The sequence below is a fragment of the Triticum aestivum genome, chromosome 2B (assembly GCF_018294505.1).
Source record: "Triticum aestivum cultivar Chinese Spring chromosome 2B, IWGSC CS RefSeq v2.1, whole genome shotgun sequence".
Lineage (NCBI taxonomy): Eukaryota > Viridiplantae > Streptophyta > Magnoliopsida > Poales > Poaceae > Triticum > Triticum aestivum.
The window spans coordinates 411085883-411157971 of record NC_057798.1 but is presented as its reverse complement, the minus strand read 5'-3'; positions in this window follow the sequence as shown (position 1 = coordinate 411157971).

The window sequence follows — 72089 nt, the reverse complement described above, 5'->3', positions numbered from 1 at the left end:
TAGTTCAGTGTGCCATGCTTTACGGCTTAGAACCGGGTCTTCAATGACGTTTTGAACGTCATGGAGCATATGAGATGTTCCAGGAGTTGAAGTTAATATTTCAAGCAAATGCCCGGATTGAGAGATATGAAGTCTCCAATAAGTTCTATAGCTGCAAGATGGAGGAGAATAGTTCTGTCAGTGAACATATACTCAAAATGTCTGGGTATAATAATCACTTGATTCAACTGGGAGTTTATCTTCTTGATGATAGTGTCATTGACAGAATTCTTCAATCACTGCCACCAAGCTACAAGAGCTTCGTGATGAACTATAATATGCAAGGGATGAACAAAACTATTCCCGAGCTCTTCGCGATGCTAAAAGCCGTGGAGGTAGAAATCAAGAAGGAGCATCAAGTGTTGATGGTTAACAAGACCACCAGTTTCAAGAAAAAGGGCAAAGGGAAGAAGAAGGGGAACTTCAAAAAGAACAGCAAGCAAGTTGCTGCTCAAGAGAAGAAACCCAAGTCTGGACCTAAGCTTGAAACTGAGTGCTTCTACTGCAAGCAGACTGGACACTGGAAGCGGAACTGCCCCAAGTATTTGGCGGATAAGAAGGATGGCAAAGTGAACAAAGGTATATGTGATATACATGTTATTGATGTGTACCTTACTAATGCTCGCAGTAGCACCTGGGTATTTGATATTGGTTCTGTTGCTAATATTTGCAACTCAAAACAGGGACTACGGATTAAGCGAAGATTGGCTAAGGACGAGGTGACGATGCGCGTGGGAAATGGTTCCAAAGTCGATGAGATCGCGGTCGGCACGCTACCTCTACATCTACCATCGGGATTAGTTTTAGACCTAAATAATTGTTATTTGGTGCCAGCATTGAGCATGAACATTATATCTGGATCTTGTTTGATGCGAGACGGTTATTCATTTAAATCAGAGGATAATGGTTGTTCTATTTATATGAGTAATATCTTTTATGGTCATGCACCCTTGAAGAGTGGTCTATTTTTGTTGAATCTCGATAGTAGTGATACACATATTCATAGTGTTGAAACCAAAAGATGCAGAGTTGATAACGATGGTGCAACTTATTTGTGGCACTGCCGTTTAGGTCATATCGGTGTAAAACACATGAAGAAACTCCATACTGATGGGCTTTTGGAATCACTTGATTATGAATCACTTGGTACTTGCGAACCGTGCCTCATGGGCAAGATGACTAAAACGCCGTTCTCAAAACTATGGAGCGAGCAACTGATTTGTTGGAGATCATACATACTGATGTTTGTGGTCCAATGAATGTTGAGGCTCGCGGCGGGTATCGTTATTTTCTCACCTTCACAGATGATTTAAGCAGATATGGGTATATCTACTTAATGAAACACAAGTCTGAAACATTTGAAAAGTTCAAAGAATTTCAGAGTGAAGTGGAAAATCATCGTAACAAGAAAATAAAGTTTCTACGATCTGATCATGGAGGAGAATATTTGAGTTACGAGTTTGGTCTACACTTGAAACAATGCGGAATAGTTTCGCAACTCACGCCACCCGGAACACCACAACGAGATGGTGTGTCCGAACGTCGTAATCGTACTTTACTAGATATGGTGCGATCTATGATGTCTCTTACTGATTTACCGCTATCGTTTTGGGGTTATGCTTTAGAGACGGCCGCATTCACGTTAAATAGGGCACCATCAAAATCCGTTGAGACGACGCCTTATGAACTGTGGTTTGGCAAGAAATCAAAGTTGTCGTTTCTTAAAGTTTGGGGCTGCGATGCTTAGAAACTTCAACCAAATAAGCTCGAACCCAAATCGGAGAAATGTGTCTTCATAGGATACCCAAAAGAGACTATTGGGTACACCTTCTATCACAGATCTGAGGGCAAGATTTTCGTTGCTAAAATCGGATCCTTTCTAGAGAAGGAGTTTCTCTCGAAAGAAGTGAGTGGGAGGAAAGTAGAACTTAATGAGATAACTGTATCTACTCCCTTGTTGGAAAGTAGTTCATCACAAGAACCGGTTCCTGTGACAACTACACCAACTAGTGAGGAAGCTAATGATATTGATCATGAAACTTCAGATCAAGTTTCTACTGAACCTCGTAGGTCTACCAGAGTAAGATCCACACCAGAGTGGTACGGTAATCCTATTCTGGAAGTCATGTTACTTGACCATGATGAACCTACGAACTATGAGGAAGCGATGATGAGCCCAGATTCCGCAAAATGGCTAGAGGCCATGAAATCTGAGATGGGATCCATGTATGAAAACAAAGTATGGACTTTGGTTGACTTGCCTGATGATCGGCAAGCCATTGAGAATAAATGGATCTTTAAGAAGAAGACTGACGCTGATGGTAATGTAACTGTCTATAAAGCTCGAATTGTTGCGAAAGGTTTTCGACAAGTTCAAGGGGTTGACTACGATGAGACTTTCTCACCCTTAGCGATGCTTAAGTCTGTCCGAATCATGTTAGCTATTGCTGCATTTCATGATTATGAAATTTGGCAAATGGATGTCAAAACTGCATTCTTGAATGGATTTCTGGAAGAAGAGTTGTATATGATGCAACTAGAAGGTTTTGTTGATCCAAAAGGTGCTAACAAAGTGTGCAAGCTCCAGCGATCCATTTATGGACTGGTGCAAGCATCTCGGAGTTGGAATAAACGTTTTGATAGTGTGTTCAAAGCATATGGTTTTATACAGACTTTTGGAGAAGCCTGTATTTACAAGAAAGTGAGTGGGAGCTCTGTAGCATTTCTGATTTTATATGTAGATGACATATTATTAATTGGAAATGATATAGAATTTCTGGATGGCATAAAGGGATACTTGAATAAAAGTTTTTCAATGAAAGACCTCGGTGAAGCTGCTTACATATTGGGCATCAAGATCTATAGAGATAGATCAAGACGCTTAGTAGGACTTTCACAAAGCACATACCTTGACAAAATTTTGAAAAAGTTCAAAATGGATCAGGCAAAGAAAGGTTTCTTGCCTGTGCTACAAGGTGTGAAGTTGAGTCAAACTCAATGCCCGACCACAGCATAAGATAGAGAGAAAATGAAAGATGTTCCCTATGCTTCAGCCATAGGCTCTATCATGTATGCAATGCTGTGTACCAGACCTGACGTATGCTTAGCAATAAGCTTGGCAGGAAGGTACCAAAGTAATCCAGGAGTGGATCACTGGACAGCGGTCAAGAACATCCTGAAATACCTGAAAAGGACTAAGGATATGTTTCTCGTATATGGAGGTGACAAAGAGCTAGTCGTAAATGGTTACGTTGATGCAAGCTTTGACACTGATCCGGACGATTCTAAATCGCAAACCGGATACGTGTTTTTATTAAACAGTGGAGCTGTAAGTTGGTGTTGTTCTAAACAAAGCGTCGTGGCAGGATCTACATGTGAAGCGGAGTACATAGCTGCTTCTGAAGCAGCAAATGAAGGAGTCTGGATGGAGGAGTTCATTTCCGATCTAGGTGTCATACCTAGTGCATCGGGACCAATGAAGATCTTCTGTGACAATACTGGTGCAATTGCTTTGGCAAAGGAATCCAGATTTCACAAGAAGACCAAGCACATCAAGAGACGCTTCAATTCCATTCGGGACCAAGTCCAAGTGGGATACATAGAGATTTGCAAAATACATACGGATCTAAATGTTGCAGACCCGTTGACTAAGCCTCTCTCACGAGCAAAACATGATCAACACCAAGACTCCATGGGTGTTAGAATCATTACTATGTAATCTAGATTATTGACTCTAGTGCAAGTGGGAGACTGAAGGAAATATGCCCTAGAGGCAATAATAAAGTTATTATTTATTTCCTCATATCATGATAAATGTTTATTATTCATGCTAGAATTGTATTAACCGGAAACATGATACATGTGTGAATACATAGACAAACATATAGTCACTAGTATGCCTCTACTTGACTAGCTCATTAATCAAAGATGGTTATGTTTCCTAACCATAGACATGTGTTGTCATTTGATTAATGGGATCACATCATTAGAAGAATGATGTGATTGACATGACCCATTCCGTTAGCCTAGCACTTGATCGTTTAGTATACTGCTATTGCTTTCTTCATGACTTATACATGTTCCTGTAACAATGAGAATTATGCAACTCCCGTTTACCGGAGGAACACTTTGGGTACTACCAAACATCACAACGTAACTGGGTGATTATAAAGGAGTAGTACAGGTGTCGCCGAAGGTACATGTTGAGTTGGCGTATTTCGAGATTAGGTTTTGTCACTCCGATTGTCGGAGAGGTATCTCTGGGCCCTCTCGGTAATGCACATCATTATAAGCCTTGCAAGCAATGTGACCAAATGAGTTGGTTACAGGATGATGCATTACGGAACGAGTAAAGAGACTTGCCGGTAACGAGATTGAACTAAGTATTGGATACCGACGATCAAATCTCGAGCAAGTAACATACCGATGACAAAGGGAACAACGTATGTTGTTATGCGGTTTGACCGATAAAGATCTTTGTAGAATATGTAGGAACCAATATGGGCATCCAGGTTCCACTATTGGTTATTGACCGAGAATAGTTCTAGGTCATGTCTACATAGTTCTCGAACCCGTAGGGTCCGCACGCTTAACGTTTCGATGACAGTTTTATTATGAGTTTATAAGTTTTGATGTATCGAAGTTTGTTCGGAGTCCCGGATATGATCACGGACATGACGAGGAGTCTCGAAATGGTCGACACATAAAGATTGATATATTTTACGACTATATTCGGACACCGGAAGTGTTCCGGACGTTGTCGGAGAAAACCGGCGTGCCGGAGGGTTACCGGAACCCCCCGGGGAGAGATAATGGGCCACATGGACCTTGGTGGAAAGAGAGAGGGGCGGCCAGGGTGGGCCGCGCGCCCCCTCTCCCTCTGGTCCAAATTGGACTAGGAGGGGGGCGGCGCCCCCCTCTTTCCTTCCCCCTTCTTCCCCTTCCTTCCCCCTCCTAGTAGGAGTAGGAAAGGGGGAGTCCTACTCCTACTAGGAGGAGGACTCCTCCTCCTTGGCGCGCCCACAAGGGCCGGCCGGCCTCCCCCCTCCCTCCTTTATATACGGGGGCAGGGGGGCACCCCAGGACACACAAGTTGATCTACGGATCGTTCCTTAGCCGTGTGCGGTGCCCCTCTCCACCATATTCCACCTCGGTCATATCGTCGCGGAGTTTAGGCGAAGCCCTGCGCCGGTAGAGCATCATCATCGTCACCACGCCGTCGTGCTGACGGAACTCATCCCCGAAGCTTTGCTGGATCGGAGCCCGGGGATCGTCATCGAGCTGAACGTGTGCTGAACTCGGAGGTGTCGTACGTTCGGTACTTGGATCGGTCGGATTGTGAAGACGTACGACTACATCAACCGCGTTGTCATAACGCTTCCGCTTATGGTCTACGAGGGTACGTGGACAACACTCTCCCCTCTCGTTGCTATGCCATCACCATGATCTTGCGTGTACGTAGGAATTTTTTTGAAATTACTACGTTCCCCAACACTCCGATATATATCCGATAACCCCCGAAACTATTCCGGTGTCCGAATATAGTCGTCCAATATATCAATCTTTATGTCTCGACCATTTCGAGACTCCTCGTCATGTCCGTGATCACATTCGGGACTCTGAACAACCTTCGGTATATCAAAACTCATAATATAACCGTCATCGAAACTTTAAGCGTGCGGACCCTACGGGTTCGAGAACTATGTATACATGACCAAGACACGTCTCTGGTCAATAACCAATAGCGAAACCTGGATGCTCATATTGGCTCCTACATATTCTACGAAGATCTTTATCGGTCAAACCGCATAACAACATACGTTGTTCCCTTTGTCATCGGTATGTTACTTGCTCAAGATTCGATCGTCGGTATCTCAATTCCTAGTTCAATCTCGTTACCGACAAGTCTCTTTACTCGTTACGTAATGCATCATCCTGTAACTAACTCATTAGCTACATTGCTTGCAAGGCTTATAGTGATGTGCATTACCGAGAGGGCCCAGAGATACCTCTCCGACAACCGGAGTGACAAATCCTAATCTCGAAATACGTCAACTCAACAAGTACCTTTGGAGACACCTGTAGAGCACCTTTAAAATCACCTAGTTACGTTGTGATGTTTGGTAGCACACAAAGTGTTCCTCTGGTAAGCGGGAGTTACATAATCTCATAGTGATAGGAACATGTATAAGTCATGAAGAAAGCAATAGCAACATACTAAACGATCAAGTGCTAAGCTAATGGAATGGGTCAAGTCAATCATATCATTCTCCTAATGATGTGATCCCGTTAATCAAATGACAACTCATTTCTATGGTTAGGAAACTTAACCATCTTTGATTCACGAGCTAGTCAAGTAGAGGCATACTAGTGACACTATGTTTGTCTATGTATTCACACATGTATTATGTTTCCGGGTAATACAATTCTAGCATGAATAATAAAAATTTATCATGATATGAGGAAATAAATAATAACTTTATTATTGCCTCTAGGGCATATTTCCTTCAGTCTCCCACTTGCACTAGAGTCAATATTCTAGATTACACAGTAATGATTCTAACACCCATGGAGCCTTGGTGCTGATCATGTTTTGCTCATGGAAGAGGCTTAGTCAACGGGTCTGCAACATTCAGATCCGTATGTATCTTGCAAATCTCTATGTCTCCCACCTGGACTTGGTCCCGGATGGAATTGAAGCGTCTCTTGATGTGCTTGGTTCTCTTGTGAAATTTGGATTCCTTTGCCAAGGCAATTGCGCCAGTATTGTCACAAAAGATTTTCATTGGACCCCATGCACTAGGTATGACACCTAGATCGGATATGAAATCCTTCATCCAGACTCCTTCATTTGCTTCTTCCGAAGCATCTATGTACTCCGCTTCACATGTAGATCCCGTTACGACGCTTTGTCTAGAACTGCACCAACTAACAGCTCCACCGTTCAATATAAACACATATCTGGTTTGCGATTTAGAATTGTCCGGATCAGCGTCAAAGCTTGCATCGACGTAACCATTTACGGCTAGCTCTTTGTCACCTCCATAAACGAGAAACATATCCTTAGTCCTTTTTAGGTATTTCAGGATGTTCTTGACCGTTGTCCAGTGATCCACTCCTGGATTACTTTGGTACGTTCCTGCTAAACTAATAGCAAGCACACATCAGGTCTGGTACACAGCATTGCATACATGATAGAGCCTATGGCTGAAGCATGGGGAACTTCTTTCATTTTCTCTCTATCTTCTGCAGTGGTCGGGCATTGAGTCTGACTCAATTTCAAACCTTGTATTACAGGCAAGAACCCTTTCTTTGCTTGATCCATTTTGAACCTTTTCAAAACTTTATCAAGGTATGTACTTTGTGAAAGTCCAATTAAGCGTCTTGATCTATCTCTATAGATCTTGATGCCCAATATGTAAGCAGCTTCACCGAGGTCTTTCATTGAAAAACTTTTATTCAAGTATCCTTTTATGCTATCCAGAAATTCTATATCATTTCCAATCAATAATATGTCCTCCACATATAATATTATAAATGCTACAGAGCTTGCACTCACTTTCTTGTAAATACAGGCTTCTCCAAAAGTATGTATAAAACCATATGCTTTGATCACACTATCAAAGCGTTTATTCCAACTCCGAGAGGCTTGCACGAGTCCATAAATGGATCACCGGAGCTTGCACACTTTGTTAGCATCCTTTGGATGGACAAAACCTTCTGGTTGCATCATATACAACTCTTCTTCCAGAAATCCATTTAGGAGTGCAGTTTTGACATCCATTTGCCAAATTTCATAATCATAAAATGCGGCAATTGCTAACATGATTCGGACAGACTTAAGCATCACTACGGGTGAGAAAGTGTCATCATAGTCAACCCCTTGAACTTGTCGAAAACCATTTGCAACAAGTTGAGCTTTGTAGACAGTAACATTACCATCAGCGTCAGTCTTCTTCTTTAAGATCCATTTATTCTCGATGGCTTGCCGATCATCGGGCAAGTCAACCAAAGTCCACACTTTGTTCTCATAAATGGATCCCATCTCAGATTTCATGGCCTCAAGCCATTTTGCGGAATCAGGGCTCATCATCGCTTCCTCATAGTTCGTAGGTTCTCCATGGTCAAGTAACATGACCTCCAGAATAGGATTACCATACCACTCTGGTGCGGATCTTACTCTGGTTGACCTATGAGGTTCTGTAGTAACTTGATCTGAAGTTTCATGATCAACATCATTAGCTTCCTCACTTATTGGTGTAGTCGTCATAGGAACCGGTTTCTGTGATGAACTATTTTCCAATAAAGGAGCAGGTACAGTTACCTCATCAAGTTCTACTTTCCTCCCACTCACTTCTTTTGAGAGAAACTCCTTCTCTAGAAAGGATCCATTCTTGGCAACAAATGTCTTTCCTTCGGATCTGTGATAGAAGGTGTACCCAATAGTTTCCTTTGGGTATCCTATGAAGACACATTTCTCCGATTTGAGTTCGAGCTTATCGGGTAGAAGCTTTTTCACATAAGCATCGCAGCCCCAAACTTTAAGAAACGACAACTTTGGTTTCTTGCCAAACCACAGTTCATAAGGCGTCGTCTCAACGGATTTTAATGGTGCCCTATTTAACGTGAGTGATGCCGTCTCTAAAGCATAACCCCAAAATGATAGCGGTAAATCAGTAAGAGACATCATAGATCGCACCATATCTAGTAAAGTACGATTACGACGTTCGGACACACCATTACGCTGTGGTGTTCCGGGTGGCGTGAGTTGCGAAACTATTCCGCATTGCTTCAAATGTAAACCAAACTCATAACTCAAATATTCTCCTCCACGATCAGATCGTAGAAACTTTATTTTCTTGTTACGATGATTTTCAACTTCACTCTGAAATTCTTTGAACTTTTCAAATGTTTCAGACTTATGTTTCATTAAGTAGATATACCCATATCTGCTCAAATCATCTGTGAAGGTGAGAAAATAACGGTACCCGCTGTCGGTGTCAAAACCGGCGAATCTCGGGTAGGGGGTCCCGAACTGTGCGTCTAGGTAGATGGTAACAGGAGACAAGGGACACGATGTTTTTACCCAGGTTCGGGCCCTCTCGACGGAGGTAAAACCCTACTCCTTCTTGATTGATATTGATGATATGGGTAGTACAAGAGTGGATCTACCACGAGATCAAGGAGGCTAACCCCTAGAATCTAGCCTATGGTATGATTTTTGTTCGTCCTATGGACTAAAACCCTCCGGTTTATATAGACACCGGAGAGGGCTAGGGTTACACAGAGTCGGTTACAATGGTAGGAGATCTATACATCCGTATTGCCAAGCTTGCCTTCCACGCCAAGGAAAGTCCCATCCGGACACGGGATGAAGTCTTCAATCTTGTATCTTCATAGTCTTGGAGTCCGGCCGATGATGATAGTTCAGCTATCCGGACACCCCCTAGTCCAGGACTCCCTCAGTAGCCCCTGAACCAGGCTTCAATGATGACGAGTCCGGCGCACATATTGTCTTCGGCATTGCAAGGCGAGTTCCTCCTCCAAATAATTCATAGAAGATTGTGAACGCCAGGATAGTGTCCGGCTCTGCAAAATAAATTCCACATTCCACCATAGAGAGAATAATATGTACACAAGTTCAATCTGCTGACGTATTTTGTGGCGTGACGTCACACCACTACCAAGCCTTTACTTGAATTGTTTTTATTATTCCACCTCAGTGCGTTTAGCGAAGCGGTTTCCTTGGCACGTCTTGTCGAAGCAGAGATCGTGTTCCCCTTATTCTGGGATTCCCATCAATACGGACGTGGGTAACCCAACCGTGCCCGTTGTCGCGCCTCCTCCATCGAAGGTGAGTTCAAAACGGTCACGGGGACGGCTCTTGGTATTCTCCCTCTTTATAAGGAGACCAAGGCTTGTTTCTTTTCTTCAATCCTTAATCGAATCCGCCCCTCGCCCCGAGTTCCAACACTCAGAGCTCCAGATTCGAGCGCTTTGAACCTTCGACAATGTCCGGCTCCGTCCCACAGGGCCGGTGGATGCCCTCCTCCGTCACGGAGGAGGACGTGCTGAAGCTGAGAGAAGCCAGGTACTTAACCTACGAGATTTCGCATAGGCTGCCTGCCCACGGGCAAGTCATTCCCACTCCCGAGCCCGGCGAGAGCGTCGTGTTCGTGTCTCACCTCCGTCGGGGTTTAGGCTTCCCGATGGATCCCTTTGTGAGAGGGCTCATGTTTTACTATGGCCTGGAATTCCATGACTTGGCTCCGGAGTCCATCCTCCATATCTCATCATTTATTGTCGTCTGCGAAGCCTTCCTCCGCACTACCCCTCACTTTGGTTTGTGGCTCAAAACCTTCAACGTGGAGCCGAAGATGATTGAGGGGGGTCAAGCAGAGTGCGGTGGGGCGATTATAAGCAAGAGGGCCGATGCTCCATGGCCCGAGGGCTCTTTTCAGGAGGAGCTCGGTTCGTGGCAGCAGGAGTGGTTCTATATTACCGCTCCCAGGGGCAGCAGGCAGAGGCCGCCGCCCGTCTTTCGCCCGGGCCCTCCACAGCGGCTGACGTCATGGGTCAGCAAAGGGCTTGACTGGGGGCCATCCAAGGACGTACCCCTATTGCAGGGCCGGATTCGAGACCTCCAAGAGAGGGAGATCAATCTGGTCGTGGTGACGCAGGTTATGCTGATTAGGCGTCTTCTGCCCTGCAAACGTCGCCCTCTCCGCCTGTGGGAATTCAACCCGGAGGGACCACGAGCTCTCCAACACTTCATGGGTACAACACCCGTGGAGATGTACAAATTGTTCTTCGAATCACAAGAGGTGTGTCCGGAATTGACCGAGGACGCCGGCCTAAGTTGCAATCGCCCGGATACTCAAGTAAGTAGCCCTGTGTCCGGACATACCGTTCGTTTGCATATCTTGGGTTTGCCTTTTAACCAATCACTGTTTGAATAGGAGTGGATAGCGCAAGCAAAACTAATACGGTGTCCGGCCCCCCTCCCGGAGACCGTGCCGGATCCCATCTTGGTCAGGATGCTGGGGGTTGCGCCTTCAAAGGAAGGCGAAGGGGAAAATAGAGAAACTAGCGCCTCTACCAAGGAGGCTTTCGAGAAAAGGGGGATCGAGAATCCCTCCTTCCAGGGGGAGAAGAGGACCGCTTCCGAAGACCTGGAGGCTAAGGCCTCAAAGTGGGGGAAGAAATCTTCACCAGAGGGTGCTACGCCGGGGAAAGCCCCGGCCGCACTATCTCCCCAGGGAATCAGCCCTCCAGCGAGCCGTAAGTAGAAAAAGGGGAGTTTTGTAATAAGGGACATCCCTATTTTTGCTTCTGAGGATAACCGAAGTTTTTAACTTGTAGTTTGGATCTCCGTCCTTCTCAGCTGAGCTCGTCTTCGGGGGACCTTCGTCCGGAGATGATGGAGAGCGAGACGCCTCCATCTGCCACACCGTCAGGCAGGGCGGATGACCCTGAGGTGTCGTCGCGAAGGGTATCCCCGAGTCCGGCAGGGCCGGAGAGTTCGGCACCAACTGGTGTAGGCCGGGGAGCTGAAGGATCTGCTCGAGAGGGCGTCTATCTCAGAAGGTCACCGTACATTAATGAGTACGGTGATTGAAAGAATTTCATCCGCTAAGGGCGGGTTGCATGATGCCGTCAGAAGTTTGCTGGCGGGGTTTGAGGTACGTAAAAATGACATACCTTTTGACAGTTTTACACATAAAGTGCGCCCTGTATAGATAGTAGCCCCTGAGACTCGGTATGTTGTCGAAAGCGACAGCGTGCCGAGGATCATAATCTCAGGTATTAATTCTCACCTTTCCTATGCAGGTGGCGGATAGTCCGGTGGCTAGCCGGACTGATGGAGTTGCCGAACTAAAGCAGCAACTCAATGTTGCGGATGCGAACATCGCGCTGGTCAACAAACGACTTGACGAGTCACAAGGTAGGTTGTTTCTCCGTGGTCACCTAGTTAGGGGGCTGATGCCCACTCCTTACAGCATGTATGCTTAATGCAGATAGTGCCGCTGCTGTGGAGGACCTTCGGGCAGAGCTTGCTCGAGCCAAGGAGCAAGCCAGAAGGAGTGATGCGGCTGCCTCGAAGGCAGCAGAAGAGCTAGAAGCCGAAAGGGCTGCGCACTGCTGAAGCAGGGAGGAGATGGACGGAATGGCCCTAAAGCTGAAGGATGTTACCGACCGCTATGAGGTTCTCGAAAAAGAACGCCGAGCGGAGCAAGAGGACCTGAAGAAGGCCAACGCCGAAGCCAAGGATGCCCGTTCTGCAATGAGGGCTATAAAGGAGGAGCTGCGTCAGGCCGGAGACATTGCGGCTGGTAAGCCCTTTCTGCTGCGCAGGAAGTTCACAGATCAGAAGTATGCTCAGCTTGGCCAGCTGTGGGGTGCGGAGGATCCTTATCTGGATTTGGCGGCGAGTGCGGCGGATGCGGTTGTGCACTTCCGAAGCCAAAAGGATCACGAGATGGAAGAGCTTTTTTGGTCTCAATTCCACAGTCCGGAGCGTTCACTTCCGTTGACCGATCGGTTGGCTGAGTGGGCTGAGCTGAATAGATTGTCCGGATTTGCCATGACGGATGTAGTGGCTCATATTTGGCCGGATAGGCCCAAGCCGAAGAGTTATTTTGGCTTATTACAGCAATTCCTTGGGGCGGTGCCGCATATCAAGGCGATGAAGCGGTCGGCATGCGTAGAGGGTGCACGGATGGCTCTCGCCCGTGTGAAGACATACTGGCCGGAGATGGATGCCACCGATGTTGCAACCCAGGGTTCGGACGAGAGCCGGTTACCCGCCGAGCACTATTTTGGGGAATTCCTGCAGGGCGCTCGTGTAATAGAGTCGCAGTGCTCGAAAAATGTTATGTTCAAATGACTTGCATGAATTGTAAAACGATATTCATAATATAAGTGCTTTTTATACTTGTGCGTTCAAGTATGGAAATATCTCCTGTGCGGCCGTTAATGTATACGTGTATATAACCTGAAAGATGGCAGTCTTCGGCTTCAGCCCCCATGCACATGGTGCGGGGGTGTTTGCGAAATAGCACATTTTCACACTTAATCCAATGTCTTGGTCCTGTAAAGGAGGTGGTAGCGTAGCAAACTAGGCAACCGGACTATAATGCTTTATCACTTTCACTTAGCCATAGGAGTTCGAAGGTGGGGCTATGATATAGCCCCTAGGGGCACCGTGCTCTCCGAATTCGGGGCGCGTATGTGCCTGACCGGAAAATGGTCCTTCGTCAAAGCGGAGGAATTCTAGACATTCCGGTAGTCGATCGAGTGGTTGACCAGTCTCTCGCTATATCATGACAGTCAGTTTTCGGCTTTCTCTACTGAGGTGCTCGCCCGGCCGAACCGGGGCACAATCACAGTAGTTCTCCTGGTGCCGCGTTAGCCGATGATACGGAACATAAGGCAGCAAAACACAGGAGGCGGGCAAACCCAACATTTGACCAAAGACATGATTCGGAGTTGATGCATATAAGGCCTAACTCGAGACGCCGAACACTCCCTGAGGTATTCGGTCTTTACGATAACGGGCATATCAATGCCCTAAGCCCCTAGTGTCCAGGTACGCACGAAATCTTCTGACGCGGCCGGTGCCAAAATGTTAGCCTCCTCCCTGGTTATGGTAAGAAACCAGGGGATGTATAGCAACAAGAGACAGTAAAAAAGGTTTACGCAGGGTCTTAATCTGAAAAGAATCCTTGTAACGGGTCCCTACTGCACGTCTGCGACTGTTTCTCCGTTGTGCTGTATCCCGGACGGGTGTAGCATGCTGTTCATCTGTAAAAGAGAAGAACTTAGTTTGAAAAGGTATCGTGCAGAAGATGTATTTAAAACAGAGTATGATTTAAAAAATGAAAGAAGGTTGAGCTTTATTGGCTTTCATTGTCCGTGCTTGCAGCCCCTTGTAAGGGGTATGCGGCTAGTAAGCCCCTAGTTTAATTATGCCGGACTCGTCTAGCCGTGTCCGGGGTCTGCACGACCCGTCTTGTAGGGGCTTTGATTAGCAAGGCCGGTTTAGTGTGTGGCTGTCAAGGCAGTCTCACGATCTTCCGCGGTCGAGGAACACTCGAAGTTACCTTTTAATGAGATGATGCCGCGCGGACCGGGCATTTTAAGTGTAAGAGACGCGTAATGCGGTATTGCGTTAAAGCGGGCGAAAGCTTCACGTCCCAATAGTGCTTGATGGCTACTTTTAAATGGGGCGACATGGAAGATTAGCTTTTCGCGACGGAAGTTGTCGGGTGAACCGAACACAACTTCTAGTAGTATGGAGCCCGTGCACTTGGCGTAAGGGCCTGGCATCACTCCTTTGAAGGAAGTGCGGCTATGGCGAATTTTAGTAGGGTCTATCCCCAACTTGCGGATTGTGTCCGGATATAGCAGGTTTAAATCGCTGCCGCCATCCATTAGGACTTGTGTAAATTGTAGTCCGTCGATTATAGGATCCAATATCAAAGCAGTCCATCCTGCATTTTGAATACTTCTGGAGTAATCCAGGTGGTCGAAAGTAATTGGTTTTGACATCCAATCTCGGGATTCCGCTGGGGTGGACCGTGCGACGCGTACTTTAGCGGGTGTCGTACTATTATTCCGTATTATCACATGAAGTGAGTTTACCGTTTTGACTTCTTGTGGGAAAGTCTTTTGTTTTCCGGCGATCTGCTTGTGGGGTTCGTCATCGTCCTCGCTTGGCGTGTCGAGCCCCTTGTGTTCGGTGTTGAGTCGGCTGGACTGCTTGAAGACCCAACAATCTCGGTGGGTGTGGTTTGCAGGCTTCCCGGGGGTACTGTGGATTTGACATATCCGATCCAAAATTTTGTTTAGGTTGGATAGCTCGTCACTGTTGTCCTTAAGAGCCAATGTTTTGTTGTTCGGCCGAGAGCTTTTGAATCCGGCGTTGACCGCCGTGTTCTTTGGGCCATTTTCTTTATTTCGGCGCTGATCTTTTCTGTGTCGTGATTTCCCATTTCCATCTCTGACCTCGGATTTACTTGGGCCGCTGGTGCTGCATCTTGCCAGCCAGCTATCTTCTCCCGCGCAAAAGAGGGTCATGAGGCTCGTTAGCGCGGCTATTGTTCTTGGCTTTTCCTGGCCGAGGTGTCTGGCGAGCCATTTGTCTCGGACATTATGTTTAAAAGCTGCTAAAGCTTCGGCGTCCGGACAGTCGACTATTTGGTTCTTTTTAGTGAGGAACCTGTTCCAGAATTTGCGCGCTGACTCTCCGGGCTGTTGAGTTATGTGACTTAAATCGTCTGCATCCAAAGGGCGGACATAAGTCCCCTGAAAATTTGCTCTAAACGCATCCTCGAGCTCTTCCCAACTTCCAATGGTATTTTCTGGTAGGCTTTTGAGCCAGTGCTGATCTGGCCCTTTGAGCTTGAGGGGTAGGTATTTTATGGCATGGAGATCGTCTCCTCTAGCCATATGTATGTGTAGGATGTAATCCTCAATCCAGACTCCAGGGTCTGTTGTTCCGTTGTATGCCTCTATGTTTACGGGCTCAAAACCCGCTGGAAATTCATGATCCAGTACCTCATCGGTGAAACATAGTGGGTGTGCGGCGCCCCTGTACTTAGGTGTGCTGTTATCTTCGAACACTCGGCGTGTTGTGTTGCTTCCTGGGGCCCTCTTTTTTGGCCCATAAATGGACTTGACCGGGCCATCCTTTTTGCGAGGATCTTTATGTGCCGGCTTGTGTGCAGCGCCGCTTGCCGCTCTTAGCCTGTCATCTGGTCGTCTATCCGGCCAGGCGGCCTCTTTGCTTTTTGATTGTGGTGGCTCTACGGCCTCCTCGTCGAATTCGGGCAACAGCTTGCGCTTCGGGTAGCTCTTTGCTTGGTAACTATTGCCGTATTTGTCTGCGGTCTTGAGTACTTTGCTCCATCTCATTCTGAGTACGTCTTCCGCTGTTTTGAGCTTCCATTTCTGCTTCTTCAAACTTCTTGCGGTGGCGACGAGCCTTTTGTGAAGGTTCTTATGCTCCGGTGATGTGTCTGGCGTGAGATCGTCTGGACTGTTGTTTTCGCCGGGGATGGGTTGCTTGTCCGATTCATCCTGTTCGGATGGTTGCTTGGTTGCATGTTCGCCGTCCACTGGTTTGCCCTGCTCTACGGCTGGGTCATTATGGGTGCTGTTGTTATCGAGGCAGAACTTCGGGCGGCGCTTGCATCGCCGTTTTGGTTGTTTTGTGGAGGAATTATCCTTCGCCGCGTCCCGTTGTTCCTCGTTATCGCTTCCTTTTGGTGTATCCACCATGTATATGTCATGAGTTGAGGTGGTCTTCCAGTGCCCAGTAGGTGCTGGTTCTTGGTCGTCTCCGGCATCGTCGTCCATACCGTCGATGTCTTCGAAGTCGAAGTCTAGCATGTCGGTTAAATCGTCGACAGTTGCTATAAAGTGGGTGGTGGGTGGGCTTTGAATTTCTTCGTCGTCCGCATCCCAACCGTCCTAACCGCAGTTCGGCCAGGGCTCTCCTGATACGAGAGATACTTTAGCGAATTCAGGATGTCGCCAAAAGGTGAGTGTTGAAAGATATCCGCAGCGGTGAACTCCATGATCGACGCCCAATCGGATTCGATTGGAGGGGGCGCGCGAGGTTCGGAGTCCGGAGAGGAGTCCGGCACCTCGGAGTCACGAGCCTTCATGAGGGACAAGGTCAGTATTCGGCTCCATCGCCGTAGAGGTTGCAGCCCCCGAGGCGGTGTCTAGCCACCCATCCTCGATCTGCACGGTCGGCTCCGAATTAAGGGTCGGAGCGGACTCCCGTGCGGCCTCCAGGGCACTGTCCGGCAGCAGAGCTAAATCATGCCCATCGTGACAGTGCGGCGCGCTCGGCTGTGGCTCGAATCCGTCGAAGATCAAGTCTCCGCGGATGTCGGCCGTGAAGTTCAGGCTTCCAAATCTGACCTGATGGCCAGGGGCGTAGCTTTCAATCTGCTCCAGATGGCCAAGCGAATTGGCCCGCAGTGCAAAGCCGCCGAATACGAAGATCTGTCCGGGGAGAAAAGTCTCACCCTGGACCGCGTCGTTGTTGATGATCGAAGGAGCCATCAAGCCTATCGGTGACGACACAGAGGAACTCTCAATGAAAGCACCAACGCCGGTGTCAAAACCGGCGGATGTCGGGTAGGGGGTCCCGAACTGTGCGTCTAGGCGGATGGTAACAAGAGACAAGGGACACGATGTTTTTACCCAGGTTCGGGCCCTCTCGATGGAGGTAAAACCCTACTCCTGCTTGATTGATATTGATGATATGGGTAGTACAAGAGTGGATTTACCACGAGATCAAGGAGGCTAAACCCTAGAAGCTAGCCTATGGTATGATTGTTGTTCGTCCTATGGACTAAAACCCTCCGGTTTATATAGACACCGGAGAGGGCTAGGGTTACACAGAGTCGGTTACAATGGTAGGAGACCTATACATCCGTATTGCCAAGATTGCCTTCCACGCCAAGGAAAGTCCCATCCGGACACGGGACAAAGTCTTCAATCTTGTATCTTCATAGTCTTGGAGTCCGGCCGATGATGATAGTTCGGCTATCCGGACACCCCCTAGTCCAGGACTCCCTCACCCGCCGCGAGCCTCAATATTCATTGGACCACATACATCAGTATGTATGATTTCCAACAAATCAGTTGCTCGCTCCATAGTTCCGAAGAACGGCATTTTAGTCATCTTGCCCGTGAGGCATGGTTCACAAGTACCAAGTGATTCATAATCAAGTGATTCCAAAAGTCCATCAGTATGGAGTTTCTTCATGCACTTTACACCAATATGACCTAAATGGCAGTGCCACAAATAAGTTGCACTATCATTATCAACTCTGCATCTTTTGGCTTCAACATTATGAATATGTGTATCACTACTATCAAGATTCATCAAAAATAGACCACTCTTTAAGGGTGCATGACAATAAAAGATATTGCTCATATAAAGAGAACAACCATTATTCTCAGATTTAAATGAATAACTGTCTCGCATCAAACAAGATCCAGCTATAATGTTTATGCTCAACGTTGGCACCAAATAACAATTATTTAGGTCTAAAACTAATCCCGATGGTAGATGTAGAGGTAGGGTGCCGACGGCGATCACATCGACTTTGGAACCATTTCCCATGCCCATCATCACCTCGTCCTTAGCCAGTGTCCGCTTAATCCGTATCCCTGTTTCGAGTTGCAAATGTTAGCAACAGAACCAATATCAAATACCCAGGTGCTACTGCGAGCTCTGGTAAGGTACACATCAATAACATGTATATCACATATACCTTTGTTCACCTTGCCATCCTTCTTATCCGCCAAATACTTGGGGCAGTTCCGCTTCCAGTGACCAGTCTGCTTGTAGTAGAAGCACTCAGTCTCAGGCTTAGGTCCAGACTTGGGTTTCTTCTCTTGAGCAGCAACTTGTTTGTTGTTCTTCTTGAAGTTCCCCTTCTTTTTCCCTTTGCCCTTTTTCTTGAAGTTCATGATAAATTTAAGTTCAATTAATCGTATTACTTAAGAACTCCAACTTAGATAGACATCCCTCTAATCATCTAAGTGATTATGTGATCCAAATCAACTAAACCATAACCGACCATCACATGAAATGGAGTACTTTTCAATGGTGAACATCACTATGTTGTGAAGGAAATATGCCGTAGAGGCAATAATAAAGTTATTATTTATTTCCTTATTTCATGATAAATGTTTATTATTCATGCTAGAATTGTATTAACCGGAAACATGATACATGTGTGAATACATAAACAAACATATAGTCACTAGTATGCCTCTACTTGACTAGCTCTTTATCAAAGATGGTTATGTTTCCTAACCATATACATGTGTTGTCATTTGATTAATGGGATCACATCATTAGGAGAATGATGTGATTGACATGACCCATTTTGTTAGCCTAGCACTTGATCGTTTAGTATGTTGCTATTGCTTTCTTCATGACTTATACATGTTCCTATAACTATGAGATTATGCAACTCCCATTTACCGAAGGAACACTTTGGGTGCTACCAAACGTCACAACGTAACTGGGTGATTATAAAGGAGTACTACAGGTGTCTCCAAAGGTACATGTTGGGTTGGCTTATTTCGAGATTAGGTTTTGTCACTCCGATTGTCGGAGAGGTATCTCTGGGCCCTCTCGGTAATGCACATCACTATAAGCCTTGCAAGCAATGTAGCTAATGAGTTAGTTACGGAATGATGCATTACGTAACGAGTAAAGAGACTTGCCGGTAACGAGATTGAACTAGGTATTGGATACCGACGATCGAATCTCGGGCAAGTACCATACCGATGACAAAGGGAACAAAGTATGTTGTTATGCAGTTTGACCGATAAAGATCTTCGTAGAACATGTAGGAGCCAATATGGGCATCCAGGTTCCGCTATTGGTTATTGACCAAGAATAGTTCTAGGTCATGTCTACATAGTTCTCGAACCCGTAGGGTCCGGACGCTTAAGGTTTTGATGACAGTTATATTATGAGTTTATGAGTTTTGATGTACCGAAGGAGTTCGGAGTCCCGGATGAGATCGGGGACATGACAAGGAGTCTCGAAATGGTCGAGATGTAAAGATCGATATATTGGACGACTATATTCGGAGTTCGGAAAGGTTCCGAGTGATCCGGGTATTTTTTGGAGTACCGGAGAGTTACGGGAATTTGCCGGGGAGTATATGGGCCTTATTGGGCCATACGGGAATAGAGGAGAGAGGCCAAAAGGAAGGAGGCCTGCGCCCCCCCTCTGGTCTGAATTGGACAAGGGCGCAGCGCCCCTTTCCTTCTTCCTCTCCCCCTCTTTCCCCTTCTCCTACTCCAACAAGGGAGGTGGAATCCTACTAGGACTAGGGAGTCCTAGTAGGACTCCACACTTGGCGCACCCCCTCCTAGGGCCGGCCTCCTCCCTCCTTGCTCCTTTATATACGGGGGCAGGGGGACACCCCATGACACACAAGTTGATCTACGTGATCGTTCCTTAACCGTGCGCGGTGCCCCCCTCCACCATATTCCACCTCGGTCATATCGTCGCGGAGTTTAGGCGAAGCCCTGCGCCGGTAGAACATCATCATCGTCACCACGCCGTCGTGCTGACGGAACTTGTCCCCGACACTTTGCTGGATCGGAGTCCGGGGATCGTCGTCGAGCTGAACGTGTGCTGAACTCGGAGGTGCCGTATGTTCGGTACTTGGATCAGTCGGATCGTGAAGACGTACGACTACATCAACCGCGTTGTCATTACGCTTCCGCTTACGGTCTACGAGGGTACATAGACACACTCTCCCCTCTTGTTGCTATGCATCACCATGATCTTGCGTGTGCGTAGGATTTTTTTTGAAATTACTACGTTCCCCAACAGTGGCATCCGAGCCAGGTTTTATGCGTTGATGTTATTTGCACGAGTAGAACACAAGTGAGTTGTGGGCGATACAAGTCATACTGCTTACCAGCATGTCATACTTTGGTTCAGCGGTATTGTTGGATGAAGCGGCCCGGACCGACATTACGTGTACGCTTACGCGAGACTGGTTTTACCGTCGTGCTTTGCACACAGGTGACTAGCGGGTGTCTGTTTCTCCAACTTTAGTTGAACCGAGTGTGGCTACGCCCGGTCCTTGCGAAGGTTAAAATAGCACCAACTTGACGAACTATCGTTGTGGTTTTATGCGTAGGTAAGAACGGTTCTTGCTAAGCCCGTAGCAGGCACGTAAAATTTGCAACAACAAAGTAGAGGACGCCTAACTTGTTTTTGCAGGGTATGTTGTGATGTGATATGGTCAAGACGTGATGCTATATTTTATTGTATGAGATGATCATATTTTGTAACCGAAGTTATCGGCAACTGGCAGGAGCCATATGGTTGTCGCTTTATTGTATGAAATGCAAACGCCCTGTAATTGCTTTACTTTATCACTAAGCGGTAGCGATAGTCGTAGAAGCAATAGATGGTGTAACGACAACGATGCTACGATGGAGATCAAGGTGTCGCGCCGGTGACGATGGTGATCACGACGGTGCTTCGGAGATAGAGATCACAAGCACAAGATGATGATGGCCATATCATATCACTTATATTGATTGCATGTGATGTTTATCCTTTATGCATCTTATCTTGCTTTGACTGACGATAGCATTTTAAGATGATCTCTCACTAAAATATCAAGAAGTGTTCTCCCCGAGTATGCACCGTGGCGAAAGTTCTTCGTGCTGAGACACCATGTGATGATCGGGTGTGATAGGCTCTACGTTCAAATACAACGGGTGCAAAACAGTTGCACACGCGGAATACTCAGGTTAAACTTGACGAGCCTAGCATATAACAGATATGGCCTCGGAACACGAAGACCGAACGGTCGAGCGTGAATCATATAGTAGATATGATCAACATATTGATGTTCACCGTTGAAACTACTCCATCTCACGTGACGATCGGACATGGTGTTGTTGATATGGATCACGTAATCACTTTGAGGACTAGAGGGATGTCTATCTAAGTGGGAGTTCTTTAGTAATATGATTAATTGAACTTAAATTTATCATGAACTTAGTCCTGGTAGTATTTTGCAAGTTATATTGTAGATCAATAGCTCGCGTTGTTGTTTTCATATGTTTATTTTGATATGTTCCTAGAGAAAATTGTGTTGAAAAATGTTAGTAGCAATAATGCGGATTGGATCCGTGATCTGAGGTTTACCCTCATTGCTGCACAGAAGAATTATGTCCTTAAAGCACCACTAGGTGACAGACCTATTGCAGGAGCAGATGCAGACATTATGAACGTTTGGCTAGCTCAATATGATGACTACTTGATAGTTTAGTGCACCATGCTTAACGGCTTAGAATCGGGACTTCAAAGACGTTTTGAACGCCACGGACCATATAAGATGTTCCAGGTATTGAAGTTAATATTTCAAGCAAATACCCGAGTTGAGAGATATGAAGTCTCCAACAAGTTCTATAGCTAAAAGATGGAGGAGCATCGCTCAACTAGTGAGCATGTGCTCAGATTGTCTGGGTACTTCAATTGCTTGAATCAAGTGGGAGTTAATCTTCCAGATAAGATAGTGATTGACAGAATTCTCTAGTCACCATCACCAAGTTAGTAGAACTTTGTGATGAACTATAGTATGCAAGGGATGACGAAAGCGATTCCCGAGCTCTTCGTGATGTTGAAATCGACAAAGGTAGTAATCAAGAAAGAGCATCAAGTGTTGATGGTTGACAAGATCACTAGTTTCAAGAAAAGGGCAAAGGGAAAGAAAGGGGAACTTCAAGTAGAATGACAAGCAAGTTGTCACTTCCGCGAAGAAGCCCATAGTTGGACCAAAGCCTGAAACTGAGTGCTTACACTGCAAAGGAAAAGGTCACTGGAAGCGGAAATGCCCTGAATATTTGGTGGATAAGAAGGATGGCAAAGTAAACAAGGGTATATTTGATATACAAGTTATTAATGTGTGCCTTACTAGTGTTTATAGTAGCCCCTGAGTATTTGATACTTGTTCAGTTGCTAAGATTAGTAACTCGAAACAGGAGTTATATAAACAGAGACTAGTTGAAGGGGAAGTGACGATGAGTGTTGGAAGTGGTTCCAAGATTGATATGATCATCATCGCACACTCCCTATACTTTCGGGATTAGTGTTAAACCTAAATAAATGTTATTTGGCGTTTGCGTTGAGCATGAATATGATTTGATCATGTTTATTGCGATACGGTTATTCATTTGAAGTTAAAGAATAATTGTTATTCTGTTTACATGAATAAGACCTTCGATGGTTATACACCCAATGAAAATATTTTGTTGGATCTCGATCGTAGTGATACACATATTCATAATATTGATGCCAAAAGATGCAAAGTTAATAATGATAGTGCAACTTATTTGTGGCACTGCCGTTTGGGTCATATCGGTGTAAAGCGCATGAAAAAACTCCATAAAGATGGATTTTTGGAATCACTTGGTTATGAATCATTTGATGCTTGCGAACCGTGCCTTTTGGGCAAGATGACTAAAACTCCGTCCTCCGGAACAATGGAACAAGCTACTGACTTATTGGAAATAATACATACCGATGTATGCGATCCAATGAGTGTTGATGCTCGTGGCAAGTATCGTTATTTTCTGACCTTCACAAAGATGATTTGAGAAGATATGCGTATATCTACTTGATGAAATATAAGTCTGAAATAGTTGAAAAGTTCAAAGAATTTTAGAGTGAAGTGGAAGAATCATCGTAACAACAAAATAAAGTTTCTGCAATTTGACCGCGAAGAAAAATATTTGAGTTACGAGTTTGGTCTTCAATTGAAACAATGTGAAATAGTTTCACAAACTCATGCCACCTGGAACACCACAGCTTAATGGTGTGTCCGAACATCATAATAGTATTTTATTGGATATAGTGCAAACTATGATGTCTCTTACCGATTTACCGCTATCGTTTTGGGGTTATGCATTAGAGACAGCTGCATTCACTTTAAATAGGGCACCATCAAAATCTGTTGAAATGATGCCTTATGAACTGTGGTTTGGCAAGAAACCAAAGTTGTCATTTCTTAAAGTTTGGGACTGCGATGCTTATGTGAAAAAGTTTCAACCTGATAAGCTCGAACCCAAATCGGAGAAGTGCATCTTCATAGAATACCCAAAGGTAACTATTGGGTACACCCTCTATCACAGATCCGAAGGCAAGTTATTCGTTGCTAAGATGGATCGTTACTAGAGAAGAAGTTTCTCTCGAAAGAAGTGAGTGGGAGGAAAGTAGAACTTGATGAGGTAACTGTACCTTCTCCCGAATTGGAAAATAGTTCATCACTGAAATCAGTTCCAGTGATTCCTACACCAATTAGTGAGGAAGCTAATGATGATGATCATGAAACTTCAGATCAAGTTACTACAGAACCTCGTAGGTCTTCCAGAGTATGGTCCGCACCAGAGTGGTATGGTAATCCTGTTCTGGAAGTCATGTTACTTGACCATGATGAACCTACGAACTATGAGGAAGCGATGATGAGCCCAGATTCCGCGAAATGGCTTGAGGCCATGAAATCTGAGATGGGATCCATGTATGAGAACAAAGTGTGGACTTTGGTGGAGTCGCCCGATGATCGGCAAGCCATATTGTATAAATGGATCTTCAAGAGGAAGACAGGCGCTAATAGTAGTGTTACTATGTATAAAGCTCGACTTGTCGCAAAAAGGTTTTCGAAAAGTTCAAGGTGTTGACTACAATGAGATTTTCTCAAATGTAGCGATGCTTAAGTCTGTCCGAATCATGTTAGCAATTGCCACATTTTATGAAATCTGGCAAATGGATGTCGAAACTACATTCCTTAATGGTTTTCTTAAAGAAGAGTTGTATATGATGCAACCAGGAGGTTTTGTCAATCCTAAAGGTGCTAACAAAATGTACAAGCTCCAGCGATTCATCTATGGAGTGGTGCAAGCATCTCAGAGTTGGAATATACGCTTTGATAAATTGATCAAAGCATATAGTTTTATACAGACTTGTGGTGAAGCCTGTATTTACAAGAAAGTGAGTGGGAGCTCTGTAGCATTTCTAATATTATATGTGGATGACATATTGTTGATTGGAAATGATATAGAAATTCTGGATAGCATGAAAGGATACTTGAATAAGAGTTTTTCAAAGCAAGACCTCGTTGAAGCTGCTTACACATTGAGCATCAAGATCTATATAGATAGATCAAGACGCTTGATAAGGTTTTTTCAATGAGTACATACCTTGATAATTTTTTTGAAATAGTTCAAAATGGAACAGTCAAAGAAGGAGTTCTTGCCTGTGTTACAAGGTGTGAAGTTGAGTAAGACTCAAGACCCGACCATTGCAGAAAATAGAAAGAGAATGAAAAGTCATTCCCTATGCCTCAGTCATAGGTTCTATAAAGTATGCTATGATGTGAACTAGACCTATGGTATACCTTGCTCTGTGTTTGGCAAAGGAATACAATTTTGATCTAATAGTAGATCACTGGACATGGGTCAAGAATATCCTTAGTGAGGACTAAGGAGATGTTTCTCGATTATGGAGGTGATAAAAGAGCCCGTCGTAAAACTTACAACGATGCAAGCTTTTACACCAATCCAGATGACTCTAAGTCTTAATCCGGATACATATTGAAAGTGGGAGCAATTAGCTAGAGTAGCTCCGTGCAGAGCATTGTGGAGATAGAATATTTGCAAAATACATACGGCTCTGAATATGACAGACCCGTTGACTAAGCTTCTCTCACGAGCAAAACATGATCATACCTTAGTACTCTTTTGGGTGTTAATCACATAGCGATGTGAACTAGATTATTGACTCTAGTAAAACCCTTTGGGTGTTTATCACATGACGATGTGAACTATGGGTATTAATCACATACAGATGTGAATATTGGTGTTGAATCACATGCTGATGTGAACTAGATTATTGACTCTAGTGCAAGTGGGAGACTGAAGGAAATATGCCCTAGAGGTAATAATAAAGTTATTATTTATTTCCTTATTTCATGATAAACGTTTATTATTCATGCTAGAATTGTATTAACCGGAAACATGATGCATGTGTGAATACATAAACAAACATATAGTCACTAGTATGCCTCTACTTGACTAGCTCATTAATCAAAGATGGTTATGTTTCCTAACCATAGACGTGTGTTGTCATTTGATTAATGGGATCACATCATTAGGAGAATGATGTGATTGACATGACCCATTCCATTAGCCTAGCACTTGATCGTTTAGTATGTTGCTATTGCTTTCTTCATGACTTATACATGTTCCTGTAACTATGAGATTATGCAACTCCCGTTTACCGGAGGAACACTTTGGGTGCTACCAAACGTCACAATGTAACTGGGTGATTATAAAGGAGTACTACAGGTGTCTCCAAAGGTACATGTTGGGTTGACTTATTTCAAGATTAGGTTTTGTCACTCCGATTGTCGGAGAGGTATCTTTGGGCCCTCTCGGTAATGCACATCACTATAAGCCTTGCAAGTAATGTAGCTAATGAGTTAGTTACGGAATGATGCATTACGTAACGAGTAAAGATACTTGCCGGTAATGAGATTGAACTAGGTATTGGATACCGACGATCGAATCTCGGGCAAGTAACATACCGATGACAAAGGGAACAAAGTATGTTGTTATGCGGTTTGACCGATAAAGATCTTCGTAGAATATGTAGGAGCCAATATGGGCATCCAGGTTCCGCTATTGGATATTGACCAAGAATAGTTCTAGGTCATGTCTACATAGTTCTCGAACCCGTAGGGTCCACACGCTTAAGGTTTTGATGACAGTTATATTATGAGTTTATGAATTTTTATGTACCGAAGGAGTTCGGAGTCCCGGATGAGATCAGGGACATGACGAGGAGTCTCGAAATGGTCGAGACGTAAAGATCGATATATTGGACGACTATATTCGGAGTTCAGAAAGGTTCCGAGTGATTCGGGTATTTTTCAGAGTACCGGAGAGTTACGGGAATTCGCCGGGGAGTATATGGGCCTTATTGGGCCATACGGGAATAGAGGAGAGAGGCCAAAAGGAAGTAGGCCTGCGCCCCCCCTCTGGTCTGAATTGGACAAGGGCGCAGCGCCCCTTTCCTTCTTCCTCTCCCCCTCTTTCCCCTTCTCCTACTCCAACAAGGGAGGTGGAATCCTACTAGGACTAGGGAGTCCTAGTAGGACTCCACACTTGGCGCGCCCCCTCCTAGGGCCGGCGTCCTCCCTCCTTGCTCCTTTATATACGGGGGCAGGGGGGCACCCCATGACACACAAGTTGATCTACGTGACCGTTCCTTAGCCGTGTGCGGTGGCCCCCTCCACCATATTCCACCTCGGTCATATCGTCGCGGAGTTTAGGCGAAGCCCTGCGCCGGTAGAACATCATCATCATCACCACGTCGTCGTGCTGACGAAACTCGTCCCCGACACTTTGCTGGATCGGAGTCCGGAGATCGTCATCGAGCTGAACGTGTGCTGAACTCGGAGGTGCCGTATGTTCGGTACTTGGATCGGTCGGATCGTGAAGACGTACGAGTACATCAACCGCGTTGTCATAACGCTTCTGCTTACGGTCTACGAGGGTACGTAGACACACTCTGCCCTCTCGTTGCTATGCATCACCATGATCTTGCGTGTGCGTAGGAATTTTTTTGAAATTACTACGTTCCCCAACAGTGGCATCCGAGCCAGGTTTTGTGCGTTGATGTTATTTGCACGAGTAGAACACAAGTGAGTTGTGGGCGATACAAGTCATACTGCTTACCAGCATGTCATACTTTGGTTCAGCGGTATTGTTGGATGAAGTGGCCCGGACCGACATTACGCGTACGCTTATGCGAGACTGGTTTTACCGCCGTGCTTTGCACACAGGTGACTAGCGGGTGTCTGTTTCTCCAACTTTAGTTGAACTGAGTGTGGCTACGCCCGGTCCTTGCGAAGGTTAAGACAACACCAACTTGACGAACTATCGTTGTGGTTTTATGCGTAGGTAAGAACGGTTCTTGCTCAGCCCGTAGCAGCCACGTAAAATTTGCAACAACAAAGTAGAGGACGTCTAACTTTTTTTTGCAGGGCATGTTGTGATGTGATATGGTCAAGACGTGATGCTATATTTTATTGTATGAGATGATCATGTTTTGTAACCGAAGTTATCGGCAACTGGCAGGAGCCATATGGTTGTCGCTTTATTGTATGAAATGCAAACACCCTGTAATTGCTTTACTTTATCACTAAGTGGTAGCGATAGTCATAGAAGCAATAGATGGCGTAACGACAACGATGCTACAATGGAGATCAAGGTGTCGCGCCGGTGACGATGGTGATCACGATGGTGCTTCGGAGATAGAGATCACAAGCACAAGATGATGATGGCCATATCATATCACTTATATTGATTGCATGTGATGTTTATCCTTTATGCATCTTATCTTCCTTTGATTGACGGTAACATTTTAAGATGATCTCTCACTAAAATTATCAAGAAGTGTTCTCCCCGAGTATGCACCATTGCGAAAGTTCTTCGTGCTGTGACACCACGTGATGATCGGGTGTGATAGGCTCTACGTTCAAATACAACGGGTGCAAAACAGTTGCACACGCGGAATACTCAGGTTAAACTTGACGAGCCTAGCATATAACAGATATGGCCTCGGAACACGGAGACCGAAAGGTCGAGCGTGAATCATATAGTAGATATGATCAACATATTGATGTTCACTATTGAAACTACTCCATCTCACGTGACGATCAGACATGGTGTAGTTGATATGGATCACGTAATCACTTAGAGTACTAGAAGCCCTGCGCCGGTAGAACATCATCATCATCACCACGTCGTCGTGCTGACGGAACTCGTCCCCGACACTTTGCTGGATCGGAGTCCGGGGATCGTCATCGAGCTGAACGTGTGCTGAACTCGGAGGTGCCGTATGTTCGGTACTTGGATCGGTCGGATCGTGAAGACGTACGAATACATCAACCGCGTTGTCATAATGCTTCCGCTTACGGTCTACGAGGGTACGTAGACACACTCTCCCCTCTCATTTCTATGCATCACCATGATCTTGCATGTGCGTAGGAATTTTTTTGAAATTACTATGTTCCCCAACATGTTGATCATATCTACTATATGATTCACGCTCGACCTTTCGGTCTCAGTGTTCCGAGGCCATATGTGCATATGCTAGGCTCGTCAAGTTTAACCTGAGTATTCTGCGTGTGCAAAACTGGCTTGCACCCGTTGTAGATGGACATAGAGCTTATCACACCCGATCATCACGTGGTGTCTGGGCACGACGAACTTTGGCAACGGTGCATACTCAGGGAGAACACTTTTATCTTGAAATTTAGTGAGAGATCATCTTATAATGCTACCATCAATCAAAGCAAGATAATATGCATAAAAGATAAACATCACATGCAATCAATATAAGTGATATGATATGGCCATCATCATCTTGTGCTTGTGATCTCCATCTCCGAAGCACCGTCATGATCACCATCGTCACCGGCGCGACACCTTGATCTCCATCGGAGCATCGTTGTCGTATCGCCAACTATTGCTTCTACGACTTTCGCTACCGCTTAGTGATAAAGTAAAGCAATTACAGAGCGATTGCATTGCATACAATAAAGCGACAACCATATGGCTCCTGCCAGTTGCCGATAACTCGGTTACAACACATGATCATCTCATACAATAAAATATAGCATCACGTCTTGACCATATCACATCACAACATGCCCTGCAAAAACAAGTTAGACGTCCTCTACTTTGTTGTTGCAAGTTTTACGAGGCTGCTACGGGCTGAGCAAGAACCGTTCTTACCTACACATCAAAACCACAACGATAGTTCATCAAGTTAGTGCAGTTTTAACCTTCTCAAGGACCGGGCATAGTCACACTCGGTTCAACTAAAGTTGCAGAAACTGACACCCGCTAGCCACCTGTGTGCAAAGCACATCGGTAGAACCAGTCTCGCATAAGCGTACGCGTAATGTCGGTCCGGGCCGCTTCATCCAACAATACCGCCGAACCAAAGTATAACATGCTTGTAAGCAGTATGACTTGTATCGCCCAAAAACTCACTTGTGTTCTACTCGTGCATATAACATCAACGCATAAAACCTAGGATCGGATGCCACTGTTGGGGAACGTAGTAATTTCAAAAAAAATCCTACGCACACGCAAGATCATGGTGATGCATAGTAACGAGAGGTGAGAGTATTGTCTACGTACCCTCGTAGACCGTAAGCGGAAGCGTTAGCACAACGCGGTTGATGTAGTCGTACGTCTTCACGGCCCGACCGATCAAGCACCGAAAGCACGACACCTCCGAGTTCTTGCACACGTTCAGCTCGATGACGTCCCTCGAACTCTGATACAGCCGAGTGTCGAGGGAGAGTTCCGTCAGCACGACGGCATGGTGACGATGATGATGTTCTACCGTCGCAGGGCTTCGCCTAAGCACCACTACGATATTATCGAGGAGGACTATGGTGGAGGGGGGCACTGCACACAGCTAAGAGATCAATGATCAATTGTTGTGTCTATGGGGTGCCCCCTCCTCCGTATATAAAAGGGGGGAGGAGGAGAGGGCCGGCCAAGGGGAGTGGCGCGCCCTAGGGGGGCAATCCTACTCCAAGTAGGTTTGCCCCCCCCCTTTCCTATTCCAAGTAGGAGAAGGGAGAAGGAGGAGGTGGAGAGAAGGAAGGAGAAGGGGGGCCGCCGCCCCCTTCCCTTTCCCAATTCGGATTGGGGCAAGGGGGGCCGCGCGCTACCTCCTGGCCTCCCTCTATCCTTTCCACTAAGGCCCATAAGGCCTAATAGCTTCCCGGGGGGGAGGGGTCCGGTAACCCCCGGTACTCCGATATATATCCGATAACCCCCGGAACTATTCTGGTGTCCGAATATAGTCGTCCAATATATCAATCTTTATGTCTCGACCATTTCGAGACTCCTCGTCATGTCCGTGATCACATCTGGGACTCCCAACAACCTTCGGTATATCAAAACTCATAAACTCATAATATAACCATCATCAAAACTTTAAGCGTGCGAACCCTACGGGTTCGAGAACTATGTAGACATAACCGAGACACGTCTCTGGTCAATCACCAATAGCGGAACCTGGATGCTCATATTGGCTCCTACATATTCTACGAAGATCTTTATCGGTCAAACCGCATAACAACATACGTTGTTCCCTTTGTCATCGGTATGTTACTTGCCCGAGATTCGATCGTCGGTATCTCAATTCCTAGTTCAATCTCGTTACCGACAAGTCTCTTTACTCATTACAAAATGCATCATCCCATAACTAACTCATTAGCTACATTGCTTGCAAGGCTTATAGTGATGTGCATTGCCGAGAGGGCCCAGAGATACCTCTCCGACAATCGGAGTGACAAATCCTAATCTCGAAATACGTCAACTCAACAAGTACCTTTGGAGACACCTGTAGAGCACCTTTATAATCACCCAGTTATGTTGTGACGTTTGGTAGCACACAAAGTGTTCCTTCGGTAAGCGGGAGTTACATAATCTCATAGTCATAGGAACATTTATAAGTCATGAAGAAAGCAATAGCAACATACTAAACGATCAAGTGCTAAGCTAACGAAATGGGTCAAGTCAATCATATCATTCTCCTAATGACGTGATCCCATTAATCAAATGACAAATCATGTGTATGGTTAGGAAACTTAACCATCTTTGATTCACGAGCTAGTCAAGTAGAGGCATACTAGTGACACTATGTTTGTCTATGTATTCACACATGTATTATGTTTCCGGATAATACAATTCTAGCATGAATAATAAACATTTATCATGATATGAGGAAATAAATAATAACTTTATTATTGCCTCTAGGGCATATTTCCTTCACTTAGCACAAGTCAAGCAATCAACCTACACATGCAATTCTAAGAGTATAATAGCGGAATGTAAAACAATTGCATATGAAGGTAAAGGGAGGAGTTTGAGGGAGCAAACGCAAAGTTGACATGGAGATTTTTTATCCGTGGTTCCAATAGGTGGTGCTATCGTACATCCACGTTGATGGAGACTTCAACCCACGAAGGGTAACAGTTGCGCGAGTTCATGGAGGGCTCCACCAACGAAGGGTCCACGAAGAAGCAACCTTATCTATCCCACCATGGCCGTCGCCCACGAATGTAACACCCCGTTGTAATGATGCTACAGTAATCCATGAGATCAAGCTAATCATTTTGCTATAACAGTGCTTAGTCACTTTGATCAATATTGCATTTCAAATTCCAGTTGAATTCAATTTCAAATGCTCAGTGAAATTTGAAATTGCTCAAACATGAAAACTAAAATGATCATCTTGTGACAAATAATGCATAATTAATATTGGTGGTGAACCAACATTTTTGCAAAGTGTTTAACCGGCCTAAACTATTTGAAACAGAAGTTTAAAAAGATAAAAAGTAAACTAAAAGAAAAAGAGGAGGTGAGAGAGAGAAAAGGCCCCTGACCCCCCTGGGCCTAACCCTAGGGCTAAGCCCAACAGGCCATGTGGCCTACTCCCCCTCCACTGTCGTCTCCCACCTCCCACTATTCGACCGACCGGACGCCTCCGTGCCACCTGACCACCTCGCCGGCCTCGCCGGGAGAGGATAAGGGCGACGCCTCGGGCGCCTCTCCCACTCACCTCACCACTTGCCCCGCTCCGCCTCTCCCTCTCCCCACCGGATTCCTTCTCGCCTCCCCCTCGTTCCCTGTCCACTTCCGAGCGCAGTCGCCGCCGCCCTCCGTCGTTTTTGCGGCCATCGGCGGCCCCGTGCCCGCTGACCCTGACGGTGAGCTCCGCCGGGGTCGACTCCTTCGACTGGCGCCCTCCGCTAGAACTGGGAAGCACCGCAGCCGCCGTTTGTCCTTGTCCCCATCTCCGGCCACCGCGACACCACCGTCGTCGATTTGGCCTTCCCCTGTGCTCCTAACCTACCAAGGGCTTTTCTTAGCCGCTCGGTGAGCACCTCCCTCTCTTCCCCCTACTCCCCTGTCATTTCCCGTGCCCATAGGCCATCGATGCCGCCGTGGCCGAACTCGTCGCCACTGCCGAGCCTCTCCGTCTCGGACACCACCGGCCGAGCTCGCTTTCCAGCATGGTTTAGTGCCCGTAGCGCTGCCAGGAGGGCTCCCAGCCGTCCGCGCCTCCTCCCGTGCCTCCTAGCTAGATCCCCGTCCGCGCCCGAAGCCACCGTCGCCGCCTTTGCTCTTCACCGACGCCACTCCGGCCATCCCCACCCCTGCTACTTGCTCCATCGGATGCGCCGCATCACCAGCTAGCTGTAGCCGCGAACCACGCATGTTTTGGTGCCCCGTAGCACTGAAACCACCTTCGCCCGAAGTCCGGCGCCGCCCGCGGTGGTCGCCGTCGACGTTCCCGGTCGCCTCAGCTGCTCCCGCCGATGCTGTTCGACGCGGCTTCGTCTCCGCGTTCGAACGCGACCGACCGCTTTCGTTTTGGTGGTCTGTGGGCGAATCCCTCGCGTCGCCACCATCTCCTGTGGTCGCCAGCGTTGCTCCGGCCGCTGTGCTGACCTGGCGCCGACGTGGCCCTATGGGGGCCACCCCCATGAGGCTGCCAGGGGGCCCCAGCGCCCCAGTTGACCATGTTGACTCTGGTCAATGTAGTTGCTGTGCATGACATGTGGGCCCTGTCTGTTAATTAGGCCAATTAAATATTTTTATAAATAAAATTAACTTGTTAGACTAATTAGTCACTGACATGTGGGGGCCCAACTGCTAATTAACCCCTGTTCAATTAAAATAACCCACTGTTAGCCCTCTGCCTATGACATGTGGGACCCACTGGTCAGTTTGACCAGTCAGCGGGTCTGTTGACCTGTTGATGTCATGCTAACACTCTGCTGGTGTCATAAATCATTTCTGTTAATTTAGATAATTCCATATTATTGTTTAAACTTTCAAAATTCATAGAAATTAAACCGTAGCTCAGATGAAAATGTTTTCTACATGAAAGTTGCTCAGAAAAACGAGACGAATCCAAAAACGAGGTCCGGTTACCTGTCAGATGCTGCTAACTATCTGAACATGGAACATTCCCCCTTCGGTCATCTGTCTGACACAGGTCCGAAACCGGGAATACCTTCCCGGTTGGATTCCCCCTTCACCTGTATCGTGCAGCACAACAGTAGAACACTCCTAGCGCTGTGTATTGCCATGTTATGCCTTGTGATGCATTGTTTGCTCTGTATTTACTGTTTCTTCCCCCTCTTCTCTCCGGTAGACCCCGAGACTGATGCTGCCCCTGTGATCGACTACGTCGACAACGAGCCTTCTTCTCTCTCAGCAGAGCTTCCAGGAAAGCCCCCCCTTTGATCATCCTGATATCGCCCATTCCATTCTCTCATGCTTGCATTAGATTTTGCTACTGTTATTGTTTGCTCCTATTCTGATGCATAGCCTGCTTTTGTAACTTGCTCATTGTTACCTACCTGCTTATCCTAAACTGCTTAGTATAGGTTGGTTAGTGATCCACCAGTGACCCCCACCTTGTCCTTGTTTCACCTGCTTCATCATTGAAAACCCGATCAACGGGATCGAAGACCAGGCCCCGGCACCGCACATCATTTTCCCCTTAGTTGCTCGACACTACTGGGTTACTATCGAGTGTCGAGGGTGAGACCTCATCAGCACTTCTGATGTTAACCTGTAGTGTAGCTATTCGGTCGTGGTCATCGAGGGTGTTTTCCTCCTTAACCACTTCTGATAAGGCTCTGTCGTGCAACCCCTCAAGTGTGAACCTCGAGGGTGGATCCTCTTATGTTCACCTTGATGATTGCATTGAGTGGAATTCACCGGGGGTGATTCCTCGGGTTTTCCCCTTGATGTTTGGACACGCGGATACTTGGACTTTACAACTGTTACTTGGAAAAGCGGGTCGACCCTGAGGGGTACCCGCGAGTGATGTGCAGATGGGTTGACCTGGAGGATGCCCGCGAGATAATTATTAGGCGTGGCCGGGCATTCCTAGCCCTTGCCGCAAGTCTTTGAGACGGGGCAACGGGGTCACATCTTTCGTGAGTCTCTGCTTGTTACCGCGCGTTCCTAATCCACTACGATTTGGATATTTGATCCGAGGGGCCTCTGTCCTGATAGCACTAACCATCACGTGGGCATAGTATGGGTGTTCTGCGTCGTATGCATCAGTCGAAGCTTAATAGACGTCATGCGACTGAGCGGCGCGCGCCGGGTTGGAGTGCATAAGCACCTGCCTTTTTAAGGTGGTTGCTAGGTCTGCTCACCGGCCGCCCACGCAACGTGCAGGAGTTCCCGGGGCGATGGCCCATGACCCCTGGGGGCATAGGTTTATTACGGCATGCTTGACCTCTCTATTAAGCCTAGGTCGGGTTGCGGCGTATTGTTTGGCCGAGGCCGGGCATGACCCAGAAAAGTGTGTCCGTCCGAAGTTAATCGAGCATGGTGGGTAAGTTGGTGCACCCCTGCAGGGAAGAAAACATCTATCGATAGCCTGTCCTACGGTAACGGACACTCGGAGTTGTATCCCGATCGATACAACTAGAACTGGATGATGAGGCATGTTTTGGATATGTTGCTTCGGGAGTTGAGAAAGGATCCCGGAGCGTTGATAGAACAACATAAATATGACTTATGTTATACTACTCTACACCCTCCTGTTGGTGCAAGATGGTGGTTTCTAGAAGATGCTAGTATTCGATAGGACTAGCTTCTCGCCCTCTTATTCTGGCATTTCTACAGCCCAGTCCACATATACAACCTTCCTTTCATAATGTTGCATATGTAGTGTAGATCCTTGCTTGCGAGTAATTTGGATGAGTACTCACGGTTGCTTTGCTACCTCTTTTCCCCCTTCTTTCTTCTTTCTGGTTGATGCAACCAGATGGTGGAGCCCAGGATCCAGACACCCCACCGACGACTACTACTACTACCCCGAGGGTGCCTACTACTACGTGGAGACCGCCGATGACCAGGAGTAGTTAGGAGGCTCCCAAGCAAGAGGCCTTGCCTTTTCGATCAATGTTGCTTTTGTGCTAGCCTTCTTAAGGCAAACTTGTTCAACTTATGTCTATACTCAGATATTGTTGCTTCCGCTGACTCTTGTGTATTCGAGCTTATGTATTCGAGCCCTTGAGGCCCATGGCTTGTAATATAAAGCTTCTATTTTTTTATTTGTGTCTAGAGTTGTGTTGTGATATCTTCCCGTGAGTCCTTGAACTTGATCATACACATTTGCGTGTATGATTAGTGTATGATTGAATCGAGGGTGTCACAAGTTGGTATCAGAGCTGACTGCCTGTAGGTAGCCCCCTTTCCAACTCCTTGGCCGAAGTCGAGTCTAGTCACTACAAAAACTTTTACTAACATGGTTGTGTGTCTTACGGACCCACGTCACCATTGGGTGGTATTAGGATCTTTTACTCCTCGTCTACACTCTGGGACTCTGATCTCTCTTCCATTCAGGTTAATCGAATTTACTAACTCTAACATTAGGATCCCGTGACCACATTCACCCCAAAGTTGGATAAGCCATAGTTATTCCTTAGAATAGTATTCTGAATAGTACACACACTATCGTGTTGACTAAGAAGTGGTATCCATTATATCTCTTTCATTATGCATGATTCATCATGAATGATCCTTGTCTTTGCAAATGCTCAATGCTGAACTACCCCCTATTACATGTTAGCGGGATTGTTAGACCCGCTGGTCGTGGCCGTGGTGCCAAAGATCCACCACCGCCCGAATTCTTTGCTGGAATGATGCAACAATTTGAGCTGAACCGCCAGTTCATGGAAGGAATGATGGCTCAGTTCCTCATCCAGACATGAATCAACAGCCAACCCCAGTAACTCTGCAGGACTTCATGCGCCTCAACCCAACTATTTACCACAGCTCAACTCAGCCCCTTGATGCTGATGACTGGCTCCGCGACATCACGTATGAAATGGAATCTGCTAGTGTGGCCTTTGCTAGCTATGTCACCTTTGCATCATTCTTTATGAAGGGTCCCGCTGCTCAATGGTGGGACAGCCATAGGCATACCCTACCTGCTGGAACGGTCATCACTTGGCCAGATTTCCAAGCCGCTTTCCATGCCCGCTTCATTCCTCAGGGAATCATGGACAAGAAGAAGCGAGAATTCCGCAACCTCACCCAAGGCAAGAAGTCTGTAGATGCTTATCAGCGGGAATTCTTGGACTTGTCCTGTTTTGCTGAAGAAGACATTGCTACTGATGCTCGTAAGCAAGAGAAGTTCCATGACGGACTTCACCCTGATATCAAGCTAGAGCTCCTGGTGCATGACTTTGCTGATTTCGCCACCATAGTGAACAAGGCTATTCAGGTTGAGACTGGTCTTCAGGAACACCAGGGGTCCCTCAGGCGCAGTCGTGACGCTGGCTCATCTTCGGGCCCGTCAGTGCAGAAGCGTCGGATATGGATTCCCCACAACATGTATCGTCCAACTGCACCTGCACCAAGATAGTCCTATGCTACACCTCGTCTGCCTCCTCCACCACAAAGGCAGCCTTTTCGAGTTGTACCACCCCAAACTCCTGCTCCCAATCCCAATGACGGTCTGTGCTTCAGATGTGGCTGTCCAGGTCACCTTGCCAAAGAGTGCAATCAGAAAAAGAGCCAGTTGGCTCTGCCTTCAACTGGCCATAACAATCAACCCCATAACAACAATGCCAGACCTTATGGTCGTGGTCAGGCTAATCATATTGATCTGAATGAAGCTCAAGACCAGCCTGCCACTATGATGGGTACTCTTCTTGTTAATTCAATACCAGCATCTGTTTTGTTTGATTCAGGAGCATCGCATTATTTCATATCAGAAGATTTTGCATTCATGCATGGCATTAAATACGAAGAGATGCACATTCCATTAGTGGTAAACACCCCCGCGGGCCAATGTCGAACCACCATGGTTAGCCACAACGTCGTCATTGAGATTGAAGGATTAGAGTTCCATGCCTCTCCCATTATTCCGAAGTCTTCCAATATTGACCTCATTCTGGGAATGGATTGGTTGAAAGCACATACTGCTTCTATCGTTTGCGCCACTAAAACCGTCCACCTTCTGCACCCTTTAGATGAGATAGTAAGCTACAATGCTTGTCTGGTTCAAAACGCCGAAGCATGACTTTATGTCTTGAATGCGTTGAACGCAGCACCTCTTGAGGGAATTGAGAAGATTCTAGTCGTTCGCGACTTGCAAGACGTCTTTCCAGAAGAACTTCCAGGAATACCCCCTGCCCGGGCTGTCGAGTACGTCATCGACTTGAAACCATACACCATTCCTATTGCCAAACGACCCCACAAGATGCCACCTCATGAACTCCTTGAACTTGAGGAGGAAATCGACAAATCTCTTCGCAGTGGTTTCATTCGTCAAAGTTCCTCTGCTTGGGGAGCACCTTCTCTCTTCGTCAAGAAGAAGGACGGAATGAACCGTTTGGTCCAAGACTACTGTCCTATCAACCAAGCTACAGTTCAGAACAAATATCCCCTTCCTCGGATCAATGATCTGTATGATCAACTGGCTGGTTCATTGATATTCTCTAAACTCGACTTGAGGTTGGGTTACCACCACATCCGTGTTCGTGAAGAGGATATTCCAAAGACCGCCTTCGTCACTCGTTATGGTTCTTACGAGTACATCGTCATGTCTTTCGGCTTGACCAATGCTCCAGCCACATTTTCTCGTCTGATGAACTACATATTCATGGATTACCTCGACAAGTTTGTCGTAGTCTATCTAGGTGATATCCTGGTACATTCAAAGAATAAAGATGAACATGTTGAACATATTCGTCTTGTTCTGGAAAAGCTTCGAGAGCATCAACTTTATGCCAAGTATTCCAAGTGTGAATTCTGGTTACCCGAAGTCACCTACCTTGGTCATGTCATATCCAAGGATGGTATTACCATCAACCCGGAGCACGTTCAGGCTATTCTTGACTAGACCCCTCCGAAGACTGTCAAGCAAGTCAGAAGCTTTCTCGGACTAGCCAGCTATTGTCGTCGCTTTGTCGAGAACTTCTCCAAGATTGCCAAGCCCCTGACTAATCTGCTTCACAAGGGTGTTACATTCGATTGGACAGACAAAGTGTCAGGAAAGTTTCCAAGCACTCAAGGACAAGCTGACATCTGCCCTAGTGCTTGCTCCATCTGATTCTCGCAAGGACTTCGTCATCTATTGCGACGCTTCACGCCAAGGATTAGGCTGCGTCCTAATGCAAGAGCGCACAGTGATTGCTTATGCCTCCCGTCAAGTGAGTCCTCATGAAGAGAAATACCCAGTTCATGACCTCGAGCTTGCTGCAGTTATCTTTGCACTGAAGCTATGGCGACAATACCTTCTCGGTAATTGTTGCAAGATCTTCACCGATCATCAGAGACTGAAGTACCTGTTTACTCAGCCAGATCTAAACCTCCGTCCGCAGCAATGGATGGAAGCTATTGCTGACTACAACTGCGGTATATCCTATACCCCTAGCTAGGCTAACATAATGGCCGATGCCGTGAGCCGTAAGTCTTATTGCAACAATCATATGGTCTACAAAGCTCAACCCTGCCTTTATGAAGAGCTATGCAAGCTGAACCTTCAACTAGTTCCACAAGGTTCTCTGAATAATCTTGTCTTGGAACCAACTCTTCTGAAAGCAATCAAGTCTGCTCAAGCCAAAGATGCTCACGTTGATGTGATGAAAAAGGATCTTGCCTTAGAGAAATCCAGAGATTTCTCACTTGGTGAAGATGGAACCTTATATTTCAAAGATCGCATTGTAGTACCCCGGTTCGAGCTTATGACAGAGAAGGTGATGAAAGAAGCGCATGACACCCCTCTCTCTATTCATCCCGGAAGTACCAACATGTATCTAGACATCCGTCAGAAGTACTAGTGGTCTAAGATGAAGCAAGACATTGCTCGATATATTGAAGAATGTGACGTTTGTCGTCGCGTCAAAGAACATCAGAAACTAGCTGGACTTCTACAACCGCTTATGGTTCCTGAATGGAAGTGCAATAAGATTCAAATGGACTTCGTCACTGGCCCCCCCAAGTCTCAGAAAGGTAACGATGCTATCTTTGTCGTCATCGACCAATTCTCAAATGTTGCTCACTTTCTGCCAGTCAAGGAGACTATCACTGCTAGTCAATTAGCAAACTTGTATGTCTCCAGAATTGTGTCACTCCACGGCATTCCAAAGGAGATCAGTTCAGACCGCAGCAGTATGTTCACTTCAAAGTTCTGGGATAGTTTCCAAGAGGCAATGGGAACTCATATTACCTAGAGCACTGCTTATCATCCCCAATCCCAAGGCCAAGTCGAGCGAGTCAATCAAATTATTTAAGACATGCTTCGGGCTTGTGTTATTTCTTTCGGTAAGAAGTGGGAAGAATCTCCCTTATGCAGAGTTCTCTTATAACAACAGCTATCAAGCCAGCTTGAAGATGACACCCTTTGAAGTGCTTTATGGACGTAAGTGTCGAACCCCTCTGAATTGGTTAGAAACTGGGGAACGGACGCTCATTGGTCCAGACATTATTCAACAAGCTGAAGAGCAGGTTCGCATTGTCCGGGATAATCTCAAGGTGGCCCAGTCCCGCCAGAAGAGCAACTATGACCGGAAACACTGGGGTTCAACTTATCAACCTGGTGAACAAGCTTATCTGCGTGTCACTCCTTTGAGAGGCACTCATTGATTTGGAGTCAAGGGCAAGCTAGCTCCACGCTACATTGGTCCTTTCCGCATTCTGGCCCGTCGTGGGTTGGTGTCTTATCAACTTGAGTTGCCACCTCAATTCTCTCACGTCCATGACGTCTTCCATGTGTCATAACTTCGTCATTGCTTCAAGGATCCGGAACGTGAAGTGGATCCGGAATTGATTGAAGTTCAAGATGATCTCACATACAAAGAGCATCCTATCCGCATTCTTAAAGAAGCTGAACGTCAAACCCGCCAGAAGATTACCAAGTTCCTCAAGGTGCAATGGTCGAATCATACTGAAGATGAAGCCACTTGGGAGCGTGAAGATAACCTCCGGGCTGAATATCCCGACATGTTCCCTTCTACCTCTTAATTCTCGGGACAAGAATTTATTTTAGAGGAGGAGAATTGTAACACCCTGGTGTAATGATGCTACAGTAATCCATGAGATCGAGCTAATCATTTTGCTATAACAGTGCTTAGTCACTTTGATCAATATCCCATTTCAAATTCCACTTGAATTCAATTCCAAATGCTGAGTGAAATTCGAAATTGCTCAAACGTGAAAACTAAAATGTTCATCTTGTGCCAAATAATGCATAATTAATATTGGTGGTGAACCAACATTTTTGCAAAGTGTTTAACTGGCCTAAACTATTTGAAACAGAAGTTTAAAAAGATAAAAAGAAAACTAAAAGAAAAAGAGGAGGTGAGAGAGAGAGAGAAAAGGCCCCTGACCCCCCTTGGGCCTAACCCCCGGGCTAAACCCAACAGGCCATGTGGCCCACTCTCCCTCCACTGTCGTCTCCCACCTCCCACTGTTCGACCGATTGGGCGCCTCGGCGCCACCCGACCACCTCGCCGGCCTCGCTGGGTGAGGATAAGGGCGACGCCTCGGGCGCCTCTCCCACTCACCTCACCACTTGCCCCGCTCCGACTCTCCCTCCCCCCATAAGATTCCTCCTCGCCTCCCCCTCGTTCCCCGTCCACTTCCGAGCGCAGTCGCCGTCGCCCTCCATCGTTGTCGCGGCCACCGGCGGCCCGCGCCCGCTGACCCTGACGGTGAGCTCCTCCGGGATCGACTCCTTCGACTGGCGCCCTCCGCTGGAACCGGGAAGCACCGCAGCCGCCGTTCGTCCTTGTCCCCATCTTTGGCCACCGCGTCGTCGCCGTCGTCAATTCGGCCTTCCCCTGCGCTCCTAACCTGTCAAGGGCTTTTCTTAGCCGCTTGGTGAGCACCTCCCTCTCCTCCCCCTACTCCCCTATCATTTCTCGTGCCCACAGGCCATTGTTGCCGCCGTGGCCAAACTCGTCGCCGCTACCGAGACTCTCCATCTTGGACACCACCGGCCAAGCTCGCTTTCGAGCACGGCTTTGTGCTCGTAGTGCTACCATGAGGCCTCCCAGCGGTCCGCGCCTCCTCCCGTGCCTCCTAGCGCAATCCCCGTCTGCGCCTGAAGCCGCCGTCGCTGCCTTTGCTCATCGCCGGAGCCACTCTGGCCATCCCCGCCCCTGCTGCTTGCTCCATCGGATGCGCCGCATCGCCAGCTAGCTGTAGCCGCGAACCACGCGCATTTTGGTGCCCCATAGCACCGAAACCACCTTCGCCCGAAGTCCGGCGCTGCCCGCGGTGGTCGCCGTCGACGTTCTCGGTCGCCTCAGCCGCTCCCGTCGATGTCGTTCGACGCGGCTTTGTCTCCGCGTTCGAACGCGACCAACCGCTTTCGTTTTGGTGGTCTGTGGGGTGAATCCCGCGCGTCACCGCCGTCTCCTGTGGTCGCCAGCGTTGCTCCGGCCGCCGTGCTGACCTGGCGCCGACGTGGCCCTATGTGGCCCACCCTAGTGAGGCTGCTAGGGGGCTCCGACGCCCCGGTTGACCATGTTGACTCTGGTCAAGCAGTTACTGTGCATGACATGTGGGCCCCGTCTGTTAATTAGGCTAATTAAACATTTTTATAAATAAAATTAACTTGTTAGACTAATTAGTCACTGACATGTGGGGGCCCAACTGCTAATTAACCCCTGTTCAATTAAAATAACCCACTGTTAGCCCTCTACCTATGACATGTGGGACCCACTGGTCAGTTTGACCAGTCAGCGGGTCCATTGACCTGCTGATGTCATGCTGACACTCTGCTTGTGTCATAAATCATTTGTGTTAATTTAGATAATTCCATATTATAGTTTAAACTTTGAAAATTCATAGAAATTAAACCGTAGCTCAGATGAAAATGTTTTCTACATGAAAGTTGCTCAGAAAAATGAGGTGAATCCGAATGCGCGGTCCGTTTACCTGTCAAATGCCACTAACTATCTGAACATGGAACATTACCCCTCCGATCATATGTCTGACACAGGTCCGGAACCGGGAATACCTTCCCGGTTGAATTCCCTCTTCACCTGTATCGTGCAGCACTACGTTAGAACACTCCTAGCGCTGCGTATTGCCATGTTATGCCTTTTTTTTGAAACTGCACGACAGTGGGAGAGGCTCCCACTGACTTTGTGTTACTCACAAGGAACCAGTTACAACATTGTTACAAGTGGGTTGTAAGGCCCCCCGGCCATGTGTTCTAGAGTTCCACCTAAGCAGCGGTTACAAGCTTTGTATGCATGTTTCTAGGGAGGGACGTAGGCCCTCCTTGCAATTATGAACTAACAAAGAAAAAGCTCTTAGAATCTAGCCAACCATGAACCAAAAGAGTGTGGAATCCCCCTGAAGTGAACATTGTTTCTCTCCTTCCACAGGCTCCAAGCAGCCAGGAAGAAAATATCCATGAACAACGCCAGGCGCCAACTATCTTTGCCAGCATGTATCAGGGTTAGCCTATTTCTAGAGCTTGGCCAGAGCATGCCAAACTTGTCCCAGCAATGGCGGCTGAACGGGCAGTTAAAGAAGAGATGCTCGACCGTTTCCTCAGGAGGGTTTTGACAAAGCATGCACACGTAGTTGTTCCCAGTCACAGCAAAATGCCGGTGTTTCAGCATATTCCTAGTGTTTAGTCGATCGACCATCAGCAGCCAACCAAACATTTTAAACTTGATTGGACTCTTGGCCTTCCACGACCATCCAAAGGCCACATCAGCAATCGTATCCCTGAAACAGTGATCATAGTATCTCTTGGAGGAGAAAGACCCACCAAGGTTGCAAACCCATGTGTTGTTGCAATCTTTGTCAAGCAGGACATGCATGGACCCCTGTTGGATTTCTCTGATTTCCTCTCTAGCTTGCGTGGAGAGAGGCAGGTGGAATATAAGGCTTGGGTCAGTGGAAGTGAGAATATTAACCACGGGCTCGTCTTCATTCAGGCAGAAAGAGAAAGCTCTGGGGTAGATCTCCATCAGAGGGGCGTCACGATCATCGAACCATGCATCTTTCCAGAACAGGGAGGAGGTGTCATTTCCTAGAGCGACCTTGGTAACCCCGCGGAACACATCGCTGAGCTGCATAATGTCACGCCACCAGAAAGAACCTAGCGGTTCCACTGCATGTGGAATTCTGTCAGAGTAATATGTGTCCCAGATCAATGTCACCCAGGGGACATCGTGGTGGTTGTAGAACTTAAACAGATGTTTCAAAAGGAGGGCAACGTTCTGGGTTTTGATATCAAAGACTCCAAGCCCCCCTTTACTTTTGGGTCTACATACCAATTCCCAGGCAGCGAGGGAATTATTTTTGACACCATCATCAGAGTTCTTCGCCCAAAGATAGTACCTGCGTAGCTTGTCAAGGTGCTCAATTACTTTTGGGTGTAGCTTGATCGTGCACATGGCATAGATTAACATGGAGGTGACTGCAGAATTGACCAAGGTGAGCTTGGCCCCCGATGACATTAACGCAAGAACCATTGACATTTTCCTTTCCACCCCATGCACCAACGGCATTAGATCAAGCAGCGTCGGCCTGGTCATGCCCATGGGGAGGCCAAGGTATGTGAATGGCATAGATCCAATCGAGCAACTGAAAATGTGAGCCAGGTCAAGTGCGCGTTGCTGATCAAGGTTAATGGGTATAAGCGTGGATTTATGAAAATTAATTTTCAGACCAATAGATGCTGCATAATCCTCCAGGATTGTTTTCATGCGGGCAGCTTGGTCAGGGCCGACATGCATCATCAGTATGGTGTCATCTGCGTACTGCACCACTGGATAATCCCCGTCGCGATTGCATAGGATGGGTCGATCAATCAATCCACGAGCAAAAGCATCATTAACCGCGGCTTGGAGAAGATCGACAGCGAGGACAAAAATCAGACGAGAGAGGGGGTCGCCCTGGCGCACCTCGCATTTGCACTGGAATTTTCTGCCAGGAACCCCATTGAGTAAGACAGAAGACACACCAGAACCAAAGATAGATTCCATCCAACCCAGCCACTTGTCATCAAAACCCATATGTTTCATGATCTCCATCATTGGGGCATGTTCGATGGTGTCAAAGGCTTTGGCAAAGTCCAATTTGAGCAACATTATCTCACGTGACGACCTCTGGCACTGGTGGATATATTCAAACGACCAAGCAAGGCAGTCCTGGATGGCCCTCCCCTTAATGAAACCGTGTTGGTTTCTATTGATGATCATCAAGATAACTTTTTGCAGATGGTTGGCCAATATTTTGGTGATGATTTTCAGACAGCAATTCAGCTGGGTTATTGGCCTATAGTCATTGGCAGTTTTAGGAGAAGATGTCTTTGGAATCAAGGAAATGAACCCCTCACTGATGCTGGTAATATCAAGGTTGCCTTCATGGAAATCTTGACACATTTTATAGAAATCCTCTTTAATGATTGTCCAGCAGCTCTTGAGAAAGCAACCATTAAATCCATCGGGGCCCGGGCCATGATCGGCCGGCATTTCTTTCACCACTGCGTCAATCTCCTCCTTAGAGAAAGGCAGAGACAACATTTCCAGACCAGGGATTCATCTGATGATCCGGGGGAGATTGAAACACATGGTAGTAGGTTTGGAGGAGCACAAACGATCCTTGTAAGTTTTGTACAAAACTCCATCTTTGCCGATGTGATCACTGACAACCACGTCACCATCCCGCAAGTTAGCGATCGAGTTGTGCCTAAACCTCTCAGTCGCTAGAGATTGAAAGAGTTTAGTATTTTCATCTGCAAACCTAAAATATCTTACCGTGCACCGTTTCCTCCAATATTCATCCTGATATTTCAACAGCATATTAAGATGTAGTTTTAGTATGCGTCTGAAGTTTTTTCCTATATGAAAAGAGCTCTTTTATCTTCGAGGCTATCTAGTTGCACGAGAGCTTCATTACTGTTTTGGATCATCCTTTTGAGTTTGGAGATACCACGGCTCCACCTCTTAAGCTCATAATGCAGGTTTTTCATCTTTTTGCAAATAAGTGCAGCAGAGTTTGGAGCATGACATGGTTTGGACCAGGAACATGCGACCACGTCAGAGAAGCCCTCGTGCGACCATGTTATGCCTTGTGATGCATTGTTTGCTCTGTATTTACTGTTTCTTCCCCCTCTTCTCTCCAGTAGACCCCAAGACTGATGTTGCCCCTGTGATCGACTACGTCGACAACGACCCTTCTTCTCTTTCAGCAGAGCTTCCAGGCAAGCCCCCCCCCTTGACCATCCCGATATCGCCCATTCCATTCTCTCATGCTTGCATTAGATTTTGCTACTGTTGTTGTTTGCTCCTATTCTGATGCATAGCCTGCTTTTGTAACCTGCTCATTGTTACCTACCTGCTTATCCTAAACTGCTTAGTATAGGTTAGTTAGGGATCCACCAGTGACCCCCACCTTGTCCTTGTTGCCCCTGCTTCATCATCGAAGACCCGATTAACGGGATCAAAGACCAGGCACCGCACATCACTTTCCCCTTAGTTGCTCGACACTACTGGATTACTATCGAGTGTCGAGGGTGAGACCTCATCAGCACTTCTGATGTTAACCTGTAGTGTAGCTATTCGGTCATGGTCATCGAGGGTGATTTCCTCCTTAACCACTTCCGATAAGGCTCTGTCGTGCAACCCCTCAAGTGTGAACCTCGAGGGTGGATCCTCTTACATTCACCTTGATGATTACATCGAGTGGAATTCACCGGGGGTGATTCCTCGGGTTTTCCCCTTGATGTTTGGACACACAGATACTTGGACTTTACAACTGTTACTTGGAAAGGTGGGTCAACCCTGAGGGGTACCCGCAAGTGATGTGGAGACGGGTTGACCTGGAGGGTGCCCGCGAGATAATTACGAGGCGTGGCCGGGCATTCCTAGCCCTTGCCACAAGTCTTCAAGACGGGGCAACGGGGTCACATCTTTCGTGACTCTCTGCTTGTTACCGCGTGTTCCTAATCCACTATGATTTGGATATTTGATCTGAGGGGCCTCTGGCCTGATAGCACTAACCATCACGTGGGCATAGTATGGGCGTTCTGCGTCGTATGCATCAGCCGAAGCTTAATAGGCGTCATGCGACTGAGCGGCGCGCGCCGGGTTGGACTGCATAAGCACCTGCTTTTTTAAGGAGGTTGCTAGGTCTGCTCACCGGCCGCCCACGCAACATGTAGGAGTTCCCGGGGCGATAGCCCATGACCCCTGTGGGCATAGGTTTAGTCCGGCGTGCTTGACCTCTCTATTAAGCCTAGGTCGGGTTGCGGCGTATTGTTTGGCCGAGGTCGGGCATGACCCAAAAAAGTGTGTCCGGCCTGAGTTAATCGAGCATGGTGGGTAAGTTGGTGCACCCCTGCAGGGAAGAAAACATCTATCGATAGCCTATCCTATGGTAAGGACACTCGGAGTTGTATCGCGATCGATACAACTAGAACTGGAGGCTGAGGCATGTTTTGGATATGTTGCTTCGGGAGTCGAGAAAGGATCCCGGAGCATTGATACAACAACATAAATATGACTTATGTTATACTACTCTACTCCCTCTTGTTGCTGCAACATGGTGGTTTCCAGAAGATGCTAGTCTTCGATAGGACTAGCTTCTCCCCCTCTTATTCTGGCATTTCTACAGCCCAGTCCACATATACAACCTTCCTTTGATAATGTTGCATATGTAGTGTAGATCATTGCTTGCGAGTACTTTGGATGAGTACTCACGTTTGCTTTGCTACCCCTTTTCCCCCTTCTTTCTTCTTTCTAGTTGATGCAACCAGATGGTGGAGCCCAGGATCCAGACAACCCCACCAATGACTACTACTACCCAGAGGGTGCCTACTACTACGTGGAGACCGCCGATGACCAGGAGTAGTTAGGAGGCTCCCAGGCAGGAGGCCTTGCCTTTTCGATCAATGTTGCTTTTGTGCTAGCCTTCTTAAGGCAAACTTGTTCAACTTATGTCTGTACTCAGATATTGTTGCTTCCATTGACTCTTGTGTATTTGATCTTATGTATTCGAGCCCTCGAGGCCCATGGCTTGTAATATAAAGCTTGTATTTTTTTTATTTGTGACTAGAGTTGTGTTGTGATATCTTCCCGTGAGTCCTTGATATTGATCGTACACATTTGCGTGTATGATTAGTGTATGATTGAATCGAGGGTGTCAGAATGAAGGACTTGCCTCACTCGGGTAGATATTCACGAAGTAGGCGATCTCCTTGCCCTTACAAACTCCTTGGTTCAACTCCACAATCTTGACGGAGGCTCCCAAGTGACACCTAACCAATCTAGGAGACACCACTCTCCAAGAGGTAATAGATGGTGTGTTGATGATGAACTCCTTGCTCTTGTGCTTCAAATGATAGTCTGCCCAACACTCAACTCTCTCTCATAGGATAGGATTTGGTGGAAAGCAACTTGGGGAAGGCTAGAGATCAAGATTTATGTGGTTGGAATGGAATATCTTGACCTCAACACAAGTGTAGGTGGTTCTCTCTCAGAAAATGTATGTTCGAAGTGTAGGAATGTTCTGATGGCTCTCTCCACGAATGAAGAGTGGGTGGAGGGGTATATATAGCCTCCACACAAAATCTAACCATTACACACAATTTACCAAACTCGGTGGGACCGATTCAGAGAACTCGGTCGGACCGATTTGGTTCATAATGTGACCATTAGGGTTTTCGGTGGGACCGACATGTCAAATCGGTGAGACCGATTTCATTAGGGTTAGGGCATAACGTAATCTCGGTGAGACCGATTACACAAACTTTGTGAGACCGATTTTGGTTATAGACTAACCAGAGAGTTGGTTAGGCAAACTCGGTGGGACCGATTTGCTCATCTTGGTTGGACCGAAAGGTTACAAAAGGGTGACAGAGAGTTTGCATTGCAATCTCGGTGGGACCAATCGCTCATCTCGGTTTGACCAAAACGTTACAAAGGGAAACAGAGAGATTACAATCCCATCTCGGTGAGACCGAGATCCCTATCGGTGAGACCGAAAATACTAGGGTTTGTGGCATTGGCTATGTCAAGAGAACTCGGTGGCGCCGGATAGATCAAATTGGTAGGGCCGAGTTTGACTTTTGGTTTGGGACATATTTGGATATGAGAAAGTAGTTGAGGCTTTTGGAGCATATCACTAAGCATTTTGAGCAAGAACCTCATTAGGCAACACCTCACCCCCTCTTAATAGTATTGGCTTTTCCTATGGACTCAATGTGATCTTGGATCACAAAAAATAAAATGTAGAGTCTTGTGCTTTGAGCTTGAGTCAATCCTTTTGTCCTTAGCATTTTGAGGGTCCACTTTCTTAACCCATGCCATGCCAATCATTGAGCTTTCCTAAAATATTTATCTTGAAATAGCATTAGCTCAATGAGCTATATGTTGTTAGGAATTACCAAAACCAGCCAGGGATAGTTGCACTTTCAATCTCCCCCTTTTTGGTAATTGATGATAACATATAGATCAAAGCTTCGACAAATGATCATAAGATTGAAAAACATCGTTGCTTTGAGAAGTATGTGATAAGCAAGAGCTCCCCCTAAATTTGTGCATTATTTAGAAATTTGCTTTTGAATGCAAATGCACAATCGATTAGGATCATGGGTTACTCTTCCATGTCACATACATCTTGGTGGAGCACTCAAAATGATAGAAATTGATAGCATGCACTCATCACCAAGCAAGTGAATGATCATATAAGGATATAAGAGATAATATCATCCAACAAGCATTAAGGGTAGCATATGATCAAACACATGATCAAACAAGTATCTCACAAGGACATAAAGTATCTCACACAAGCACACAATAAATAAGTTCAACCAAAATAGCAAGAGAGATAAAAAAGCAACACTCTCTCTCGAAGCCTATGATCTATACATTTTTCTCCCCCTTTGGCAACAAGTTACCACAAAGTTCAAAAATGCATAGTGCTAAATGTCTCTCAAGATTGGCCTTCATGAGGTGGTGTAGAGATGACTCCAAGGACGAAAGCTTCTGTTGATGTAGCTGGAGCTGGTGGAGTGGCTGCTGGAGGTGGCACTGGAGCTGTAGCTGCTGGTGCTGATGTTGTAGATCTAGTATCTGTGACTAGCACTACAGCAGACCTATGGATTCGGGGTACTCTAGCAAAAGCATCTATAGTTGACTTGCCCTTCTTCTCCTCCACTTCCTCTTGAAGTTGCTCAACTGCTGACTGAATCTCAGTTACTTTGACATCAAGATCATAGAATTTCTTCTCAATGATCCTCTCCAAGCTCTCCTGGTTTTGAGTCAGGGTGGCCAAGCCCTTCTCAATCCTCAAAGTGGATTGGATCGGATATCCAAGCTGATCTTGCTTGGTCTTCAAGAACACTTGAGATGCCTCTTCAACAGTTGGCATCCTTTCAGCTTTCTCTGCCCTTGCCTTCTCTCTCTTCTCATGTGCTTGCACAGATGTGGGGTCTTCCTCATTCATCACAACAGTGTTGTCTTCAAAATCAGGATGTAGAGGAAGGTGCTCCTTGTCCAACAGATATGTTCATGTGCCCATCTCGGAGTTGATGAGCTCCTGAATGTGTGGAGCATACCCACAACTTCTCTTCTGGTCAACAGTTGTCCTTTTGATTGTCTCTACAATCAAACTCATCACTTGGAACTTCTGAGGCACATCAAACAAATGTAGCAAATTGATAGCATGTCCTCTTATCATCTTGTGATCTCCTGACTTGGGTAGCAATGTGTGTCTAAGGATCCAATGTATGGTAGGTGATACGTCTCCAACGTATCTATAATTTATGAAGCATTCATGCTATATTATTATCTGTTTTGAATGTTTATGGGCTTTATTATACACTTTTATATTACTTTTGGGACTAACCTATTAACCGGTGGCCCAGCCCATATTGCTGTTTTATTGCCTGTTTCAGTATTTCGAAGAAAAGGAATATCAAACGGAGCCAAACGGAATGAAACCTTCGGGAGCGTTATTTTTGGAACGAACATGATCCGGGAGACTTGGAGTACAAGCCAGGGAACCTTCAAGGAGGCCAGGAGATAGGAGGGCGCGCCCACCCCCCTGGGCGCGCCCCCCTGTCTCGTGGGCCCCTCGTGGCTCCCCCGGCCGACTTCTTTCGCCTATATATTCCCATGTACCCTAAAACCATCCAATACAAAGATAGATCGGGAGTTCCACCGCCGCAAGCCTCTGTAGCCACCAAAAACCTCTCGGGAGCCCGTTCCGGCACCCTACCAGAGGGGGGATCCCTCACCGGTGGCCATCTTCATCATCCCAGCGCTCTCCATGGCGAGGAGGGAGTAGTTCACCCTCATGGCTGAGGGTATGTACCAGTAGCTATGTGTTTGATCTCTCTCTCTCTCTCGTGTTCTCTCTATGGCACGATCTTGATGTATCGCGAGCTTTGCTATTATAGTTAGATCTTATGATGTTTCTCCCCCTCTACTCTCTTGTGATGAATTGAGTTTTCCCTTTGAAGTTATCTTATCGGATTGAGTCTTTAAAGATTTGAGAACACTTGATGTATGTCTTGTCGTGCTTATCTGTGGTGACAATGGGATATTCACGTGATCCACTTGATGTATCTTTTAATGATCAACTTGCGGGTTCCGCCCATGAAGCTATGCGTAGGGTTTGACACACGTTTTTGTCTTGACTCTCCGGTAGAAACTTTGGGGCACTCTTTGAAGTACTTTGTGTTGGTTGAATAGATGAATCTGAGATTGTGTGATGCATATCGTATAATCATGCCCACGGATACTTGAGGTGACAATGGAGTATCTAGGTGACATTAGGGTTTTGGTTGATTTGTGTCTTAAGGTGTTATTCCAGTACGAACTCTATGATAGATTGAACGGAAAGAATAGCTTCATGTTATTTTACTACGGACTCTTGAATAGATAGAACAGAAAGGATAACTTTGAGGTGGTTTCGTACCCTACCATAATCTCTTTGTTTGTTCTCCGCTGTTAGTGACTTTGGAGTGACTCTTTGTTGCATGTTGAGGGATTGTTATATGATCTATCTATGTTATTATTGTTGAGAGAACTTGCACTAGTGAAAGTATGAACCTTAGGCCTTGTTTCCTATCATTGCAATACCGTTTACGCTCACTTTTATCATTAGTTACCTTGCTGTTTTTATATTTTCAGATTACAAAACCCTATATCTACCATCCATATTGCACTTGTATCACCATCTCTTCGCCGAACTAGTGCACCTATACAATTTACCATTGTATTGGGTGTGTTGGGGACACAAGAGACTCTTTGTTATTTGGTTGCAGGGTTGCTTGAGAGAGACCATCTTCATCCTATGCCTCCTACGGATTGATAAACCTTAGGTCATCCACTTGAGGGAAATTTGCTACTGTCCTACAAACCTCTGCACTTGGAGGCCCAACAACGTCTACAAGAAGAAGGTTGTGTAGTAGACATCAAGCTCTTTTCTGGCTCCGTTGCCGGGGAAGGTAAGCGGCACTCACACCCCGTCAACTAAGCTCTTTTCTGGCGCCGTTGCCGGGGAGGTGAGTGCTTGAAGGTATATCTTTATAACTTGCAATCGAATCTTTTTTTTCTTGTTTTATCACTAGTTTAGTTTATAAAAGAAAAACTACAAAAAAATGGATTTGAGTTTGTCTCATACGCTTCATCTTTTTAATATCTTTCGTGAGAATGATGGAAAGGAAAATTGTGCTCAATTGCTAGAAGAAGAATGCATTAAAATGCTTGGCACTAAATCTTTGAATGATGAGCATGATTGCAATGTTGTTAGTATGAACTCTTTGAATATCCATAGTACTAATGATGATTGCACTAGTTATGATGAAAATATCTCTTATAATCATGTCGATTTTTGTGGAGTAGATTGGGTTTGCAAGTACACACCAAATAGGGAAAATAGATATTGCAAGAGGCATAAGTATTTAGAAACTAAAGGGTTGCAAGAAAGTCTTGATGTTTGTGCTGAAAAATTCAATATTTTTCGCGCTCCTTGTGAAATTTGCAATGAACATGGTCATTTAAATCTCCAATGCAAATTGTTTCATGATCGAATCGTGTCCAAAAAGTGTGATAACTTGATTACCCTTGAGCATCATAAAGAGCTTAGCCTTCTTTTGGTGTATGAAGAAATGAAACGTATAACTGAGGGTATTCCAAAATTTAATATTGATAGATGTCTTGATTTTGATCTAGAGAAGATTTATTTGTATTGTGCGGTGAATTGCATTGAAAATCCTTATATTTACAATTACCTAAAGAAAAGAAAGCAATTAGAAGATGAAGAGAATACTAATGAAAGGGAAGAGACTTCCCAATCTCCTCCTATTATTTCCTATGATGAATTAGGTAACGAGGAGGAGCTTTCTATTCAACCAATCTCATCAATAAGGATCTCAAAGAAGAAGGTTGAACCCACACATAATGTGAAGAAGAAAAAGAAAAGAAGGAGCAACAAAGGTAAAAAGGTATCTCTCTCAAATGAAGTTGATCCTACTACTCATTGTGATGATGATAATTGCTATACTATTGGTGCTATCCATACTATTAATGATCAGAGTGACTATGCTTATGATATGAAAAGGCCCAAGCTTGCGGAAGCTATGTTTGATGAGGATGAAATATTTGAGAATATATTTGCTGCAATTAATTTTTTCCCCCAAGCTTGGGGATGCTATGTTTAATAAAGATGATATTTTTATCCTCCCAAGTTTTGATACGCAAAGTTGTTATGATGATAGCATGCCTCTTACCTATGATGAATATATTAATGAAAGTGGGTTTGGAAGAGTGTCAACTTTAGGAAGTAGTGATCCCACTATTTTGGAGGATGTTGAATCTTATTGTGATGAATATGAAAGTGTATTTGGAAGAGTGTCAACTTTATTTAGTGATGATTCCACTATCTTGGAAGAGGTTTCAATCGATTATGATGAGAACAAAGTTGCTACTTATGATGATTATTGTGATAAAACTTATGCTATAAAAAGTAGTGATGATTATATTTATAAAACTTGTCATGATTATGATTACCCTTTTTCTGAACATTACTCTTTTAATGTGGAAATAATTTCTAGTATTCAAGTCTCTTATGATACTCCCACTAATCCGAATGAGAAGAATTTTGCTTATGTGGAGAGTAGTAAATTTTCTATGCTTGTAGATCATGAAAAGAATGCTTTAGGTGCTGGTTATATTGTTGAATTCATTCATGATGCTACTGAAAATTATTATGAGGGAGGAACATATGCTTGTAGGTATTGCAATAATATCAAGTTTCCTCTCTATGTGCTTAAAGTTTTAAAGCTATGCTTGTTTTGCCTACCTATGCTAGTTGATTATTGTTCCCATAAGTTGTTTTGCTCACAAAATCCCTATGCATAGGAAGTGGGTTAGGCTTAAATATGCTAGTCATATGCTTTATGATGCTCCCATTATGTTTCAATTCTTATCTTTTATGTGAGCATCATTGTCATCATCATGCCTAGCTAGAAAGGCATTAAAGAAAAGCGCTTGTTGCGAGACAACCCAATATTTATCCTTACTGTTTTTGTGTGTTCACATGATTATACTACTATAGTAATCATGTTTTATAGCTTTTGTTTCAATAAAGTGCCAAGTAAGACCTTTAGGATAGCTTACGGTGATAGTTGTGTTGATCCTGCTGAAAATCAGAAACTTTTTCACCCAGTAAATTAGTTTTTTTAATTCACAGGAACGTGATATTGATATGATTCTTTTTTCTCTGGATTGGTACATGCATTTTTTAGTACTTCCTAATTTGGTAGGAATTTTGTAGTTCCATAAGTATACGTTTGATATAGATTACTACAGACTATTCTGTTTTTGACAGATTCTGTTTTCTATGTGTTGATTGCTTATTTTGATGAATCTATGAGTAGTATCGGAGGGTATGAAACATAGAGAAGTTTTAATAAAGTAAGTATTACACCCATATGAATTTAGAATGAGTTCATTACAGTACCTAAGTGGTGGTTTTATTTTCTTATACTAACGGGGCTTACGAGTTTTCTGTTGAGTTTTGTGTTGTGAAGTTTTCAAGTTTTGGGTAAAGATTCGATGGACTATGGAATAAGGAGTGGAAAGAGACTAAGATTGGGGATGACCAAGGCACCACAAGGTAATATTCAAGGATAACCAAGAGCCTAAGCTTGGGGATGCCCCGGAAGGCATCCCCTCTTTCGTCCTCGTTCATCGGTAGCTTTACTTGGAGCTATATTTTTATTCACCACATGATATGTGTTTTGCTTGGAGCGTCATTTTCTTTTGTTATTATTAGCTTTCTGTTATTTAGAATAATGTTTTGCATCTTTATTTTCAATAAAAATGTCAAGGATAGCCTTTACCATGCTTATTTTGCTAGTATACATGTTGCTGTTTAAAAACAAAAAGTTTACCGCTGTTGCAAAAATTTCCTAGAAAAGTCAGAGAATGGTATAATGTTGAAACTTTTTGCATAGTGAGATCTGATAAATCTTCTACAGCTTAGTATTTTTCCCATAATTTTTGGAGTTAGGGAAGTATAATGAATCTTGCATTCTTCACAGACCATACTGTTTTGGCAGATTGCTGTTATGTTTGCATTGTTTGCATATGTTTGCTTGTTTAATGATTCTATTTGAGGCTAGGAGTGTTAAATATGCAGAGGCATTTAGTATGCAATGTTGAATAATAATTTTATTGATTTGTTACAGTAGAAAATGGTAAGGTTTTGCATTGGTTTATACTAACCTATCTCACGAGTTCTTGTTGAGTTTGGTGTGGATGAAGCTTTTGATAAAAAGAGAAACCATGATATGAGAGGAACTAAGGAGACACAAGAGTTCAAGCTTGGGGATGCCCAAGGCACCCCAAGATTATATTTCAATAAGTCTCAAGCATCCAAGCTTGGGGATGCCCCGTTAGGCATCCCACCTTTCTTCTTTAACAACTATCGGTTAGTATCGGTTGAACCTAAGTTTTTGCTTCTTCACATGAGTTGTGCTATCCTTGCAATGTCATTTTTTTTTGCTTTGCTTGCTGTTTGAATAAAATACCAAGATCTGAAATTCTTAAATAAGAGAGAGTCTTCACGTAGCTACATAATTATTTAGCTACTCATTGATCTTCACTTATATCTTTTTGGAGTAGTTTGTCATTTACTCGTGTGCTTCACTTATATACTATGAGTAAATGGTTGAATGAGTTGAATGTCATAAATCTGAAATTATATATGTTTCATTTGCTTATCCCATGGGGAGTAATGACTTCACATCTAGAAGTAGAGGTTGTAAATTTATTGAAGGTTAGCAAGCATTGTATTGGTCATTTGAACAATTCATGAAAGAATATTGAAGGAAGAGAGATTTCACATATAAATATACTATCTTAGACATCTTTTATAATTGTGAGCACTCATTAAGTATGACATGCTAAAGAGTTGATGTTGGACAAGGAAGACAATGTAATGGGTTATGTTTTCTCACATCTCAGTTAAAGTATATTGTCATGGATCATTCAAACATGTTGAGCTTGCCTTTCCCCCTCATGCTAGCCAAATTCCTTGCACCAAGTAGAGATACTACTTGTGCTTCCAAATATCCTTAAACCCAGTTTTGCCATGAGAGTCCACCATACCTACCTATGGATTGAGTAAGATCCTTCAAGTAAGTTGTCATCGGTGCAAGCAATAAAAATTGCTCTCTAAATATGTATGATCTATTAGTGTGAAGAAAATAAGCTTTATACGATCTTGTTATGGAAGCAATAAAAGCGACGGACTGCATAATAAAGGTCCATATACAAGTGGCAATATAAAGTGACGTTCTTTTGCATTAAGATTTTGTGCATCCAACCATAAAAGCGCATGACAACCTCTGCTTCCCTCTGCGAAGGGCCTATCTTTTACTTTATGTCTTTTACTTTATGCAAGAGTCAAGGTGATCTTCACCTTTCCCTTTTTCATTTTATCCTTTGGCAAGCACCTCGTGTTGGAAAGATCCTGATATATATATATATATATATATATATATATATATATATATATATATATCCAATTGGATGTAAGTTAGCATGAACTATTATTGTTGACATCACCCAAAGGTGAATACGTTGAGAGGCAACACTATAAGCCCCTATCTTTCTCAGTGTCCGATTAAAACTCCATAACCATTAGTATTGCGTGAGTGTTAGCAATTGTAGAAGACTATATGATAGTTGAGTATGTGGAGTTTGCTAAATCAAAGCTCTGACATAGACCCTTCCGGAAAATAAGATGAATTGTAATTGTTTGATGACTAAGAATGAAGTTTGCTAGTTTTCAAGAAAGTTTATGGTCTATGCTTTAACATGTGAATTGCTTATTGCTTGTTCGTGAGAAGTTTTATGAGATGAACTACTATTATGACATATAATCATGCTAGAAAAGGTGATTGAAATTATCATTGATCAAACTTGTGCACCTGCTAGCATTCACACTTTATAAATTCTTTCTTTTATCATTTACCTACTCGAGGACGAGCAGGAATTAAGCTTGGGGATGCTGATACGTCTCCAACGTATCTATAATTTATGAAGCATTCGTGCTATACTATTATCTATTTTGAATGTTTATGGGCTTTATTATACACTTTTATATTACTTTTGGGACTAACCTATTAACCGGAGGCCCAGCCCATATTGCTGTTTTATTGCCTATTTCAGTATTTCGAAGAAAAGGAATATCAAACGGAGTCCAAACGGAATGAAACCTTCAGGAGCATTAGTTTTGGAACGAACATGATCCGGGAGACTTGGAGTACAAGCCAGGGAACCTTCGAGGAGGCCAGGAGATAGGAGGGCGCGCCCCTGTCTCGTGGGCCCCTCGTGGCTCACCCGACCGACTTCTTTCGCCTATATATTCCCATATACCCTAAAACCATCGAATACGAAGATAGATCAGGAGTTCCACCACCGCAAGCCTCTGTAGCCACCAAAAACTTCTCGGGAGCCCATTCCGGCACCCTGCCGGAGGGGGGATCCCTCACCGGTGGCCATCTTCATCATCCCGTCGCTCTCCATGGCGAGGAGGGAGTAGTTCACCCTCAGAGCTGAGGGTATGTACCAGTAGCTAGGTGTTTGATCTCTCTCTCTCTCTCGTGTTCTCTCTATGGCATGATCTTGATGTATCGCGAGCTTTGCTATTATAGTTGGATCTTATGATGTTTCTCCCCCTCTACTCTCTTGTGATGAATTGAGTTTTCCCTTTGAAGTTATCTTACCGGATTGAGTCTTTAAGGATTTGAGAACACTTGATGTATGTCTTGCCGTGCTTATCTGTGGTGACAATGGGATATTCACGTGATCCACTTGATGTACGTTTTGGTGATCAGCTTGCGGGTTCCGCCCATGAACCTATGCATAGGGGTTGGCACACGTTTTCGTCTTGACTCTCCGATAGAAATTTTGGGGCACTCTTTGAAGTACTTTGTGTTGGTTGAATAGATGAATCTGAGATTGTGTGATGCATATCGTATAATCATGCCCACGGATATTTGAGGTGACAATGGAGTATCTAGGTGACATTAGGGTTTTGGTTGATTTGTGTCTTAAGGTATTATTCTAGTACGAACTCTATGATAGATTGAACGGAAAGGATATCTTCATGTTATTTTACTATGGACTTGAATAGATAGAACAGAAAGGATAACTTTGAGGTGGTTTCGTACCCTACCATAATCTCTTCATTTGTTCTCCGCTATTAGTGACTTTGGAGTGACTCTTTGTTGCATGTTGAGGGATTGTTATATGATCTATCTATGTTATTGTTGTTGAGAGAACTTGCACTAGTGAAAGTATGAACCTTAGGCCTTGTTTCCTATCATTGCAATACCGTTTACGCTCACTTTTATCATTAGGTACCTTGCTTTTTTTATATTTTCATATTACAAAAACCTATATCTACCATCCATATTTCACTTGTATCACCATCTCTTCGCCGAACTAGTGCACCTATAAAATTTACCATTGTATTGGGTGTGTTGGGAACACAAGAGACTCTTTGTTATTTGGTTGCAGGGTTGCTCGAGAGAGACCATCTTCGTCCCGCGCCTCCTACGGATTGATAAACCTTAGGTCATCTACTTGAGGGAAATTTGCTTCTGTCCTACAAACTTCTGCACTTGGAGGCCCAACAACGTCTACAAGAAGAAGGTTGTGTAGTAGACATCAGTAGGAAGACCAGACAACAAGAAGGGTACAGATCCAAGCTTGTGAGTCTCCAAAGCTTTATCTAGGATCTCCTTGTACATGTTGGCCATAGTGTTGTGGTCTTTCTTCTTGGTGGCATACACATCCAAGTCATCTTCATCTTCTTCAGGGGAATTGATCAGCTTGGCCCATTCTTCAACTGTGGACTGGTACCTAGTACCCTCAGACATCCATACTATCCTCCCATCTGGATAGAAATGGGCAGTGGAGTAAAACTGCATGATGAGCTCATCATTCCATTTTGTGAGCTTCTGAGCCACAAATGCATCAACTCCACAAGCCTTGAAGCTGTTATAGACTCCTGGATAGTGACCTTCATTTTCTTTGATGTATTCCCAATCAACCCATCTCATGTCACAGACAATGGGCTTCTTGTCAAGCAGGATAGTCTCATAGAAATCTTGTTGTTCCTTTGTATGGAACCTGTAATCAACTTCTGTTGTCCTCCTGACAGCATATGGATCAGACTGTCTCCACAGTCTCAGTCCCGCATCCTTCCTGATCCTCATATCTTCTGCAATAGGATGTGCATCATTATGGTCAGGGATCTTTGGCTTCAACTTTCTCAAAACAAGTGAATCATCTTCTTCTTCAGCTTCAGGCACTAGGGCCTTGTTCTTCTCCTCAGCTGGAATACTCCTGGTGTTCCTCTTGGGTTTTGGGGGCTTCGGAGTGTAACATCCCAAATTTTCAATTTGGGATGTTATACATTAGATCATCATTGCATATCATATTTTATTGCATTTTGGCTTGGTCCTAAAAATTCTACGCAACTCAAGGACCTACGGAGAGAGTTGGGGATTTTGTTATTTTCATATTTGAGCTTTTCTCAAATTTTGAAAAGGGGGTCAATTGGTTTTGATTATTTTCTTCCTAATATTTCAAAAATAAAAATATATGAGAGGAGATAAAATGACTTCTCCAAAATAAATGAAATATTAGAGGAAAATATTAAAATCAATTTAATTATTTTATTTGGTTTTATTGCAATTTTATTTGAATTAGAAAAATTGCAGGTTTTCAAAATTCCATTTTAGGGCCAAGAAAATGTTCATCATGTTCTAAATATTTTATTTAGACGGTGAAAATTTGTTTTGGCATTTTTAGATTTTTATTTATTTTTCTAGAATTTATTTAAGTTTCGGCGGAATTATTAACAAAAAAATCTCCACGCGCCCGACTGGGCCGAAGGCCCAGCCGAGTCGGCCCAGCGCCGTCGCGGTCTCCCGCACCGGCTTGGGACCAGAGTCCCGAGCGAAGCCGCCGCCGCCGCCCGAGTCCGGGAGGAGCACACTTCCCGAGATGACCCCTCCCCCAAGCCAGCCGCCCCCCTCCTCTTAAATACTGCCGCCGCCGACCCCCACCCCACCCGAGCCGCCCGCCAACCCCGCCGCCAGCGCCGCCGCTCGCCGCTGCCGCCTGCCGCTGCCGCCCCGCCATCGCCGGAGCCCTGCCGCCTTGCCAACCCCGCTAGATCTCGCCGGAGCCCCGTCGAGGTAGCTGCCCGCTGATACATCTCCAACGTATCTACTTTTCCAAACACTTTTGCCCTTGTTTTGGACTCTAACTTGCATGATTTGAATGAAACTAACCCGGACTGACGCTGTTTTCAGCAGAACTACCATGATGTTGTTTTATGTGTAGAAAAGAAAAGTTCTCGGAATGTCCTGGAAATCCACGGAGGCACTTTTTGGAATTAATAAGAATTTTTGGCGAAATAACTAATGCCAGGGGGCCCACATCTTGTACACGAGACAGGGGGGCGCGCCCCCCTAGGGCGCGGCCTCCTATCTCGTGGGCCCCCTGGACCTCCTCCGACCTCAACTCCAACTCCATATATTCCGTCTCGGGGAGAAAAAAATCAGAGAGAAGGTTTCATCGCGTTTCACAACACCGAGCCGCCGCCAAGCCCTAATCTCTCTCGGGAGGGCTGATCTGGAGTCTATTCGGGGCTCCAGAGAGGGGGATTCATCGCCGTCGTCATCATCAACCATCCTCCATCACCAATTTCATGATGCTCACCGCCGTGCGTGAGTAATTCCATCGTAGGCTTGCTGGATGGTGATGGGTTGGATGAGATTTACCATGTAATCAAGTTAGTTTTGTTAGGGTTTGATCCCTAGTATCCACTATGTTCTGAGATTGATGTTGCTATGACTTTGCTATGCTTAATGCTTGTCACTAGGGCCCGAGTGCCATGATTTCAGATCTGAACCTATTATGTTTTCATGGATATATGTGTGTTCTTGATCCTATCTTGCAAGTCTATAGTCACCTATTATGTGTTATGATCCGACAACCCCGAAGTGACAATAATCGGGATACTTCTCGGTGATGACCGTAGTTTGAGGAGTTCATGTATTCACTATGTGCTAATGCTTTGTTCCGTTCTCTATTAAAAGGAGGCCTTAATATCCCTTAGTTTCCGCTAGGACCCCGCTTCCACGGGAGGGTAGGACAAAAGATGTCATGCAAGTTCTTTTCCATAAGCACGTATGACTATTTACGGAATACATGCCTACATTACATTAATGAATTGGAGCTAGTTCTATATCACCCTATGTTATAACTATTGCATGAGGAATCGCATCCGGCATAATTATCCATCACTGATCCATTGCCTACGAGCTTTTCACATATTGTTCTTCGCTTATTTACTTTTCCGTTGCTACTGTTACAACTACTACAAAAACCCAAAAACATTTATCTTTACTTTTGCTACCGTTACTATTATTATCATACCACTTTTGCTACTAAATACTTTGCTGCAGATACTAAGTTATCCAGGTGTGGTTGAATTGACAACTCAACTGCTAATACTCAAGAATATTCTTTGGCTCCCCTTGTGTCGAATCAATAAATTTGGGTTGAATACTTTACCCTCGAAAGCTGTTGCGATCCCCTATACTTGTGGGTTATCAAGACTAATTTCTGGCGCCGTTGCCGGGGAGCATAGCTCTATTCTCTGAGTCACTTGGGATTTATATCTGTTGATCACTATGAAGAACTTGAAAGACGCTAAACCAAGATTTTGCCCTCAACTACGAGGGGAGGTAAGGAACTGCCATCTAGCTCTGCACTAGATTCTCCTTCTGTTATTAGTAGGCTTGCGACACCTAAACCTGCTACTGCTATGAATTCTGATATGTCGCATGTTATTCATGATGCCACTTCTGCTATGCATGATGAAACTACTTCTGTGCGTGATACTATTTTGCCATTAGGTGAATTTCTAGATGAACAACTTGCTAGAGTTAGGGGGAATGAAAATATTGAAGAACCTATTATTGATGATAGTGATGATGAAGGTTCCCCAATGATTATGTATTACCTGTTGTTCCTAAGGGTTATGTTATGAATGAAGCAGCTGCTATGGAAATTCTTTGCTTGCAATGATAGAAATGATCTTAAGAAATTATTAGCTACATGGAAGCAGCAGTCTCTTAATGCTAGAATGAAACCCGATCCTGCTTATGCTACTTCACCTATCTGTGTTACTGATAAGGATTATGAATTCTCTGTTGATCCTGAGATTATCACTTTAGTTGAATCTGATCCTTTTTATGGCCTTGAATCTGAAACTGTTGTGGCACATCTTACCAAGTTAAATGATATAGCTACCCTATTTACTAATGATGAGAAGTCTCGCTATTTATATATCCTTAAGATATTTCCGTTCTCATTAAAGGGTGATGCTAAGACTTGGTATAATTCTCTTGCTCCTGGTTGTGTGCGTAGTCCCGAGGATATGATTTATTACTTCTCTACTAAATATTTCCCTGCTCATAAGAAACAAGCTGCCTTGCGGGAAATATATAATTTTGTGCAAATCAAAGAAGAGAGTCTCCCACAAGCTTGGGGGAGGCTTCTCCGGTTACTTAATGCTTTTCCTGATCATCCTCTTAAGAAAAATGAAATACTTGATATCCTTTATAATAGACTAACCGATGCTTCCAAGGACTACTTGGATAGTTGTGCTGGTTGTGTTTTCAGGGAAAGAATAGTCGATGAAGCTAAAATATTATTGAATAATATGTTGACTAATGAAAATAATTGGACTCTTCCTCAGCCAGTTCCTGAAGCAATTCCTGAACCAATTGAGCCAACTCTTGAGCCTATTCCCAAACCCACTCCAAAGAAGAGAGGTGTTTTATTTCTTAGTCCCGAAGATATGCAAGAGGCAAAGAAATCAATGAAAGAAAAAGGTATTAAAGCTGAAGATGTTAATAATTTACCTCCTATTGAAGAAATACATGGTCTTAATTTACCGCCTGAAGAACCACATTGTCTTGATAACCCGACACAGGTAGTAAAGGTAAATTCTCTCTATAGATATGATAAAGTTGAAATACCCTCTACTAAATTTCATAGCCCATGCTTAGATGAATTTGATGACTTTATGACTAGACAAGAAAGTTTTAATGCTTATGTTGGTAGAGAGTTAAAGAATAATGCTTTCGAGATAGGACACGTAGGTGATAATCTGGCTAGAGTTAAAGATGAACTTCACCGCGTTAGCAAATATGCTTCTATGGTTGCTACTCAAGCTGAGCAAGTACTTAAATCTCAAAATGATTTGCTTGAGGAATTGAATAATAAAAATGACTTTGCGGTTAGAGTGGCCACTAGAACTGGTAGAATGACTCAGGAACCTTTGTGTCCTGAAGGCCACCCTAAGAGAATCAAGCAAGATTCTTAGAGAAATAATTTAGAGGCACCTAGTTCTTCTAAGAAGAAGAAAAAGAAAGACAATAAGACTTTGCATGCTTCTAGTGAACCTACTGTAGACACACCTGAGAATCCCAATGATATTTCTATTTCTGATGCTGAAACACAATCAGGTGATGAACATGAACCTAGTGATAATGTTAATGATAATGTTCATGTTGATGCTCAACCTAGCAAAAACAATGATGTAGAGATTGAACCTTCTGTTGATCTTGATAACCCACAATCAAAGAATCAACGTTATGACAAGCGAGATTTTGTTGCTAGGAAGCACGGTAAAGAAAGAGAACCATGGGTTCAGAAACCCATGCCCTTTCCTCCTAAACCATCCAATTCAAAGGATGATGAGGATTTTGAGCGCTTTGCTGAAATGATTAGACCTATTTTCTTACGTATGCGCTTAGCTGATATGCTTAAAGTAAATCCTTATGCTAAGTATATGAAGGATATCATCACAAATAAAAGAAAGATACCGGAAGCTGAAATTTCCACCATGCTTGCTAATTACACTTTTAAGGGTGGAATACCAAAGAAACTTGGAGATCCGGGTGTTCCAACTATACCTTGCTCCATTAAAAGAAATTATGTTAGAACTGCTTTATGTGATCTTGGAGCCGGTGTTAGTGTTATGCCTCTCTCTTTATATCGTAGACTTGAATTGAATAAGTTGACACCTACTGAAATATCTTTGCAAATGGCTGATAAATCAACTGCTATACCTGTCGGTATTTGTGAGGATGTGCCTGTTGTGGTTGCAAATGTCACTATCTTAACGGACTTTGTTATTCTTGATATTCCTGAGGACGGTAGTATGTCTATTATCCTTGGTAGACCTTTTCTTAATACTGCAGGGGCTGTTATTGATTGCAACAAGGGCAATGTCACTTTTCATGTTAATGGTAATGAGCATATGGTACACTTTCCGAGGAAACAATCTCAAGTTCATAGTATCAATTCTATTGAAAAAGTTCCAACTATCATTTTTGGAGGTTTTGAATTTCCTCTCCCTACTGTCAAGAAAAAGTATGATATTCTTATTGTTGGGGATTTTCATATCCCCGTTGAGGTAACTTAGTGTTATTCGAAATTTCTCCGGTTCCGTGTTATTCGGAATGAATTTGTTAACAAGACTTGATCAACCTTGTTAGTGGGTTCATTTTGATGATCACGAGATGGATGAAACTAGAAGGCACAACCTTCTATACCTTCTTTTTACTTTCTGTTACTTAGAATAAACAAAGCAAAAATAGTATTATCTGTCTGTTTTTTGAATTATCCGTGCATTAAAAAATACTCCAAAAATAAAAGTGCTCCAAATGCCCTGCAAATTTAGTATGATTTTTAATGGAATATTTGAGGATTTTAGGCACTGAAAACACTGCAGGAGGGGCAAGCACCAGGCCACGAGAGAGGAGGGCGCGCCCCCCTATAGGGCGCGCCCCCTTGTCTCGTGGGCCCCTGGTGGCTCCCCTCCACTTATGCCAGCACCCACACACTTCATCTTCTACCCAAAAAAATCCCCATCTAGCTCAAGCACGAGTTCTAGCTCGTTTTGCTGTGATTTTCGATCTCTTAGCTCAAAGCTCCATTCGTAAAACTGCTTTGGGAGATTGTTGCTTGGTATGTGACTCCTCCATTGGTCTAATTAGTTTTTGTTCTAATGCTTTATTCATTACAAATTTTTGCTACTTAGGTGACCATGTTCTTGAGCTTGCATGTTAAAATTTTGAGGTCCCAAGCAATTCCAATGCATGATATAGGCTCTAGGCACTTGTAGGAGTAGTTGCTATCAATCTTGTTTAGTTTTATTCACTTTCATTTTGAAGTTACTAAAATTTCAAAAAAATTCAGAAAATGTTAAGGAGGCTCTTTAAAGGCTCTTCTAGCCAAAGCTCTCAGAAAAAACAAGCCAAAGAGAAGGAAAAAGCCAAGTATAATCTCCCTCGCTTAGCGGAAGTACGGTCGTGTGAATGGCCATGCGAGGATTGCTTGAAAGAAGCTAGAATTCATGAAGACTTTTATGCTTTAATCGAGACTGCATGCCTCACCGGTTTCATCAACGACTGAATCGATCAGTATCTCTTACTTACCAATACTTTCGTGCAAAACTTTTATTATTATCCTAAGAAATCACCGTCTGCAGTATCATTTCATTTATATGATGAATTCAAAGAAATGTCTTTACGTCATTTTTGCGCGGTATGTAGGATACCTTATGAGGGAGAATTAGATGAACCCCATCGTGATGATGTGGGTGGCTTTGTTAATACTATTGTTGTAGAGGAGCCAAAAAAGGGCTCCGAGGCGAAGGTCTCTAGCATACATTTTCCTGTTCTACACTATTTTGCTATATTTGCTAGTAGATGCTTGATTGGTCATGGAAATAGTGGGAATTTGAGCGTTCCCGATATTATCATTCTTCAACATGCTTTGCTTGGGGACAATACTTTTAGTATGGGTGCCGTCGTTGCTAAACGGTTAGCCCTGAATCATACAGAAGGTCCCATATTTGGAGGTATCTATGCTGCACGTCTTGCTAAATATTTTCAGATACCCATTAGGCACCATGAGGAGGATGAGATAAAATTGCATCCTCACATTTTAGATTACAAGAGCATGGTAGCACACAAGTTTATTGTTGACAACGAAGAGAAGATGCTCTTGTATAAACTTAGATTTAATAAGAAACACATTGAGATTATTATTGCCTGCGCCTCTGTTGTTTGATTTGCTTGCAGAAAATCGTCTTGTCACGCCGCAAGCGGTGAATAAACATCTAGCCCAAGCTTTCACTCCAGAACCTGAACCTGAGCCGGAACCTGAACTGGACCCTTATCGTGCATCATCTGTCCAGTGGGATCCGGAGATGACCAGCCAGTGGTATCCTGATTACACCTCCCACTACAACGGGGAGAGTAGCGGCGGTCCTTGGTACTAGACCAACTTAGGACAAAATCCTAAGCTTGGGGGAGTACGTATTTCTCACCGACTTTACATTCATGTTCACACACTAGTCATCGGTGCTCATACTCTTTCATTGTATTATCCATGCTAGTTTAAATTTATTTTTCTAGCTTTCTTCTTGTGTGTTTGATAAACCTTGAGAAAAAACAAAAGAATTAGTTAGTTTAAATTCTATGCTTGTAGTAGAATTAAAATGAAAACCCAAAAAAGATTTCTTGTTTTTCTTTTACTTATTGGGAGCTTTCCCGTATAAATAGTTTTATTTTATTTTCTTTCCTTTGGGGGTCGAGAAGACCATATTGAAAATGCTTAGTGGCTCTTATATGCATGATTGTTTATTTAATTTAGAGCCCATATTACTCTGTCTTCTCTCTTGAGTTGAATGCTTGCAGATTCCAGCTTAGTCCAACGCACGTGCACTCTTATTATTATACACATCGTTCGGTCGTGCAAGTGAAAGGCAATAATGACGATATATGATGGACTTATTGGGATGAGAAAAGCTGGTATGAACTCGACCTCTCTTGTTTTTATAAATATGATGATTCATCGTTCCTGAGTCAGCTATTATGAAGTAAACATATTTGCAATGACATTTAGAGATTATAGTTGCTTGTGCCATGCTTGATTAGCTATGAGTTATAATGGTTTACCTTGCGTGCCAACATGCTATTAGAATGATTATGATGTGGTATGATGGGATGGTATCCTCCTTTGAATGAATTGAGTGACTTGACTTGGCACATGTTCACGCATGTAGTTGAATCAAATCAACATAGCCTTCACGATATTTATGTTCATGGTGGATTATATCCTACTCATGCTTGTATTCGGTGTGAATTAATTTTAATGCATGTTTACGACTGTTGTCGCTCTCTCAGTTGGTCGCTTCCTAGTCTTTTTGCTAGCCTTCACCTGTACTAAGCGGGAATACTGCTTGTGTATCCAAACTCCTTGAACCCCAAAGTTGTTCCATATGAGTCCACTATACCTACCTATATGCGGTATCTACCTGCCGTTCCAAGTAAAATTTGTATGTGCCTAACTCCAAACCTTCAAATGAAATTCTGTTTTGTATGCTCGAGCAGCTCATGTTACAACTAGGGCTGCCTATATCTTCCATGCTAGGTGGGTTATTCTCAAGAGGAGTGGACTCCGCTCCTCATTCACGAGAAAGGGCTGGTAACCAGGATGCCCAATCCCATGATCCAAAACGACCAAAGCAAATCAAAATAATTAAACAAAACTACCCCAGGGCTGTTGTATGTTGGAGGCACTCGTTGTTTCGAGCAAGCCATGGATTGATGCTTGTTGGTGGTTGGGGGAGTATAAACCTTTACCATTCTGTTTGGGAACTGCCTATAATGCATGTAGTATGGAAGATACAGCCATCTCATAGTTATTGCGTTGACAGCAAAAGTATGCCCTTAAAATGTTATTCAATCTCTATTTTAAAAATCGAGCTCTGGCACCTCTACAAATCCCTGCTTCCCTCTGCAAAGGGCCTATCTATTTACTTTTATGATGAGTCATCACCCTTCTTATTAAAAAGCACCCACTGCAGAGCACACTGTCATTTGCATTCATTATTATTGGTTTGTATTGGGTATGACTTGACTGGATCTCTTTTACCATGAATTACAATGTTTAGTCAGTCCTTGATCTTTAAAGGTGCTCTGCATTTATGTTTTGCAGTCTTAGAAAGGGCTAGCGAGATACCATTTTGTTATATCAGGTTATGATTATTTTGAGGAAGTGTTGTCATTCGAGTTTTATTATTATGGCTCGCTAGCTGATTATGTTATTGATATGAGTAATTGTGAGAGCTAAGTGTTATTGTGAGTATGGTTAGTTCATAATATTTGCTGAAACTTGAATGCTGACTTTTCATGTTACAACAACAAGAGCAAACAGAGTTTGTAAAAGTTTTTCTTTATCACTTTCAGTTTATCAGCTGAATTGCTTGAGGACAAGCAAATGTTTAAGCTTGGGGGAGTTGATACGTCTCCAACGTATCTACTTTTCCAAACACTTTTGCCCTTGTTTTGGACTCTAACTTGCATGATTTGAATGAAACTAACCCGGACTGACGATGTTTTCAGCAGAACTACCATGATGTTGTTTTATGTGTAGAAAAGAAAAGTTCTCGGAATGTCCTGGAAATCCACGGAGGCACTTTTTGGAATTAATAAGAATTTTTGGCAAAAGAACTTTCTCGTCGCCGCCGCCGCTCGCCGCCCCGCCGCCTCGCCAACCCCGCCGGAGCTGCCGGATCTCGCCGGAGCCCCGCCGAGGTAGCCGCCCGCCCCCGCCAGTTTTCTAGAGGAAACCGATTCGTTTTTTTAGAAAACCCTAGTTTTTTAGATCGGTTTATTTTTTTCTCAGTTTATTTATTTAGCGAGCGCCCGCTCGTTCGTTCGTTTAAACGAACGCTGTTCACCGTTTAGCCATAGATAGTGAACGTTCGTTCGTTAGCCTGTTCGTCCGTTTTTCTTTTTCTCGGGTTTTTCGCAATTATTTTCGATCGCGATTCCTGAGCCGATTTTCATTCTAGTATAACTTTTTGCTCGTTTATCGGAATCAGGCGATTCAAGCACCTGAAGTTTCGTCTCGAAACCCTCTTTCTGTTTAACCAACTTAAACAAGTTTTTGCTACTGTAAAATTTTGACTTAGGTCCAGATTAGTAACGAAGCTGGTTTCTTTCGCCGTTTGAGTTTCGTTGCTTCGTTTGATTTGATTCTTTTTGCAAACCAGAGTTCTTAAGTTGAACTTTCTGGTTGGATCTCTTATTTGAGTTTTACCCGTGCATTAGATGTGTACTTATTGTATGCTTGTTTGTTTGTGATAGAGTACACGGAGTGCGCAGCGTGCTACTACGAGTCTCTAGGTTTCACAGATCATCAGTAAGGCAAGTAACACTTTGATCATACCTCTTTAGTACCCAGTTTTATTGCATTAGATCAATCCTCAAACAATTGCATGGTTAGGATCTGATTTAACATGTGGCTTCTGAGAAGTAGATGAGGTAGTACCTATTATCCTGTTTATTATCAAACCTTTGGGAGTTACTTCTACGTTTGCTTATATTGCTATGCTATGCTAGTAGACGTGGATTGGGTGAGTGTATCCATGAAAGATGTGAGATTGCTAATTAATGGTTTACATAAGGTGGCAACTTTAATACACATCTGGGTGGATTGAGGCACGTGGGGAACCCAGTGTTGCCTGTATTTTTGGAAATCCCGGGGTACGTTGTGATTCTCCTATGGACCACCACCCAGGCTCAAAGGGATCATGAGATTATTCATGCTAGAAACTTCCATGTGCAGCCGCAAGCTACTATGGGATCTAGCATAGTTGATTAAGTCGTGTGAACTCTTACAGTGGTAGACTAGCAGATGTAGGGGAAAGTAGGTGTAACTGTCTACCCATCGTAAGGTGCTAACGCTTCTGAAAGACTGTGTCTCGGTCATCCGTTTCTCAAACACCATGTAGTGCGAGAAATCCAACGGAGGAGATCGAGTCTCGTGGGGAAAAGTGCGCAAACCTCTGCAGAGTGTACAAACTAATCATGGTTAGCCGTGTCCCCGGTTATGGACGTTTTGAGTATCTAGTTCTTGGATTATCGTGTGAATCTCATCATGTTGCTTAATTAATTATGTTGGGTTTAATGATGATGCTTAATTGGGATTGAGTTGGGTGAACCTTCTCAATGTTTAACAACCACCATGATAGTTAAATAAAATTTATTCCTTTGTTGTAGGGAAAAATTGGCTTTATGCAAAACTGTAACTATAGAGCTTTCCACCAGCCATATATGCATGTAGTGATAGCATTACTCTGTTCATTACTCTCTATGTGTTACATTGCTAGCATATTCCATGTGCTGACCCATTTTTCTGGCTGCAATGTTCATGTTGCAGACTTTTCAGACGATGAGTAAGGTGCCTTAGGTCGTGATCTTTCACTCAGTGATGCCGTTGGAGTTCATGGACTCACTTTATCTTCCAAGCCTTCCGCTGTTATTGTATTTAGATGGCCTTAAGCCATATTTATTGTAATAAGTTCTCTTTTGAGACATTCGATGTAATAAGTGTGTGATTGCTACTCTGTTATAAATCCTTCAAGTACTGTGCGTGTCAGCATTACCGATCCAGGGATGACACTGATGCACAGAGATCAGACTGTTTGAGGTCTGGTCGCTACAAGGAGTTTGAGCTTTGGGAGCAGACTTGGGCTTAGATGGAGCAGCCCCTAATCTGATTGTATCTCCCATAAGCTTCTGAGCTTTGGGTGCTGGTGCAGCATCCTCTTCCTCTTCCTCTTCTCCTTTAGAATCTCTCTTCATTGAGGGCTTGCCAAGAACTCCGGCAGTAGTGGTTCTTGCCCTCTTCTTCTTCTTGTCCTCACCAGCTGCCTCTTCTTCAGATGCAATGGTGAACTTCATAGTTTCACCTGTGGCAACTTTCCTTGGCTATGACATTGGCACTCTTCTTGCTGGAGCCTTTGTTTTCAGTCCTGGCTTACTTGCAGTAGTTGTGCCATACTCCTATTTTAGCACCTTTTTCCTTGAAGTGGCCTCATCCTCAACAGCCACATAATCCTCATCCTCAGAATTTGAGGTTCTCTTATTTCTGGATCTGGTTGCTGCCTTTGGCAAGTTGCTTGGAGTGCTCCTGCTTCCATCATCATAGCTGCTTGAGGGACTTGTGCCCTCACTCATCTGAACCTGATCTTCAGACTTGTTCTGGCTGTCACTTTGATCAGAGATCTTCAGGCAAACTGTCAGCAGACCCTGTGAATAGGTTGTAGATGAGGTAGAGTAGATGAGCATCACAAAGTACAGAGGTTTTGCAAAACAATTGAGTCAAAAAGCTTAGTTTTAGTTCTCTACAGAAGTGAACTCGGAGCTACCGAATTGACAAACTCGGTGATACCGAAGCAACACTTGGAACCTAAACTAGTGAACTCGATTGGGCCGAGTCACAGTTTGGTGGCACCAAGATTGCTAGGGTTTCACAGAATCTTGAACTCGGTCACATCGATTTGCACGTTTCGGTCAGATCGAAAAGCGCATGTGCAATGGCCTAAGCCGAATCGATGAGACCGATTTCTACAGTTCGGTCGGTCCGAGATGAGTTCTGTGGAGAGCTAACCCTAAAATTTTCGAACCAATCTAGACCTAAGGAAGTTTTAGCTGGACAAGATGATTTCATACGTGGCAAGAATCATGGCAAAGTAATGTGCTAAGGATCGGAGTTAAGGAATATCACAAAGATCAAGTTCATACCCGACTTCGGCGGTGAACTTGCTACGGCGGCAACGGCGGGGCAGATTGCCATTGACAGCGGCAGAGACCAGCAGCAGGAGGTCGCTGGCGGCGAGAAGACGATCCGGAGACCCGAGGAGGAAGAGCAGGTCACGCGCGGGTGAAAGGTTTTGGAAAA